At 43.7% G+C, this 55,296-nt stretch overlaps 1 protein-coding gene across 1 annotated transcript; it reads right to left on the bottom strand.

The window, feature by feature from the left end:
• Positions 1 to 5,435: 5,435 nt before the first annotated feature.
• On the bottom strand, positions 5,436 to 51,922 carry ITIH5 (inter-alpha-trypsin inhibitor heavy chain 5). Its single transcript, XM_083366092.1, has 14 exons — positions 51,664 to 51,922; positions 41,262 to 41,306; positions 38,826 to 38,989; positions 37,843 to 37,935; positions 36,134 to 36,387; positions 35,219 to 35,388; positions 27,581 to 27,697; positions 22,973 to 23,144; positions 21,043 to 21,352; positions 19,176 to 19,732; positions 11,266 to 11,319; positions 10,552 to 10,668; positions 9,300 to 9,677; positions 5,436 to 7,127 (listed from the first exon to the last, which is right to left on the bottom strand). Exons 1-14 carry the CDS (start codon positions 51,781 to 51,783, stop codon positions 6,829 to 6,831), a joined length of 2,850 nt encoding a protein of 949 aa, XP_083222218.1. The 5' UTR covers positions 51,784 to 51,922; the 3' UTR covers positions 5,436 to 6,828.
• Positions 51,923 to 55,296: the final 3,374 nt, after the last annotated feature.

The raw sequence follows: 55,296 nt of genomic DNA, 5'->3' as shown, positions 1-55,296 counted from the left end.
TTCCAAAATCTCAACCTCTTTTTTTCTAATGTGGTGGCCAAAACTGGATGCAGTTAAGGGAAATAGGTATGTCTAGCCCAGGGGTAGGCAACTTTGGCTCTTTTATGACTCGTGGACTTCAACTCCCAGAATTCCTGAGCCAGCCATGCTGAGGGGAAAGAGAGGTTTCCAAGCTGAGCCATGCTGGCTCAGGAATTCTGGGAGTTGAAGTCCACGAGTCATGAAGGGGCCATAATTTCCCCATGCTGGCAGAGGAATTCTAGGAGTTGAAGTCCACGAGTCATGAAGGGGCCATAATTTCCCCATGCTGGCAGAGGAATTCTGGGAGTTGAAGTCCACGAGTCATAAAAGAGCCAAGGTTGCCTACCCCTGGGCTAGCCTCTCGAAGAGAAGGATTCGGGGAGACATGGGAATTATCTTCTTTTTTTTATTGAAAAGTTTTTCAATACATTTTATCTTTAACAATCCCTTTAACAATTAGAATTATCTTCTAATACTTGAGGAGCTGTCACAGAGAAGAGGGGATTGACTTATTCCCCAAAGTAACAGAGAGCAGGATAAGAAGTAATGGGTGGAAGCTGGTTAAATAGAAATCCATCCTAGAAGCAAGGGGAAATTTTCTGACAGTGAGAACAATTCATCATTGGTGTAGCTTGCCTTCTGGAGTTGTGGCTGATCCGTCACTGGAGGTTTTCAAAAAATAGACTGGACAAGCATTTGACCAAACTGATATAAGGTCTCTTCCTTGAGCAGGACTAGAAGACCTCCAAGGTCCCTTCCAGCATTGTGATTCAATGATTCTTTTATTATTATTATTATTATTATTATTATTATTATTATTATTATTATTATTATTATTATTATTATTATTATTTAACAACCTTGTGAATAACTTAAGTGCAGTGATTCACTTAACGTCTGTGGCAAGAAAGGTCATAAAATGGGGCAAAACTCAACAACTGTCTTGCTTAGCAACAGAAATTTTGGCCTCAAGTGTCATAATTTGGGGACTAACCTATAATCAAATTAGCAGGAAAACTCTTTTATCATCAGGGTTTATCTTTCCTGAGCTTAAAGAGTCAGGAGACTTTAAGAGTTCTGCTTCCTCTTTGCTGTTTGCTCGAATTTGTCAATGGATAGTTCTGATTGGCAAAGGATAAGAAAATATGGCCCATGAAATTAATTTTTGAATGCTTTCCCTCCCTTTCCTTCACAGGTCCTCCTTTGCCCCACTTTGGATTTCGACAGTTCCAGAAGCGACGTAGATCTCTTAGCATCTCCTCCTCAAAGCCGGAGCCCTAGCTTGAAACACAGAGATTATTGAGTGGCCCTTTAATCATTCCAAGCTGAACCCCAATTTTTTTTTTTTAAAAAAAGGATCTTCATTTTAGAGACCACACTGGAAATGAGAAATTATAAATCACAACCCATTAAACCAGGGGTCTTGAAACTTGGCCCTTTTATGACTTGTGGACTGCAACTCCCAGAATTCCTCAGCCAGGCACATGTGCCTGGCTGAGGAATTCTGGGAGTTGAAGTCCACAGGTCATAAAAGGGCCAAGTTTAAAGACTTGGCACTAAAATATCCTAAGGTGTGTTGTACCTGTGGCCTCTTGCATTTGAAATTCCTTTTTTTGGGGGGGGGGGATATGTTGCTGGGTTATTTAAGAGACTTAAAATTGTGAGGTTTGGTTGCATATTGTCCTGCTGATTCCTGATGAACTGTTTATTCTGGCTGGCCAGTTGGTTATAGTTTTTGGCTTGATTTTGCATCTCAGCACTTTTTAAAAACAAACAAAACAAAAAATAAATAATGAGAATCAAGATGAATTTGCCTTGTGGAAACCTGAAGGACTCACAAAAGCACAAACCACTTGTAAATAGCATCTGGTTACAAAGACGGTATTTAAAAAGCCTTGCTGTTTGGCCTGATTGACTCACTTTTTTTTTTCACTACTCTTTTGTAAGAATAATAAATGTTTCATATTCAAACGGCTATGGGAGCTATTGCTGTGTGTGCTCTGAGCTCTGCTTTCAACAAAATGGAAGCTCGGGCTGCTTGCGTGCTTGGGTGGTATTCTTAAGCTACGAGAATACTGCCAGGGGAATTCTGGGAGCTGACGTCTACACATGCTGGCTGGGGAATTCTGGGAGTTCAAACCCAACCCTCTTAAAATTGCTCAGCTTGAGAAACACTGGGCTAAGTTTGAGCAGCTGAGCCGTCCGTTGTAAAATGGGATTTGGGGTCACTTTATAATTTCCAAGGGAAGTAACGTTGAAGGAAAAGTCTTCATCATGGTTCAGTCCAAGCCGGGAATAAACAAACATGGCAACTGCTTTAGAAAGAAGGTTGCAGTTTATCGAAGAGGAGAGCCAGACAGGAAGATGGCTCTGGAAGAAAAAAGAGTGAGCACATGTAGAGAGTGGGTTTTTATACCCTCTGGAGCCTTTTGTTTGGAGTTGTTCCTGCGGCATGAACTTTGACCTGAGTCTGAGTGTGCCTTTCTGGTATTCTGATGGTGGTGGGTTAATCCTATTATGTCCCAAGGGTCATATCCTGCTTCCCTCTGGCTGTGGCTGATGACTCTTAGATTTTTGGCGTTGATTCTAGGGATCTTTCTTCCTAATCCCAGTTTCCTGATTCCAGTCTTTCTGACAAAGATGATCACATCTCCAATTCTGCAGACTTGGTTTCCATTTGGGACAGAGAGACGTGGGGACGGGGTTGGTTCCTGCTTTTAAAATCCTTTAGGGAAATATATTCTGCCCTTTTAATATTTCCTTCTCTGGGGGGGGGGCTGACTCCCCACAGTAACAAAACCCAGGCTTGTGTGCTTTTTAATAAGTTCTCTTTCTCAGCCTCTGTAATGAATAGAAAGAAGAGGCAAAACATTTTACAAAGTTATCCTTCCCTGCAGTGTGCATTTTGGCTTTCAAAGGGCGGACCTTAAACATTACTGTGTGAGTTGGCCCACTTAACACCGGGAGCTCTTTTAATTGACACGTGCTGTAGGTTACCTTTCTTGAACCCTCAGCTGCTCTTTGTGGGGGTTCTCAGCTCATTCTTTGGCCATGGAAAACGGCTGTTGTTTAAATTAGCATCTCTTTCACCTCATTGCCAATTGTTTGCTTAGCAAGATTTTGTTTGATCTCTGAGCTAAATTGCTTTGTGTGTGTGTGTGTGTTTTAGTTTAAACAGGAAGCCTAGACATAAATTATTTTTTAAAAAATACATTAACTGTTTGTTTTTCTAAAGAGAGCAGCAAGGGAGTGGCAGACTTAAAATTCTTTCTGCACTTTTCAAATATTTGTCTCTATTCTTTGTGACATGATTTATTTGGCTGCTGTTCCATTCTGCTTTCTATTTTATTTGTTCGCAGTTGAAGCATTTCTGGAGTGGTCAAAAAAGTCAAGATGGTGGCCATGATGGAACTATTCTACTCAGTGCTTTTTTTGTAAAAGAAAAAGGTGCCGGAACTCACACATGTCATACAACCCGCCTTGCCTTCCCTACAAGGTTCCATCCAAAAAAGGTGCCGGAACTCCGTTCTGAGCATTCTATGACAAAAAAAGCCCTGATTCTACTCTACTCTACTCTACTCTACTCTACTCTGCTCTGCTCTGCTCTACTCTACTCTACTCTACTCTACTCTACTCTACTCTACTCTACTCTACTCTACTCTACTCCACTCCACTCCACTCCACTCCACTCCACTCCACTCTGTATTCTATTCTGTATTCTATTCCATTCCATTCCATTCCATACTTTCCATTCCATTCCATATTCTTCCATTCCATTCTATTCTATTCTATCCTGTATTCTATTCCATTCCATATTCCATTCCATTCTCGATTCTATTCTTTTCTGTTCCGTTCCATCCTATCCTATCCTATCCTATCCTATCCTATCCTATCCTGTATTCTATTCCATTCCATTCCATATTCCATTCCATTCTCGATTCTATTCTATTCTGTTCCGTTCCGTTCTATCCTATCCTATCCTATCCTATCCTATCCTATCCTATCCTATCCTATCCTATCCTATCCTATCCTGTATTCTATTCCATTCCATTCTATTTTCCATTCCATTCTGTATTCCATTCCATTCTGTATTCCATTCCATTCCTTTCTATTCATCTGGTAATATATAATAACATCTCATTCCCCCCCACCCCATTAGATTAAGACCCCAAAGCCCAGTAAAAGTGAATCATCTGAATTTCTTCCAGAATTTTTCTATTTTTTTCCTGACACTGATTCTAGAAAAAAAAGCAAACAATGCTGGCTGAGGGATTCTGGGAGTTGAAGTCCACCCATATTAAAGTTGCTAAAGTTGAGAAACATTGGTCTGGCAGACATTGAATTAGAGACTTTTGACACATTTCAAACAAATGTGCCCGTTGAATGGAAAAAGAATGGATCAGCTGGAGTGAAGCTGATTTGGTTCTGCTTATAGCCTAAGTGCACAAGCATCTAGAATGGTGATATATATTGTGCATTTATGAGAATCTTGGATCTGTTTGCAAAAATTCAGATTCTTTCCAATGTAATAACAAATAAAGGAAATTTAGCAGCCCACTTTGGAAGTGATTAACTGAGAAAAGTTGTGTTAGAGTTGTGAGATCATATGACCCTATTCTAAGTGGTACAATAGGGTTATTAGACGCTAAACACAGCATGTAGATCCAGGTTAAGTCGCTTTTAAGATATAAACAGAGATTAACAGGTCAACAAAATAACAGAGTTGGGAGGGACCTTGGAGGTCAACTAGTCCAACCCCCTGCTCAGGCAGGAAACCCTATATCATTTCAGATAAATGGCTGTGCAGTCTCTTCTTAAAAACTTCTAGTGTTGGAGCATTCACAGCTTCTGGAGGCAGGTTGTTCCACTGATTAATTGTTCTAACTGTCAGGAAGTTTCTCCTTAGTTCCAGGTTGCTTCTCTCTTTGGTTAGTTTCCATCTATTGCTTCTTGTCCTGCCTTCAGGGGCTTTGGAGAATAGCTTGACCCCCTCTTCTTTGGGGCAGCCCTTGAGATATTGGAACTCTGCTATCGTGTCACCCCTCATCCTTCTCTTCATTAATTTAGAAATACTCAATTCATGCAACCATTCTTCATACCCATTCAAGAGTCTCAACATCTTTTTATATTGTGGCGACCAAAACATTAATTAAAGATTCAGCTCACCCCATATGTGTTGGTGGCTTCAGTTATGCAGAAATGTTTTCATCACATGCAACTCTTTTGTGAATGCCTACTATCAATTGGAAATTATCTTTGATTATCTCTGCATTTTTTTTGCTATTTCTGCATCTTCTGTTGATAAATGCATTCCCTACTGGTGAGAAAACTCCATGAATTTAATCAATATAAAAAGAAATCCTTTTATTATAATTTTTATGATACCACCATATTTTAATTTTTTTACCCCTATATTAAGGCAGTTACTTTCTGCAAACTAAAATTTGTGAATACATGTGATCCCCATATCCATCCAGCTGCTGCCTTACAATACAACATAGGCGCTGTGTTGCTGAGTTTGCATTACAGGCTAAGTCACAAAATTTTAACTGACTTTAGCAGGTTGTGTGAATCGAAACATTAACCTGATAGTGTTAAGCTATCAGGTTATGCTTAGCAAATTTACAGTACAACAGTATTTACAGTACAACAAAGAAGTATTTACATTCTTGACCATCTCCACTGAAGTTAAAATGGCTTCATTGTTTAATTGCCCTTTGATTTCCAAGCAAAATTTCCCACGTGCTAGACCCACTCAGTCGCACATTATACAAACAGTGCAATACAAACATAAAAAATGGTTGTGTGCATCTTTTATGAAGCTGTTCCATCTATCTGCTTGTTCCAACTCAAGAGTGATTTTTCAAGAACAATTTCTTAACTAGATAATAATCATACATTAGACCAGTGATGGCAAACCTTTTAGAGATCGAGTGCCCAAACTGCAACCCAAAACCCACTTATGTATCATCGGGTGCCAGGTGGGCGTGGCCCATTGGGTAGGTGTGGCCAATTGGGTAGGCGTGGCTGCAGTGGTAACGGCAGACTGGGTGGGACTAAAAAGTTCAATCAATTCGAACTTTGCAAGAAGTTGAAATTGATTGATTGAACTTTTTTTGCACATTCTATTCGATTCTACTCCATATTTTCTTTTCTTTTCTATTCTATTCTATTCTATTCTATTCTATTCTATTCTATTCTATTCTATTCTATTCTATTCTATTCCATTTTCTATTCCATTTTCTATTCTATTCTATTCTATTCTATTCTATTCTATTCTATTCTATTCTATTCTATTCTATTCTATTCTATTCTATTCTATTCTATTCTATTCTATTCTATTCTATTCTATTCTATTCTATTCTATTCCATTCCATTCCATTCTCTATTCTATTCTATTCTATTCTATTCTATTCTATTCTATTCTATTCTATTCTATTCTATTCTATTCTATTCTATTCTATTCTATTCTATTCTATTCTATTCTATTCTATTCTAACCCGACAGCCTGACAAGCAAAGTCAATGGGAGAACTGGATTCACTTAATAACCGTGTTAGTAACTTAATAACTGCAGTGATTCCCTTAAAAACTGTGGCAAGAAAGGTTGTAAAATGCAGCAGAACTCACTGAACAACTGTCTCATTGCACAACAGAAATTTTGGGCTCAGTTGTGGTCATAAGTCGAGAACTACCTGTACTTTTAAAGTGTGTTCCTTCAGCATGGCAAAGCCTAGATAAGACATAAAAGTTCTCTTGAGAGCAAGCAAATTCTTCTCGGAGAACAGCAAGGGAGTGTCTCCTCTTTTCAAAGTCTGTTTTCCACCCAGGTGCTAGTCCCTGTGTCAAAGGGATGGGAGGCCAAGTAGTCTTTGTAGTCCCCATCAATTAGTTTCTCTGCATTGTTTTTGGCAAACCAGCAGTCCACTTCCTGTTTGCCATTGTAGATCTTCCTCTGCTTCCACACGACAGGCACCAAACGCCCTTTCAACTTTAGGGCGTGCGCCGAGTTCGAGTTCCCAGACTTTATTTCATGGCAGTTGTCCGGGCTACACTTTTCTGAGAATGGCTCACTCAACAGCTGAATGTCTTGGTGCAAGAACTGGCCTGCAATAGGGGGGAGAAAAATGGAATTTGTGAGCAAGTGAATTAATGAGACAGGCATGGGGTGAGCAATTTCCACCAACACGGGTGAGAGGCATTTTTTTTTAATTTTTTTTTGAGAAAAGTGACTTCAGATCGTTCTCAGCTTATGATCAAACTGGATCCAGAATTTCTGTGGCTAAGCAAGGGGATAGTTAAGTGAGTCTTGTACAGTTGTATGATCTTGTACGTTGTTAAGCGACTCACTGAGTTGTTAAGTGAACCACCTGGTTGTTAAGAGAAAGTGGCTTCCTCCAGTGACTTTCCTTGTCGGAAACTGGCTGGGAAGATTGCAAATGGCGACTATGTGACCCTGGGACGCTGCAATGGTTGCAGAAACATGCTGGTGGCCAAACACCCAAATTCTGATCATGTGACAGCATCTCAGGCTACTGTGCTCATCATTTGCGGCCCTCCCAGTTGGCTGCTGACAAGCCAAGTCAAGGGAGGAAACCAGATTTGCTTAAGAACACATTATTCACGTCACAACTGCACTGATTCACTTAACAACTGTGGCAAAAAAGCGTCATAAAGTTGGGCACCATTCCTTTAACCATCCGCTTCCTGAGCAACCGAAAAATTCTGGTCCCCATTGTGGATTTCTCTTCCAGAAGACAGCTAGAACTCCATTCAGAATAGACCATTGAATAGACCATTTAAATCGGCTCGACAGGAAGTCCTTGACTTACGACCACAATGGAGCCCAAAATTTCTCTTGGTAAGCAAGACAGTTGTTATGTGAGTTTTGCCCCATTTTACGACCTCTCTTGCCACAGCTGTGAGGCGAATCCCTACCGTTGTTAAGTTAGTAATACCAGTCCTCACATTTATGGCAGTTAGTCCTCGACTTATGACCACAATTGAGCCCATAATTTCTGTTGCTAAGCAAGACAGTTGTTAAGTGAATTTTGCCCCATTTTACGACCTTTCTTGCCCCAGTTGTTAAGTGAATCATTCCCCTTGTTAAGTTAATAACACAATTGTTAAGTGAATCTGGCTTCCCCACTGACTTTGCTTGTCAGAAGGTCGCAAAAAGAGATCGGATGACCCCCGGGATGCTGCAACCGCCGTTAATACAAGCCATAAGTGTCTGAATTTTGATCACCTGACCATGGGGATGCTGCAACAGACGTAAGTGTGAAAAAACGGTCGTAAGTCACTTTTTTCAGTGCCGTTGTAACTTTGAACATTCACTAAATGAACTGCTGTAACTCGAGGATGACCCATATGAGCCAATTACCAAGCAACTGAATTTTGATCACGTGACTAAGGAGATGCTGCAACAGTCCTAAGGAGAAAAATGGTCATAAGTCACTTTTTTCGGTGCCATTGTAACTTCAAACTTTCACTAAATGAACTGTTATAAATCAAGGACTAGCCGTATTAAGACCCTACAGATCCTTGTGTTCTATGGCAGCCCTTCCTAGCCGGTCACATTGCAGGTACTCAGGACTGTGACTTGTCTGAGATGGTATAGGTTATCCTGTTTGAGCAGGGGGCTGGTCTAGAAGACCTCCAAGGTCCCTTCCAGATTCTATTCTATTCTATTCTATTCTATTCTATTCTATTCTATTCTATTCTATTCTATTCTATTCTATTCTATTCTATTCTATTCTATTCTATTCTATTCTATTCCATTCCATTCCATTCCATTCCATTCCATTCTATTCTATTCTATTCTATTCTATTCTATTCTATTCTGTATTTTCTATTCTATTCTATTCTATTCTATTCTATTCTATTCTATTCTATTCTATTCTATTCTATTCTATTCTATTCTATTCTATTCTATTCTATTCTATTCTATTCTATTCTATTCTATTCTATTCCATTCCATTCCATTCCATTCCATTCTGTCTATTCTATTCTATTCTATTCTATTCTATTCTATTCTATTCTATTCTATTCTATTCTATTCTATTCTATTCTATTCTATTCTATTCTATTCCATTCCATTCCATTCCATTCCATTCCATTCCATTCCATTCCATTCCATTCCATTCCATTCCATTCTATTCTATTCTATTCTATTCTATTCTATTCTATTCTATTCTATTCTTTTTCGGAATCCAAATGGAAGACATACTGTATGTCTCTCTGCACACAACCTTAGAAACCAACACATCTCTCCCTTACCTATCAGCCCATGGGAACCTGTTGAAAGTCCTTGACCGTTAGAGATGTAGAAACCCAAGTGATTCTTCTGATACCGGGCAGGGTTCTTGTAGTGGTGGATCAGAATGACAAAACTGATGGACTCTCGTAGGACCACAGTGATGTTGGCATGGGCCACGATGGACACCTGGAAATTCTTGCCCACTATCATGGCGTTGCGGTCACAGGGAAAGACCAGTCTCCTCTCATCATCCAAGATGACCTTGGTGGGTGAAATTTCTAGGTAGGATCTTTCTGGTTTGTTGCTGAGAATCGTGATGCTCTTGAAGTATGTCCGCTGTTTCTTATGACCGTTCCGTGGGGCAGGTGCCCCGATTAGTTCACCATTGACAGTCACTCCTAGGAGACAAGAACATGGATAAAGAGGGAGTTTGATTTAGTGGTTAAGGCACCAGGCTAGAAAAAAAAAGACTGTGAGTTCAAGTCCTGCCTTAGGCATGAAAGCCAATTGAGTGACTTTGGGCCAATCACCAGGAGTTGGTGAGTTCTAGTCCCGCCTTAGCCCTGAAAGCCAGCTGGGTGATCATGGGCCAATCAGCAGAAGACCAAGAGTTGTAGTCCCGCCTTCGCCCTGAAAGCCAGCTGGGTGACCATGGGCCATTCACTAGGAGACTGTGAGTTCTAGAACCACATTAGTCATGCAAGCAAGCTGAATGACTCTGGGCCGGCATCTTTATACATAACCTGTTGCTATTCTTCCCCTGTTTGCATGCAGTAAATCTCAGTATGGTACAGAGTTGTATTTTTCTTAACGTGCAAAGAAAAGAGCCACAAATTGTATCATAGTGGGGTAGACTGGGACGATCTGTTTCCCAGGAGGTGGTAAGACGGTGGCTGAGTTCCCACGAACCACTGGATCACAAACAGTGCACTTCAGTTTAGTCTGGCTTGTTATGTGATTCCAACGGATCTTTAGCAATTTCCTATTTTTGATGCGGCAACTGTTACCTCCCAGAAACAGCGTATTGTTCTTGTCAGAGTTGGGCATTAATTGTGGGTATTAAAACCAACAACAGAGGAAACGCCATTAATATTTGCTTCCTTGTTTGAAATTGTCCCAAGTTGACTCTAAACCTTGTCCTGTCCCATGAACGGATTTGGAGGTGGAAATTCATCAGTGTTTCCTTTCCATCCACCCCTTCCGGCCAGGCCAAGCTTCCCCCAACTCTGTTGACGGAATAAGTTAATACCCCCAGCTTCGTGGTTCCCTTGCCTGAGTACTTGTGATCCGAAACTAATCTAAGGATATCTCCGGGTTGCCCATCAATGTTGAAGCAGATCGTCATCTTGCTCCGCGGCAAGTCAATGACAAAATGAGGGTCACCGTCCGCTGGAGAGACAATAAAACAAAACAAAACAAAAAAACAAGAAACAGGAAGAGAAACGTTAATATTCCTACAAGCCACTATTCAGCATTTCAGTTCCTTCATGTGGATGGTCCTGAACTTGTTTTAGGCCTGGAGAAGGGGAAAGAAAGAAAGAAAGAAAGAAAGAAAGAAAGAAAGAAAGAAAGAAAGAAAGAAAGAAAGAAAGAAAGAAAAAGAAGAAGAAAGAAAGAAAGAAAGAAAGAAAGGAAGGAAGGAAGGAAGGAAGGAAGGAAGGAAAGAAAGAAAGAAAGAGAAAGAAAGAAAGAAAGAAAGAAGGAAGGAAGGAAGGAAGGAAGGAAGGAAGGAAAGAAAGAAAGAAAGAAAGAAAGAAAGAAAGAAAGAAAGAAAGAAAGAAAGAAAGAAAGAGGAAGGAAGGAAGGAAGGAAGGAAGGAAGGAAGGAAGGAAGGAAGGAAGGAAAAAAGGGAAGAAGGAAAGGAAGAAGGGAGAGAGGGATGAAGAAAGGAGAAAAGAAAAAAGAAAAGAAAAGTCTTGCTTGGCAAACTTAGAAGACCGAACGCAGCCAAAGCCTTGTATTTTTGTTAAATGGTGGACCACCTACCTGAAGTTCTAGTTACATTAATTGTTGGCTCCTCTGATTTTTCAGGAATAGAGCCTGAAACGAAAGGGGGGAAATGAGATTACACAAAACAATACATAACACGCACAGCCCAGCCCAGGACAAAGTACTACTATGCCTCCCCCAGAGAAGAACCATGGCTGGTTTACATGTTAAACAACTTATTTGCCACTGTGTCTATACAGATAGTGCAATATACTGCAAACCATAATGACAGCTGTCATAGGCCGCATTTACGCGGCCGCACTGACAGCTGTCAAAAAAATGACACTTGCGCAAACGCTCCCGCTAGCACACGCGGCCGTTTGACAGCTGTCAAACGGCGCGCATGCGCATACAGCCGCGAGCTGTCAAAACCGCGGCTATCCCACAGTGACAGCCGCGAGCTGTCAAACACTGACGCATGCGCACTCACCACCCAACTGTCAAACTCACGGCAAGCCCGGCGGCCGCCGCAAGCTGTCAAAGTTGGCGCATGCGCAGTCGCGGCGACGAGCTGTCAAACGCCGGCCGCCCGCCAAAACCAGCTGACAGGATTCCCTGCCCAGTTACCCGCTAAGCGTTGTCGCTGGGGAAATTCTGCCCTGCAGCTGACTGATTGGCCCCCTGTTCTTGGAGGGAAAAATGCGCCCAGCTGATTTGCTGTCCCGTTTGACAGCTACCTATATAAGCATGTTGTTTACTGTTCCCGTTGTCCGGGCTGACAAAATAAACCTGTTTAACGAAGACGCGTCTCCCTTGTCCTTCCTGCCGATGAATCACCTGGCGACGAGGGTGGGATCCCGGTACTAGCTGAAGCCACGGGCCAGGAGTGTTGCTGTCCGGTCAATCCGCTGAAGTCACTTGCTAAGTCACTGACCGGACAAGCCAACCTACCAGGCGCCCAAAGTACCGCGGACCCCGAATGGCAGCCCTAGGACACATAAGGGAGTTCGACGTCCGGCACCCCGAAGGATGGGAGTCGCATTTGGGCCAGGTCGAGGGGTACCTCCTCGTAAATAAGATCACGGAGGACCGCCACAAGGCCGCCGCGCTCCTATGCCTGAGCGGGCCAGCGGTGTACGACATCGCCGTTGGCCTCTGCAGCCCGGACCCGGTCACCACCATTCCGTTTGCCGAGCTCACGGACCGCCTCAGCAAACACTTCGTGCCAAGGCGGTCCGAACTGTACTGGCGGCTCTCGTTTGCCCGTCGGAAGCAGCAGCCGGGCGAGACCACCACCGCGTTCATCGCGACCGTCAGGCACGCCGCCCGCAAATGCCATTTCCCCGACCTGGAAGACCGGATCCGCGATCAAGTCATCGCCGGTCTCCAGAACCCGCGCCTGCAGAGGAAACTTGTGGCAAAGCCCACAATGGACCTCGCAGAGCTCACGCTAGAAATAATGGCATACGAAGATAGCCATCGCGACGAAATCGAGTCGTTTGGCGAAAACCCGGGCAACTCTGTCCATCAGGCCAGGGAACTCGACCAGGGGCCGCCGGAGCCCGAATCCGGGGTCGACGCGATCCTCTCCCGTTTCAACCGGATGACCGCCGGCCGGGAAAGGAACCGCAACCAAGACCGACAACCGGGCCCCAACGCGAAGAAGCCGCAGGCCAACGCCAGAGCAAAGTGTGCCAGTTGCGGCGGAAGCCATGCCCGAGCCACCTGCAGGTTTAGGAACGCGAAGTGCCACGGCTGTGGCAAGACCGGCCACATCCGACCAGCATGTCGCAGCCTAAACCGGGAGACCCTCCACGACCTTGACGAGATCCCCGCAGGTAGGACAGTCCCTCCCCGCCCTCAACCAAGGGTTATAGGGTCCATACGCTCCTTAACTAAAACCCCCGCTAACAACATCCCCAGAGCCAAAGTTAGGACGTGGGTCAAAATACAGGGAATCCCCTGCGAAATGGAGGTCGACTCAGGATCCTCCGTTTCAATCCTGTCAGGAGACACCCTCCAAAAGATAGCCACCAAAACAAATCACCACATACCTATCCAACCCTCCAGGGTCTTGCTGGCAGATTTTCAAGGGGCGCAAATAGATTTAAAGGGACAAGCCGTCCTAAAGGTCGATTTTAAAAAATTCTCTGGCCACTTAACAGCCCAAATAACCAAGCAACCAAGAACTAGTTTGATAGGACTAGACTGGTTTGAGGCATTAGGCATTCGCCTCGAAGGAACAAACCGCATCCAAACCGACTCTTTAGACAATATCTGCAAAAAATTTGCAGATGTGTTTGACGGCTCACTGGGCAAATACAATGGCCCCCCCATCGACCTCAAGTTCAAACCAGAGGTCGGGCCAATTAGAATAAAAGCCAGGAAAGTTCCTTTCGCCCTAAAACCGAAAATAGACAGAGAAATAGACCGGTTGCTCAAGCTAGGAGTCCTAGAATCAACTGACAGCGGAACTTGGGAAACCCCCATAGTGACACCTGTCAAACCCAATGGTGACGTCAGAATCTGCGCTGACTATAAAGCGACCCTCAACCGCGCACTCAACCCGCATGCGTACCCAGTCCCGTCAGTAAGAGACGTTCTATCAGAAATAGGGTCCGGCTCCATTTTCGCCAAACTAGACTTGGCACATGCCTTCCTGCAACTCCCAGTAACCAGGGAAACCGCAGAAGCCCAAACCATAGTGACGCACAGAGGGGCGTTCAAAGTGAACCGCCTCCAATTCGGCATCTCAGTGGCACCTGGAATATTCCAGGAAGTCATGGAGCGCACCCTCAAAGGCATCCCCGGAGTCTGCCCGTATTTTGATGACGTCCTCATCGCGGGCGATTCCACCCAGTCCCTAGCAACCAGGCTGCACGAAGTCCTCTCGAGATTCCGCGCAGCTGGCTTAAAATTAAAACGTGAGAAGTGCTCAATCGGAGTACCCTCCGCAGAATTCCTGGGGTACAAAATAGACGGCAAAGGCATTCACCCCACCAACGCAAAAATACAGGCAATACAAGCCGCACCCCCCCCAAAAAATAAAACGGAGCTCCAGGCATTCCTAGGGCTCCTAAATTTCTACCATTCATTTCTACCCGCAAAAGCCACAATAGCAGAACCCCTTCATAGGCTCCTGGACAAAGGGGCCCCCTGGAAGTGGACTCCACTTCACAATGACAGCTTCAAACAGCTAAAACAATTACTTTCCAGCGATACAACCATATCGCACTACAACGAAACCAAACCCCTATGCATCGCCTGCGATGCTTCACCTTATGGCATCGGGGCAGTTCTCAGCCATTCCCTTAACGATGGCACGCAAGCCCCAATCGCTTACTATTCAAGGACACTTTCAAAAACCGAGCGCAATTACGCGCAAATAGATAAGGAAGCCCTGGCTATTGTGGCTGGAATTAAAAAATTCCACGACTACCTCTACGGCAGGCCATTTACAATCTATACAGATCACAAACCTCTCCTAGGCATATTCACATGGGACCGCCAGACCCCGCAAATTTTATCCCCGCGAATGCTTCGCTGGACAACATTCCTCTCTGCCTACTCCTATCAGTTAATCTACAAGCCTGGGAAGGAAATGTCCCATGCAGACGGCCTTAGCAGGCTCCCACTGCCCCAGATAGACCCCGACCCAGCTCCAGCCGGCCAGGTCCTGGCCATCCAAGAACTCACAGAATGCCCAGTAACTGCCAAAGACATTGCAATTGCCACAACCAGGGACCCCACCCTCAGCAGGGTACTCTCATGGGTCACATCAGGTTGGCAATCAACCTGCCCCTCTCCCTCCATCCAACCTTATTTTGCAAAAAGACAAGAGCTTTCAACACACTTAGGCTGCATCCTTTGGGGCTGCAGGGTAATAATCCCCTCATGCCACAGAGCAAAAGTTCTCCAAACACTACATGAGGGCCACCCTGGCATTTCAAAGATGAAGGCTCTGGCACGCAGCTACATCTGGTGGCCTTCCTTAGACAGGGACATCGAGCAGCACGTAGCCGGCTGCTATCTCTGCCAGCAAACCAGACCCTCCCCTCCACACGCCCCAGTCCACAAATGGGAAACCACTTCCAATCCTTGGTCCCGCATCCACCTCGATTACGCAGGACCATTCCAGGGACAAACATTTTTAATCATTGTAGATAGTTACTCTAAATGGCTGGAGGTTCTCCCGGTTTCAAGCACCACTTCAGAGGCCACTATTCAAGCCCTAAGGGGAGTTTTTGCCACCCACGGTCTACCAGATGTCATAATCACTGACAACGGACCTCAATTTACCTCCCGTGATTTCCAGATCTTCACGAGGAGGAACTGTATTAGACACGCAACATCGGCTCCGTTCCACCCGTCCAGTAATGGCCTCGCAGAGGTCATGGTAAAGACCACCAAAGACTCTCTGCGCAGGATAATCGTCGGAAACTGGCACCGTCGACTCGCCCGCTTTCTCCTCGCTCACCACTCCACTCCCGTGTCCACCACCGGTAAATCCCCAGCGGAACTGAGATGGGGTCGCCGACTGGTCACTCGTCTTGACAGACTGCACCCAGACAGGCCAGCGGCCGAAAAAACCAACAACTTGCCACACAAAACATTCTCCAAGGGACAAAATGTCTGGGCCCGAAATTATGGGGGAAGGGATAAATGGACCCAGGGGGTGGTTCTCGATCAAACTGGGCCCCTGTCATACACTATCAATGCTGGCACGGGACTCACACTACGGAGACACGCAGATCAACTCCGACCCAGGTCACCCCCCAACACCTACACGCCAGAAACAGCGACGGAAGAACCTGCACCCCCCAGCACCGTTCACCCAGAGATTGTCCCCGCTCCAGCCGATCTTCCTCCCGAGGAAGCCCCCGCAACAATAGAGAAACCTCCACCTCGCAGATCCACGCGACAGAAAAGGCCGCCAGCATACTTACTGGACTTCGAATGGGCCGGGAGCGCGCCAACAAGTTCTAACACTGTTAAAAGTTAAATTAGATTACCTTGTTCAGTTCAAGGGGGGGGAAAGGGGTGCAATATACTGCAAACCATAATGACAGCTGTCATAGGCCGCATTTACGCGGCCGCACTGACAGCTGTCAAAAAAATGACACTTGCGCAAACGCTCCCGCTAGCACACGCGGCCGTTTGACAGCTGTCAAACGGCGCGCATGCGCATACAGCCGCGAGCTGTCAAAACCGCGGCTATCCCACAGTGACAGCCGCGAGCTGTCAAACACTGACGCATGCGCACTCACCACCCAACTGTCAAACTCACGGCAAGCCCGGCGGCCGCCGCAAGCTGTCAAAGTTGGCGCATGCGCAGTCGCGGCGACGAGCTGTCAAACGCCGGCCGCCCGCCAAAACCAGCTGACAGGATTCCCTGCCCAGTTACCCGCTAAGCGTTGTCGCTGGGGAAATTCTGCCCTGCAGCTGACTGATTGGCCCCCTGTTCTTGGAGGGAAAAATGCGCCCAGCTGATTTGCTGTCCCGTTTGACAGCTACCTATATAAGCATGTTGTTTACTGTTCCCGTTGTCCGGGCTGACAAAATAAACCTGTTTAACGAAGATGCGTCTCCCTTGTCCTTCCTGCCGATGAATCAGATAGTCCTCGACGTAAGACCACAATTGGGACTGGGGAACTTCTGTCGCCGTGCAATGCGGTCATTAAATAAGTCAACACATAACTGCACCTGATCTGACAACTTTTTTTGCCGTAGTTGTTAAGTGAATCCAATTCCCCCCCCTCGACTTTGCTTGTCAGAAGTCAGCTGGGAAGGTTGCAGCTGGCAATTTCATGACTCTGGGATGCTGTGACCATCTTAAATGCTTCCAGTTGCCCAATTTTTGATCCTGTGACTTGGGGACACTGCAACAATTGTACGTATAAGGACTGGTCATGTCACTTTTTCAGCACTGTTGTAACTTTGAACAGCCATTCAAAAAATGGTTGTAAATCAACGACTGCCTGTATGTAAAGGTAAAGGTTCCCCCACACATGCGTGCTAGTTGTTTCCGACTCTAGGGGTCGGTGCTCATCTCCGTTTCAAAGCCGAAGAGCCAGCGCTTGTCTGAGGACGTCTCCGTGGTCATGTGGCTGGCATGACTAGACACCAAAGGCGCACAGAACGCTGTTACCTTCCCACCGGAGTGGTCCCTATTTTTCTACTTGCATTTTTACGTGCTTTCAAACTGCTAGGTTGGCAGAAGCTGGGACGAGTAACAGGTGCTCACTCTGCTATGCGGCACTCGGTATTCGACCCGCCAAACTGCCGACCTTCTGATCGACAAGCTCAGATCAGCCTATATGTACTTTACCTAATTATCCTGATATTGTCAATTTGGGTTTCAATATTTGAATACCAATTCTCTTCTTTTGGTTAATGACCACAACAAAGATATCCCAGCTTCTATTTTGGGATTGGAGTAGAAGTTTAAGAAGCAGAGGCTCATAGTGTTTCGCCTTTTAATTCCTCAAAAAGAGAAAATTACCCTGGTTTTGAGAGCTCAGGGATGATCAGCAGTTAGTTTGTAAGGTTTAAGACGGATATTTCATCTCTTAACCTATTCCCAGAACTCAAGAATCCAAATTCTTAGTCCCTAATCACTCAAGTGGTTGTGGACCACATCTGGTTCATGGGTCAAGTCACTGATCGCTGCTTTAGAGTTTGAGTAGTGCCATGTGGCCAGTATGCAGGTAGCGCTCAGTTTACAACCATAATTGAGCCCAAAATTTCTGTTGCTAAATGAGACGTTTGTTAAGTGAGTTTTGCCCCATTTTACGACCTTTCTTGCCACCGTTATTAAATGAATCTCTGCAGTGATTAAGTTAGTAATACGGTTGTTAAGTGAATCTGGCTCCCTCATTGACTTTGCTTGTCAGAAGGGGATCGCGTGACCTGGGGACACTGTGACCGTCTTAAATATGAGCCAGTGGCCGAGTGTCCAAATTTTGATCCCTGGACCACAGGGAGACTGCAACGGTTATAAGTGTGAGAAACGATCATAAGCACTTTTTTCAGTGTCATTGCGGTCTCTAAATAAACTGTTGTAAGTTGAGGATTACCGGTAAGCAACTCATTTGTGTCTGAAAATCAGCAGCAAAGATCCTGAAAGACACATTTTAGAACACTTGGCCTGCCACCTGCAATCTTGACTCATTTTGGAGGAAAATATTTGTCTTCCAGAGCTGTGCAAGGGAGTGGGGGGGGTGGGGGTGGGGGTGGGCTGGAGAGGATGTTACATGAAGAGGCATTGAGATAATCACAAATTTCTTCCCTTTCGTATCTGCATTGTGATGTTGCACACACATAAAGAGTAAAAGGTCTTGTTTTTTTTCCAAAAGGCAACTTTTTTTCCCAAAAGAGCCTTGGTGGAGCAGTGGGCTAATGCCTCCTTAAGTAACACCAGCTGCCTGCAATTAGTGCAGGTTCGAGTCCCACCAGGCTCAAGGTTGACTCAGCCTTCCATCCTTCCGAGGTAGGTAAAATGAGGACCCAGATTGTTGGGGGCAATAAGCTGACTTTGTAATAATGCCGCTTGGGGTGTGTGTGTGTGAAAGCCCTAATAAGCAGGCATATACATAGAATGAAGGCTACTGCTAAGCTTGTAAGCTGCCCTGAGTCTTCGGAGTAGGGCGGGATATAAATGGAATTAAAATAAATAAAAATAAATAATAAAACTGAACTGTCTTGTTTTTTTTTCCTTGAAAACATTTCACTTCTCATCCGGAACTGAAGAAGCTTCTTGGATGAGAAGCAAAACATTTTCAAGGGGGGGGGAAAAAAACTAAGAAAGTCCAGTGTCCTTTCAGAAAAAGCACCTTCGGGACAACCGTCATCTGGATAATTGAGGATCTCCACCGACAGTTGGAGATAGTGTTGTCATGGCGTGATGGTGCTTCTCTCGTTTCGATGAAAGCACTGGATCCTGCAGAGTCTTCTGCAATTGTCCTTACCTGGGGGCACCTGGTGGCCTTGAAGGCCCTGCACGATTTCTCCAACGCCTTCAGCTGAAGGACCAGCGTAGACCTCCATTGGGGGCTCCACTTGAAATGGAAGGGTCTTCATCTTCAGGGTGGTGAAGGGCATGACAAAATTGTAAGCAAGGGCCAAATTCTTGGCCCTTTCCCTCAGAAAGGCCTTCTCCTTGCGGTTGTCGCTCTTCAACCAGGAGGTCAACAATTCCTTGATGGTGAGGTAACTCCAGGCCCGCTCCACGTAGTTTTGATCAGTTGAGGAGTTCGGTGGTCCAACAAAACTCGCCTCAAGGAGATTCTGCCCAGAAAGATCGATGGCCACGTCAGTTTTCAGGAGGACATGCTTGTCACTGTTGCTGGCTGTCACTTCTACATGCAAACTGTGGGCGGTCTTGTTGAAGAGTTTTCCAGCAATGACAATTTCAGAGCCATTGAAATAGTTGGGGAAGAAATTCTGAGTCACTTGCTCCACGCTCTCCACAGGATAATCCACCCGGATGTCCGACAGAAGTGGGGTACCAATCTCATCGTAGAATCTGCATAGAAATAGAATAGAATAGAATTACAGCTGGAAGGGACCTTGGAGGTCTTCTAGTCCAGCCCCCTGTTGAAGCAGGAGAACTTATACCGTCTCAGACAGGTGATTGTCTAGTCTCTTCTTAAAAATCTCCAGTGATGGAGCGCCCACGATTTCTGGAGGCAAGCTGTTCCAGTAAGGTTAATTGTCCTTACTGTCAGAAGTTTCTCTTTAATTCCAGGTTGCTTCTCTCTTTGATTAGTTTCCAGCTATTGTTTCTTGTCCTGCCTTCAGGTGCTTTGGAGAGTAATTTGACCCCCTCTTCTTTGTGGCAGCCCCTCAAATACTGGACCACTGCTATCATGTCACCCCTGTTTCTTCTTTTCTTTAGACTAGCCAAACCCAAGTCCTGCAGCCGTTCTTCGTATGTTTTAGTCTCCAAGTTAAAAGTGAATCTCGTCCATTCAAAATAATAATAATAATAATGGATTTCAAACCAAGGTGTCTGAATTTCCACATTGGGCTCAGCCAAAGAGCTCTCTAAAACTTGGTTTAGAAAAATTTGGGAATCCAGCCAATCTAAACTAACTTCTGTAAGTTCCTTATCCGCCTTTTCCAAGATAACGTTTAACTTCCTCTGATAGACAGCTGGCCAATATAGCTGACTCAGAAGGACACTGCATTTAGCAGCTGGCACTCTGCCCAGCTCAACCAATAATAGTGATTAAAGTCACCGAGTTACAAACAGAGACAATGAGTTCTAGTCCTGCCTTAGACAGGAGAGAATAACAGAATTGGGAGAGACCTTGGAGGTCTTCTAGTCCACCCCCTTTGCTCAGGCAGAAGACCCTATATCATTCCAGACAAGTGGTTGTCCAATCTCTTCTTAAAAACCTTTAGTGCTAGAGCACCGAAAACTTCTGGAGACAAACCGTTCCACTGTCAGGAAAATTCTCCTTCGTTCAAGATTGATTCAACTTGCCTCCAGAAGTTGTGGGTGCTCCAATATTGGAGGTTTTTAAGGAGAGATTGGACAGCCATTGGGATCCTGCCTGAACAGGGGGTTAAAGAACTCTGAAGGTCTCTGAAGCCTAGGAAGAAGAAGGCAAGGTGAGCCATTTCTGAAAATCCACATAGTTCCCAGATTTAGGACTGATTTGAAGAATTGTTATTAACAACAACAATTTGTAAAAGAATTTAAAGCTGACCTTCGGGAAACTATTAAGGAGAGAAGGAAGGCAGAAAAAAGTCATTGGACTTGGGGAAGGCTGACGCAATCTAACAGAGGTCCAGAAAAAGAGAGAGTAGGGAATAATTTTTCTCACCAACCCTTTAAGGTGAGTTGCAGCATCCTCATTGCCCTGGATCAACCTCATCATCCCACAGTTCTCCAGGGCCAACCTCTCCAACAAGTGCTGGTCAACATCATTTCCAATGCCGATAGTGAAGACGCAGAACCTGTTGCGAATGGCTTCCTTCAGATTGTTGACAATCTTGCTCGTCTGGATCTCCCCCATCGTTGGACGCCCATCGGTCAGGAACACCAAGAGGGAGGCGCTTCGTGATTCAGCTTCATTTTGGGTGATGTAATCGTTGAGGATTTTTGCGCTGGTCTGTAGAGCATCGTTAATATTGGTCCCTGTGACAATTCCATGGAAATAAATGTGATGTTATGTAGGTTAGAGGTGTTCAACCTTGGCAACTTTAAGACCTGTGGACTTCAATTCCCAGAATTCACCAGCCAACCTTTTTGGGAGTTGGTCCACCCTTAGATAACATTGCAAAGTTGAAGTTAACCACCTGCATTTAGACATGACTGCTTGGAAGGTGTGTGTAGACTTCTTAGAAATATCCAATTTACTACAACAGGAGACAAAATTCCCTGCCTTGGGATTCCATACCATAGAAGGAATATACAAAAAGAGAGAAGGTCAAAAAACATGAGGCAGGCCCAGAAGATTTTCAGTGCCACTACAAGAGCATCAAATAACAATGGTTGAGGCTGTCAGAACTTCATACGTCCCGAAGAAGGAGGAGGAGGAGGAGGAGGAGACAAAATGATGCTGGATTAATTAAAGCAGGTGGTGATACGAGGTCTGCCAGAACCAGGTTGCCAACATCCAGATGGTCCTCCACTGGCAGCCAAGAGATGCAGCCCATCCTACAATTTGCTGCTGTCCTTCAAATGTTGGCAACCCACATCTGGTAGCTGCACATCTGCTTCTTATGTAGGGGACCTACGATCTTCCATCTTACCATGCTCTTGGCAAAGAGGACTCTGGACTGGATTTTCAGCTGGATTTAGTCCAGGATTGAAACTGCACTGGATAGTGCTGTCCATGGCCTTTAGCAGACTTAACTGATGAGCACATACCGTATCTCTTTGCAAACAATTAATGCCGTGAGACAAAACTACACCGTGCAGAAATTCTGCCTCACGCATTGGGGTTAAAAGCCTCTCCCTGTTAATTTACTAACGTGCCTTACGTACTATTATTATATCATTAGAGCTTTAAATGGGGGTTCAGGTAGTTGTCAACTTACGACCAATCCCTTAGTGACCATTCAAAGTTACGACGGACCTCCCCCAGACTACATGGCCCAGATTTGAAGTTCTAATGGCTGCCTCCTCCTCCTCCTCCTTCTCCTTGTGATTTATTTATTTTTATTTAAGAAGGCCACTCAACGCATTCTCCGTGATTCTGGGCTGCTGACAAAGATAAAAAGCCGATACAAGAACCATTTTTAAAAAGCAACTATTTGTCACCTTTTTGCAGCACCTTGTGGTCACGTGACCACTATTTATGATGTTTTTGGCCAGGCACTGGCCCTTAGTTATAATTTCCAGCAAAAAAAAACCCCTCTCATTGGTGACTGATCCTGACAAGGCAATCATTTTGTGGTGCTACCCACCCCATGAGCTTAATTTTCCTAATGGGCCACTCAGCTCAGAAAAGTTGGATTATGTCTTGCCAAACTGGGAGATGGTGAATTCCAGTCCTGCTTTAGGCATAAAAGTTGACTGGTTGATTTTTTTTTTTTAGCCAATCACCAGAGGACTTTGAGTTCTATTCCCGCCTTATGCGCGAAAGCCAGTTGGGTTACTTTGGGCCAGTCCTTCTCTCTCAGCGCGACCCACCTCACAGGGTTGTTGTTGTGGGGAAAACAGGAGGAAGAAGGGTTATTAAGGTATGTTCACCCCCTTGTGTTCCTTATAAAAATAAAGAAGGCAAGCTATCAATCAGTATAATAAGATTACCTTCATTAGGGGGCGTGCGATGGATGTGGAAGATGGCGTCTCGTATGTTGTTGGAAGTGACAGGCACCAACTGCTCTTCTTTCCAGACCTGGATTTTATTGGAGAAGCCAATAATGTTGAAGTGGTCTTCAGGCCGAAGGTCTTGGAGGATGGTGAACAAGGCCTCTTTGGTCTGGAATGAAACAAAATGGGGCCAGTAAGGGATTTTGTGTGGTTTATACAGTGGGCATTGTGACACCATGACGATCCAAGGATGTGCTTGCCACTGATCAAACACGTGGCATGGAGTTTGTGTGCTTTTTTATAGCTCACAACTATGGAATGTAGCCCAAAACGAGGGGCACCCATCATATGCAAAAAAAAAAAGATTGAGTGATTTATTCTTTTGCAAAAAGGTCTACACATCTGCACAGCACAGCTGTAGACCAAGGAATTTTCAGGGAAATGAGGAACCTTGGTTCTCCAGATGTTATTGAGTTCAGTGGCTTGGTTCACCATTAGAAGGAGTGAAACAAGGATCTCAAATGGCAGATACTAAGGACAGTAAGGTTAGCTCCGTGGTTGCTGCTTCTAAACCAGGGGTAGGCAACCTTGCCTCTTTTATTATGACTCGTGGACTTCAACTCCCAGAATTCCTGAGCCAACATGGCTCAGCTTGGAAACCTCTCCCTTTCCCCTCAGCATGGCTGGCTCAGGAATTTTGGGAGTTGAAGTCCACAAGTCATAAAAGAGCCAAGGTTGCCTACCCCTGTTCTAAACCAAAGTTCTTTCTCAACCTTGGCAGCCTGAAGATGTGTGGACTTCAATTCCCAGAATTCCACAGACAGCATAGAGTTCTGGGAGTTGAAGTCCGAGCATCTTCAAGCTACCAGGGTTGAGGGCCACTGTTGTAAACCATCAGATGACGCTCATCCTTGGAAGAAATAACCATTGTGCTACCCATCCTGTCTTTTGCCTTCAGTGGACTTAACACTTCCATTAACCTGAGATAATACGACTAATAATCTCAGATTATGAGAGTTCCTCTCCAATATCTGCAGGTCTATAAGCCCTCTGTTCTGCAAGGAATGGAAACATAAAGACTGTGATGGAGCCATCATCTATTCTTATAGTTTATGGATTTACCAGTGGTTTTCAGATTTAATCCCTGGAAAAGACAAAGTTTAAATAATCTAAAATTCATTCTGACGTTCAGGCTGAAATCCTATCCTCTTTATGGAACCTGGTCACCAAACCTATTTAACTTCCACCAGGATGGTGACACTTGTCTCAGGTGCTAAACGGGCCTCACACTAGCATCCTGCCTTCCCACCCTATCGAACTCCAACTTCCATCATTCCCTAGCACAGTGATGGTGAACCTTTTAGAGTGCCCAAACTGCAACCCAAAACCCGCTTATGTATCATCGGCTGCCAGGTGGGCGTGGCCCTTTGGGTGACTGTGGCCCTTTGGGTGGGCGTGGCCCATTGGCTGGGCAAGGCTGCAGAGATAATGGCAGACTGGGTGGAACTAAAAAGTTCAATCAATTCCAGTTTTGTGAGATCTTTTTTCTTCCCGCGAGAAGTTGAAATCGATTGATTGATTGAACCTTTTTTTTTTGCATACGGCGGTGGAGGCCTAAAGCGAAAAGGTTTTATAAAACCCAGCTGAAGGCCTAAGACTGGGGCGATGGCCCGCGTGCCCACAGAGAGGGCTCTGCGTGCCACCTTTGGCACCCGTGCCATAGACTCGCCACCATGGCCCTAGCATATGGGCCAGGGACAATGGAGTTGTACTACCAGCCATCATCTATGGCTTGTGTTTTATCATCTATGCTTCACAGAGTTGGATAAAAGAGCACAGCAAACAATCAAGCTACATCTTGGCGCTTCCTTTCTGTCTCAGATCAAAACTGGTGTTTTGGATCTCCGAGGCAAGGATAAATTTGGAGAAGATTGCAGAGTTGTTGTTCCCTTCTAATCACGCATGGACGTTAGGGACGTTGTGATTAAACACTGCAATGGGATTCAGAGTTAGTATTCCAGCTGGTGGCCTTGCCATTACATCCAAGAGCTATCAAGGACAAGGCTTTATTTATTGATTTCCTTAGTTCTCTACCATAGTACTGATGAGATAAAGGAGAACACCCACCCCCTCACCCCAGATGCAGGCCATTTCTTTGCATTAAAACCTTTACTTTCAGATATGTTAAGTGGCCTTGAATTACTTGTTGTTTCCAATCTCACCGTCCCTTTTGTAAAAGAGGGAACAGCTGTGATATTTTCCGTTATCTCTAAGCCAAAAACTTTGGGGTCTCTGGCCAAACTTGGTTTTTTGTGGTGCATGCCAGGATTTATGCTCCAAAAAAGTGAAAAGAACACAGGGGGAGGGGAGAAACACAAGCAAATGTTATCTTAAATTTAAAGGTAAGCAAATTGAATGTTTAAATCAATGGATTAAAATGCTGGTAGCGTTTGACTCGCAACCACAATTGAGTCCAAAATTGTGCTTGCAGATCACTATTGCTAAGTGAGATAGTTGTTAACTGAATTTTGCCCCATTTTGCAACCTTTCCTGCCACAGTTGTTAAGTGAATCACTGCAGGTGTTAGTTATTAGCATGGTTGTTAAGTGAATCTGTCTTCCCCTTGCTTGTCAGAAGGTCACAAAATGTGATCCCGTGACCTCAGGAGACTGCAACCGTCATAAGAATAGAACAGAACAGAACAGAACAGAACAGAATAATAGTCACTTTAAATGTACATTAATTGGCATATATTAAAATGAAATGTGTTTGCATACAGCAATCAAAGGGTCACCACCTCAGATATACACTACATATATACATACATACATACATACATACATAATACAGAATTATGCATATACCCAGATATATTATATGACACAGAGAAACAAAAGTCTAGTTCAGGTTATGTATACGTGCATGGCGAGAAAAACGAATCTGGCAAGTTTGCCAGACGGATGGCAGAGGGAACAAAGCTGTTACAGAATCAGGTCGTCCTCCTATAAATACTTCAAAACCTCCTCCCAGAAGGGAGCAACAGAAACAGATCATAAAGTGTGTGTGCGTGTATGTGGGGGGTCTCTTAACAATGCTTTGATCTTTAAGCACATACAGTATAAGCGCTTATAAGCAGCACCCTGAATATCAGGCAGTGAATTTCCTGCGGTCTTCTCAGCTGTCCTTACCATTCTCTGTATAGACTTTCTGTGTCAGCCACGGCTGCCACCAAACCAGACAGTGATGCAGTTTGTTAAAATGCTCTCAGTCGTGCCTCTGTAAAAAGTGGCCAGGACAGAAGGAGAAAGATGTGCCCTCCTCATCCGACGCAGGAAATGCAGAAGCTGTTTTGCATGCTTCACTAAGGATGACGTGTGGACAGATCAATTCAGATTGTTAGTTATCCGCATCCCCAGATACTTAATACCGTTGGCCACCTCTACATCTGCATCCTTGATACTAAGTGGAGTATGACTATGCCGGCTCTTTCTGAAATCTACAATGATCTCCTTTGCTTTATCAACATTCAGAACCAGGTTACTTTTCTTGCACCAGAGCATTCACCTCTTTCCTATAAGCACCTTCATTGCCAAAATTCTGATTCCATGACCTGCATGTAGATGCTGCCATAGTTGTAAGTATGAACAACGGTCATAAGTCACTTTTTCCAGTGCCGCTGTAACTTCAAACAGCCACTAAATGAACTGTTATAGCTCGAGGACTACCTGCATTTCCTAGATTCTGAAAAATGTCCTCCTTCTGTTGCAATCAAATGTTATAATTTGTTGAGAATTGAGGAACAAGGTTGCAAGGGGTACAACCAAGACATTTAGGGATCCTGTGGGCTGCCAATTATGTACCCCACTTTTAGAGCTTGAGGTGCCTTGCAAGGGACTCAACCTTGTCTCCTTCCCTTCTTGCATATCTCCTGAGCTTTGGGACCAAACCCTTCCCACCTGCCACAGGTCTTGACCTGTTCTTTCCAAGAGGTTAAGTTCATGACGCAGAGACAGACGGGGGACCGTGACATTTCCATCTCACAATCCCTCACTTGTTGCCCAGTGTGGGATGAAAAGGAGGCCCACGAAATGTAAGCCCAGGCCATTCCAGCAGAAGACAAGGCTCAACTGTTCAAGCGCTAACCCAGAGCAGGCCTCTTATGAACTTATAGACTGGCAAGAATGATCTCATTCTGGGATGGTTCCAAGTTCAGCCCTTTGCCATTTCCACTGGGCACTGAGTTATGTCCTTTGCTTGGGATGTTAGATAACTCTGACGTAACTTCTGCAGACAGAAAGCCCGTTGAAGGAAGTTCATAAGCTCTTGTGTGGATGTGTTTTGGTGCAGGCCTTCATCCCAAGTCAAGGATCAGCATTGTTGGGCACCAGCCAAGGTCCGTCTCGCCAGCTCCCAGATCTCCACAGAGACTGGGCTTTGCACAACACAACTGACCCAGTTTTGGGAGCTGACCTCCACACCTCTTCAAAGCATTGGTCTAAAGTGAGGCAAAACTGGGCAAAACAGATGCTCCGATCTAAAATCCCAGATATGGGATTTAAATCATGGATCAGGAATCCCACACCCCTGAGCACGGACGTTCCTCACCTGCTTCATTTTGGTGCCCACCATGGAGGCACTTCTGTCAAGGACGAAGACAATGTTCTTCGGCAACGCAGGGAGATCTTTGGGGGCAAAATAGTGCACGAAATAGCCATCCAAAACCTGGTGAGATAACGAAAGAAGGAGAGGTGTCTGTGGAGATTCTCAATCAAAACAATCACTTCAGAAACATATTGCACAGCACAGGAGAACAAACTCATAGGGGACAGGATTCAGCAGGCCATCTGCATCTGAAAAACAAAGTTCATTCTTTCCAAGACAGCAAAGTCCACATTCTGGACAGTGAGGACCACTGGTTTGAAAGAGTGGTCAAAGAGGCCACTAAGTCAAAACTGAATAGTCCTCTCTCAACAGAAGAAGTGTGTGTGGAGGGGGGGGGACACGACATCACCTATCTCCTGTTTACAACACAGTCCTTTCAACAGTTCCAAGAAGGCTCCACACCCATTTGCACCACTCAGGTGACCCTGAAGGCACAGTTAAACCTCCAAGGGGCCTCAATGACTCTCAGAAAGAGTGCTAATGACCAGATGACTGCAAGGAATATAAATCCTTCCATTCTCCACCCTTCAGTCAGAACCAAACAAGCATCTTGGATGAGAAGCAAAACGTTTTCAAAGCACAAAAAAAAAAAGCAAAAATGTCAAATTGCCTTTTGGAAAGAGCACCTTTGGGAAAAGGAGAGAAAAATTAGGAATTTAATCTCACATCTACCATATTGCCAAATCTTGAATATCAGCAAATCCTGAATTGGGAATTCTAAATGGGGAACCTTCTGGAATAATTGCTTGATCACATGCTGTTAAAGTTATTGTTGACTCTGAGCAGCCACATACAGGTAGTCCTTGAATTACCACTGGTCACATAGCAACCGTTCAAAGTTAGGACCGACTTTCAAAAGGGGACTTACGAGCCAGATGTGAAGTTTGATGGTCGGGCCCCCTCCATGCTCATGTGGCTGAACTTTGGGTGCACAGCAACATGGCCACATTTGTGGGTGTTCGCAGCATCCCATGGTCACACGACTGCATTTTATAACAGTTTACTTCTATTGAAAAGTTTTAAAATACAGTTTTCCTTTAAGAATCCCCCCTTCCCCCTCCCCCCTCCCCCCTCCCTACCTCCCCCCTCCCCCCTCCCCCCCGACTTCCCAGAGCTAAATACAAGGTATATATATATAAAGCAATCATAAACAATCATATACTAACAATTATAAACTCTAAAATCCATCACTCTCTAGCTTATATAAGATAAAACAAATAATAATAATATTGAATATGTATAAAAAGAAACTAAGATAATAAAAGAAAAAAAAACAAAAGAAGACTTATTCAAATGCTACATAAAACTCCTTAACCCTATACTTGTTCTGGATAAAATCAATCCATTTTCTCCATTCCATAATATAGCGTTCTTGCGAATGATCTTTCAAATAGGCCGAAATCTTCGCCATCTCTGCCAGGTCGGAAACCTTTAAAGTCCACTCTTCTATAGTCGGCAGTTCCTCTTTCTTCCAGTATTGGCCTATCAAAAGTCTTGCCGCCGTAATTAAATTCAACATCAGCTTGGTGTCCACAACTGTGGCATCTGTAATTATTCCCAACAAAAAAAATTGCGGACAAAACTTTAACCTCTGTTTAAAAATCTTCTGCATGTTCCACCAGACTTTTATCCAAAAAGCCTTAACCTTTTTACAAGTCCACCATATGTGAAAATATGTTGCATCTTCATCACCGCACCTCCAACATTTAGGCTGATAATTCGGATACATACTTGCAAGCTTTTTAGGATCTAAATGCCATCTATAAAACATTTTGTAAAAATTCTCTCTTAAATTTTGAGCTTGTGTAAATTTTACGTTCCTCACCCAAATCTTTTCCCACGTGTCCATTGTGATGACTTCCTGGATATTTTGGGCCCATTTTATCATACAATCCTTAACAAGCTCTGTTTCTGAGTCAATCTCTATCAATGCAAGATATATCCGTTTAATATGTGCTGGTCCCTGATTCCTAATTTGCTTTATCAAATTTTCATCAGTCATTGTAAATCCATTTTTCTGGTCTTCTTTCCACCTGGCCCGTAACTGAGTATATTGAAACCAATTTTGAACAACCTTCTCTTCTCGCAAGAGGCTATATGATTTCAAACACCAAACGTTTCTTTCCAAACTGAGAATCTCCTTGTACGTAGTCAAATCATGTTTGAAGCCAGCATGTATATTTTCTATTGCGTGTTTTGGAATTGCCCACAATGGTATCTTGCAACTTAACTTATGTCTATACTTCTTCCAAACTCTCAACAATGCCTGTCTTAAAATATGCACTTTAAACACATTATCTACCTTATCATACAACAAATATGCATGCCAGCCAAACAACAAATCGTGGCCCTCAAGATTTAATAACCTCCCTTGCGTCAAATTAATCCAGTCACTTATTCCTACTAATGCAGCAGCTTCATAATATAATTTAAAATTAGGCAATTTAAGGCCACCTCTCTCACGAGTATCCTGCATAATCTTAAGTTTAACTCGTGGTTTTTTCCCTGCCCACACAAATTTATTGATACCTTGCTGCCATTCCTCCAGATTAGAATCTTTCTTAAGAATCGGTATCATTTGAAATAAAAATAAAAATTTAGGCAGGACATTCATTTTTACTGCTGCAATCCGTCCCAACAAAGACAATTGCAATTTTTTCCAGCTCTCCAATTCTTTTTGAATTTTCCCCCATAATTTTTCATAATTATTTTTATATAGCTTTGTATTAGAGGGCGACAAAATCACCCCCAAATATTTAACCCTTTTAACAATCTCAAATCCAGTTAATCCTTCTAAAAGGGCCTTTTGCGGTGTTGTCATATTTTTGGCCAAAATTTTTGTTTTTTGTACATTAACCTTAAATCCAGAAACCTTCCCATATTGTGTTATTATCTCCATCAGGTCCACAACAGAGTTCTCTGGCTGGGTCACTGTAACAACCAGATCGTCTGCGAATGCTCTCAATCTGTAGTCCTGATCTCCAATTTGAATCCCCTTAATTTTTTCCGAATTCCGAATTTTAACCAATAATATCTCTAATGTTAACACAAATAAGAAGGGCGATAACGGACACCCTTGCCTTGTGCCCTTCTCAATATTACATACTTCTGTCAAGCTATTATTAACTATAATTCGGGCAGTTTGTTTTTGATATAATGCCCTAATCGGTTGTAAAATTTTTTCCCCAAAATCCATTTTATCTAAAACTTTCAACAAAAATTTCCAATTCAATTGATCAAAAGCTTTTTCAGCATCTAAAAAAATTAGCACCGCAGCAATCTGGTTGTTCCTTTCCAAAAACTCTAACACATCAACTATATGCCTCACATTATTTTTCATTTGCCTACCACTAATAAACCCTGTTTGATCCCCATGAATCACCTGTTGCAGAACCCTCATCAGTCTATTAGCCAAAACCTTAGCAAATATCTTGTAATCTGTGTTTAAAAGCGATATCGGTCTATAATTTTTAACTTGAGTAGCATCTTGGTCTTCCTTCGGAATCAAAGAGATAAAAGCTGTTCTCCAAGACGGTGGCACCTTTCCCCCCCTCTGGATTGTCTGGAACAGTTCCTTTAACGGTTTTATCATTTCTAATTGTAAATTTTTATAATAGGCCGCAGTCAAGCCATCCGTACCTGGTGCTTTATCCACCTTCAATTCCTTAATTGCTGTAAAAATTTCTTCTTCTGTGATCAGTTGATTAATCCCTTCTTTTTGTACTTGCGTAAAAACCGGGATGCTAGCATTTTCCAAATATATATCAATGTCTTTTTCATTAATTTTCTCCTTAGCATATAATTTAGAATAAAAATCCACAAAAGCGTCCTTGATAAGGTCCTGTTGAAACACAACCCTTCCTTTATGCTCAATCTTGTCTATATTAGAAGCCCTTTGTTTTTTCCTCAATCTATAAGCTAACCATCTGCCTGGTTTGTTAGCGTTACAAAAAGTGTTATGCCTGGCAAACCGCAGATTGGTTGCCACTTGGTCAGCCATTAATTTATCAAATTGTCCTCTTAACAATTTAATAGCCTCCTTAGTCTTCACATCCTCTGAATTCAAAATCAAAGCCTTTTCTTTTTCCTTTATTTCATTCTCCAGTTCTTTCCTCCTAGCTTCCACAGCACGTCTATGTTTGTTGTTCATATATATCAACACCCCTCTCATGTATGCCTTGCTAGCATCCCACACCATGTCCATAGAAATACCTTTGTTCATATTAGTTTCAAAAAAATCCTTCATCCGCTGTTTGCATTCTTCCACATTTCTCTGATTTCTAAACAAATTCTCATTTACGCGCCACGAGCGCCTGTCTCTTTTCTCCTTATCGATCTCTAACCACACTGGACTATGATCAGAAATAGTTCTTGCACAAATCTTCACCTTTTTAGTCCTCAAAAAAAAGTCATTAGTCACCAAAATAAAATCAATCCTCGAAAAAGATTTATGTCTATCAGAATAAAAAGTATAATCCTTTTCCTGCAAGTGTCTCTCGCGCCAGATATCTCGCAATTCCAAGTCATCCTTCATTTCAAAAAAAGATTTAGGCAGTCTAGCATGACTTGGAATGCGCTTAAAAGCTCCAGCCTTATCCATCTGTACATCCATAACACCATTCCAGTCCCCCATAAAAATAAAAGATTTATAATCCAACTGGGTAAGCTTTGTATAAAGTAAACTAAAAAAGTGAGCCTGTTGTTGTTGTTGATTAGGGGCATACAGTCCAACTAGAAGCGTCTTTTTGCCTTCTAGCAACAAGTCTATCAGTACGTATCTTCCATGCTTATCTGCTTCAATTAAATCCGCTGTTATGGCACTTTTAATATAAACAACCACTCCATTTTTCTTATTCATTGCAGAGGCAACAAAATGCGTACCCAGTCTTGAGTTCAATAAAAACTTTTGGTCCATAGCCCTAATATGCGTTTCTTGCAAACATATAACATCTATCTTAAATTGTTTCAAATATTGAAAAACCTTCTTTCTCTTCTGTGGTGAATTTAGTCCATTAACGTTCCAAGTCAAAAATTTAGTTGCCATGCATATCCTCCCAAAGCTCTTGAAGCACTGCTTTGATAGGACTATCTTCTTTAGGCCGTGCTCCTCCCACTGCTTGGCTATGAGTACGTTGTGAAGATTCTGAAGACTTTTGCTGGTCTTGTTCTTTTATTTTCTTTGCTCTTTTTAAAGCAGCACGCGTTACCCTTTGCTCTCTAGGATCATCCAAAGAGGTTGTAGCTTGATCTCCTCCAGCACCATTTTCCTCAGTTTCATCCTCTTGATGTTCTCCTTTTCCTTCTCCAGATCCCTTTGCAGCTTCCAGAAGTGTTAATGGGGTTGCTTTTAAAACAGTATTATAGAAATCACGCGCTTGCTTCACAGTAATCAACCGGTACCTTTTGCCTTCATACATCACCATCAGCCCGTCTGGAATCTCCCATCTGAACCTTATATCTCGTTGCTTGAGCTCTTGCACAAGAAATGTAAAATCCTTCCTTCTCCTCAAAATCTTTGGAGGGATCTCTTTTAAAACCAAGACTTCTTGATCAGCAATCACAACTTTAGCATCATAGGCAGTTTGTATAACTTCATCTCTGATTTCTCTTTTTGTGAAGTAAACCACCACATCTCTAGGCAACTTTCTCTGTCTGGCAATCCATGAGTTTACACGGAACACTTTATCCATAGCTGCTCTTATTTCAGATGCTGGCTGATTCAATACCACTTCAAAAGCCTCAGAAACCAGCTGCTTTAAATCTTCCTTAATGTTCTCTTTTAAACCTCTGATTCTAACAGCAAACTGCATCTGGTAATATTGGGCAAGGCTTAACTCCCTTTCCATTTTGTCTCTTAAATTTTCATTCTCCCGTACTTTAACTTCTAATATTTCATTCTTTTGAGTCAAATCATCCAATTTTTCATCTAAATCTTCCACACATTCCGCCACTTTATGCACTGAAGACAAAATGTCTACCTTCATCACGCTGAGCTTCTGTTCCATCCTCTCTTCCATCCTCTCCTCCAGTTTCTCCAATTTCTCCTCCATCTGTGCAAATTTATCAGCCATTGATTGATTAATTGACTCCAAAAGTACCTGGGCATGTTTATCCAAAGCATCTCGTAAGTCCTTCGGTGTCAGTACATCAGGAGGGTGCAACGCCTGTAATGATGATTGTTGCACCGGAGAAGATCCACCACTCCGAAGAGTTTTAGGGGGAGGTTTAGCCGCCATCTTTTACTTTTCAATTGTGACGCACTTTCACTTAAAGTTTAAAAAGTCCATCAAGCTCGAGAGTATAATAAAATAATCCTCTTCACCTTTTCCTCTTGTACCGCTCTGCCTGCTCCTTTAATCCATAGTCCTTTCTTCAGGCAGGGGTGGTCGCAGACGCCTGGCTCTGCTCCAAGAAGTCCGGAGCAGAGACGCCAGCCAGCTGGGAGCAACCCAGGCTTCGGGGGAGTTCAATCCTTCAGCCGCCCAAGCTCCAAGCTCAGGCGGCCCCGGAGAACTCTACCCCTACCTGGGGCCTCACCCCCTCCTCTTCTCCCGAGGAGGGGGCTTCAAATTCGCCCGAACAGCTGATCGGCGCTGTTTCGGGCGAAAAAACAACAGCTGAGCCGCGGGCAGCCCGGGAAGGCTGTCTCCGTCGCCGCGGAGCCACCGGAAGTCCTAACAGTTTACTTCTAGTTTGGTAAAATCATGCCCATAGCAAAACATTGGGTCTCTTAATGACCATGGCATTCATTTAAGGACTGCCATAAAAAGGTCATAAAGTTGGGCCAGTCGCACGTTTTACAACCTTTATGACATATCACCATAATCGGCAGCCTTATTGCAATCATATCTTGAGGACTATCTGTGGATATATTTTATCCTTGATCTGTCTCTAACCTCGTCTGCTCCTGAGTTTTGCCGTTGGATGCATTTTAAATAGCGGATGGTAATCGTTCCCTGGCTCTTGCGTGCTTCTCCAAATGGCGAGATTTTGCTATTCTCATAAGAGCTCACCAAAATTGGTCAAGAGTTTGCAATATGCAATGAAACGAAAGGCGAAGGGATCCTTTTATTGATGGGAAAAGGGCACCAGCCTGTTACAGGCAACTTATGACCACAATCCAGGGCCAGAATTTCTGTTGCTAAGCAAGACTGCAACCATCATAAATTTATTTATTTATTTATTTATTTATTTATTTATTTATTTATTTATTTATTTATTTATTTATTTATTTATTGAATTTTTATACCGCCCTTCTTCCGAAGGACTCAGGGCGGTGAACAGGGCATATAAATAGAAATACAAAAGTTAAAAAAAAAGATTAAATAAATATGAACAAAGTATATGAATTTTGATGCTGCAACACTTTATAAGTACTGCAACATTTATAAGTGTGAAAAATAGTCATGAGTCTCTTTTTCTGGTGCTGTTGTAATTTGGAACAGTCACTAAACCAATGCTATTAAGTTGAGGACTACACCCACCAAGAAGCGCTGGTAGGAATGCTGGGCTGAAGATCATCTCCAAGAACAAACAGCCAGAAATGAGATGATAGACATTCTACAACATTCTACAACATACCTGGACTTCTCCAACACTCAATTCTCTGTTAACATCATATTGGATGGTAAAGTCTCCTAGCATGCCATTCCTCGCGATCTTGGCTTGCTGGACCAAGTTGGGACTGAAGGTTACTTTAGCTAAGGTCTTTGTCTGGCCAACCATGGTTGAAGGGGGTGGAGTGAGGTGATCTGTTGAGAAAGTAGAGCATTATTTTATTATTTCATTTCATTTCATTTCATTATTTATTTTAATTTTATTTAATTTTAATTTATTTAATTTTATTATTTATTTTATTTTATTGTTATTTTGTCTTTATTTTGTTGTTTTATTATATTATTATATTTATTATCTTATTTTTTTGGATTGGAAAACTGGCTTGCTAGATCAAAGGGGAGGTTATGTTCACACAATCTGCTTGACCTGATTCCTGGAATAACATTTCTGGGTTTCATAAAATAGACGATGATGATAATTAGCTTGTGGGTCAGTAAATTTTAGGAAACCCAACAATATTAATTCATAATATTAATGTTAAACAGGCTGATTTTGTACAACTTGCACACACGCACACACACACACACCCTGAGCTGCTGAGTGAAAGGCAGGTTGTACTTTTACTCAATAAATAAGTTTTGTGGCTGTGATGGTACATGAGAAAGACGTTTAGAAATGGGGCAAATAAATGCTGCCTGGGGAATGATCAGATAAGAGACAGCACAGCCCTCAGCTGCATAACAGGTGGAGAAAGAGCGTCAGGAGGGATCCTCCCTAAACTATCAGCCTGTAAAACAGACAGCGGGCAGATTTCTACTTTCAAACTTGCAAGATTCTGTTAATGTAGCCTGACAATAAATTATACTAAACTCATCGGGTCATGTTTCCTATCTGGTCTACCTGGCAGGGCTGGCAGCCGCCCTCATTTTATCCACTCACCTTCAGTGCTCCCTGCTCCCTTGCCTTTGTTATTTTGGAGAGGGAGAACTTCCAAAGAATTAATTCCCGAATTCTCAAGGATGTTCACTTCCACACGTAACTTGCCCACCAGCTGCTGGGGTCGTATGCTGACCGTGTACTGATACTTCCCCAACCGTCTCTGTAGGAGCTCCTCGTAGTGCAAGATGAAGGTGGCTTCAACCTTCCGGGGAATTAATCCAGAGGCTTTGAAGGTCTCCATTCGGTTTTCTCTGCTGGAAGAATTCAAAGACTTTTTAGCGACACATCTTTCCACACTTCCTTGCTGTATACTAAGGGTAGCTGGGGCCAATGATGAGAATAGGAGGGAAGGAGCAAGAAGAAGAGGCTTCACAGGCTGAAGAGATGGGTGTGGTGGTCCAACAACAGCTGCTGTCAGCCTTATCAGGTAAGGTAAGGTAAGGTAAAGGTAAGGTAAAGGTAAGGTAAAGGTAAAGGTTCCCCCGCACATGCGTGCTAGTCGTTTCCGACTCTAGGGGCTGGTGCTCATCTCCGTTTCAAAGCCGAAGAGCCAGCGCTTGTCCGAGGACGTCTCCGTGGTCACGTGGCCGGCATGACTAGATGCCAAAGGCGCACGGAACGCTGTTGCCTTCCCATCGTAGTGGTCCCTATTTTTCTACTTGCATTTTTTACGTGCTTTCGAACTGCTAGGTTGGCAGAAGCTGGGACGAGTAACATGCGCTCACTCTGTTACACGGCACTCGGGATTCGACCCGCCAAACTGCCGACCTTCTGATCGACAAGCTCAGCATCCTAACCCACTGAGCCACCGCGTCCCTTTATCAGGTAGACTGGGCAGGAAATACAGCCAGATCAATTAATTATACTTTACAGGTAGTCCTCGACTTACGACCACAATTGAGCCCAAAATTTCCATTGCTAAGCAAGACGGTTGTTAAATGAGTTTTGCCCCGTTTTACAACCTTTCTCGCTACTGTTGTTAAGTGAATTACTGCAGTTTTCCAGTTAGTAACATGGTTAAGTTAATTTGGCTTCCCCATTGATGTTTCATTATCAAACTAGGAGTCACCTACCACAGATGATGTTACCTAGTTGGGTAATGAAATGTCTGCAACAAAACCCCCAAGATCAGAGAACATCAAGGACCGCACAGTCATCGTCGTCGTCCTCCTCCTCCTCCTCCTCCTCCTCCTCCTCCTCCTCCTCCTCCTCCCCACAAATCCCACTCCCTTTTAGCACTGATGATGTTACCTAGTTTGGTAATGAAACGTCTGCAAGAAAACCACCAAGCTTAGAGGGCACCAAGGACCTTCCAGCATGTTGTTTTTTCAACTTCCTAGCTCAAATTCTGGCATTCTCTGTTAATCTCCCTCCTGGCTGTCTGGCCCCTATACAATAAAGTGTTGTCAATGTACTTCTGGGGTCAATTCAAGCTACTGATTTTTATAAAAGAAAGGGCTGTACAATGCAAGATGTACTGAAACTCTGCTTTGTTGTGATAAGGTATAATAACAGAAACTTAAAAACCAGGCAGAGCTTCCTCAACCTCCTGTTATGCCAAACAGAATCAAGGCAGGTTTACTTTGATCTTCTTTCTCACCCTTTCTTCTTTCCCAGAACAAGTTGTCCTTTGCTTCATAATTCTTGCAATTCTTCATCACGGTTGCTGTGTCTCCATAATCCCCAAATCAACACGATGCAGTCCTTACCTGTCATCTGTGGGTCTTGAATATATTTCTTGATCTGCATGCACCCAGTCTTTGCCAATAACCTCCCCGTAATAAATCTTGCCACCAATAATCCTGGAATCAGTAAAAAAGAGAATATGCATGAAAAAAAAATAGAAAGGCAAGGTACTCATGGTTCAATCTATTGATCCCGGTTTCATCCCACTTTTAATTTACTTTATTCAGCCTTAAACAGCTTCCTTCCTATTTCTGAATTAGATTACATTTCATTAAAAAAATGGTCTGAGTAAAAATACCATACTGATTTTAGTACCTGTAAAACCTAACAATTTCCCTATGAACTTCACCTTAATTCATTATTTACATCCCTTTTTGTAATAAGAGATCTCTTATTGTTAACCCTGTAAGGTAATCCACACAAGAAGCACACCAGGAATACAGGTAGTCCTCAACTTACGACCACAGCTGAGCCCCACATTTCTGTTGCTTAGTCAGTTGTTAAGTAAGTTCTGCCCCATTCTAGGACCTTTCTTGCCACAGTTGTTAAATGAATCACTGCACTTGTCAAGTTAGTAACATTGTTGTTAAGTGAATCTGGCTTCCCCCATTGAATTTTCTTGTCAGAAGGTCACAAAAGGAGATCACATGTCAACAGGACACTGCAACCATCATAAATATGAGTCAGTTGCCAAGTGTCTAAATACAGGGATACTGCAACAGTCATAAGCATGAAAAATGGTCATAAGTAATTTTCTTCAGTACTGTTGTAACTTCAAATGGTCACTAAATGAACAGTTGTAAGTCGAGGACTACCTATACTAACTCTATTGTAAGATTACATTAATAGTCTTGCAAATCTAATAATTTTTGTCCCCCCTCTCCAAAAACTAGGGAACACTGAGATATTTTTTATATCCTTGTTCAGTCTGTGATTCTCCCTCCTGTCTCCCAAGGCCATTTGCACAGACCATTACACTTATTTTATGACACAACCGCTCACCTACATGGTAAAATTGGAGACAAAAGCTGTGATGGGTATTTGCATCTCAAAAATGCCTTCTTTAGCCTCTGAGCCGGTATTCACCAAAGTGCAGGAGACTGTGGTAAATGCGTATCGAGAAATTATTGTGGCTTTCACTGAGAATTCGGACATACGGGGTCTGGTCTCCTGTTGGGACATAGCAATATTTCCACAAAAGCAGGACATGTTAGGTCAGCCATCCCAGGTAGACACAAAACACAACCAGATAAGCTAATTCTATTTTATTGTAAAGCTATATGAACAGAATCTTGCAAGTCGGTTATAGGTGGTGCCCAGGTTAAGCAAATTCCATTCCTAACTCTGTTTTTAACTTGAATTTATATATAGGATGGAGCTTGTATTTACGAACAGTCTGCTTGTTACTAAAAATGGCAGATGGTGTTCTGTTTCCTTGAGCTGATGAATCACTGAAGAAGTTTGTTTCCATTTATTATTCTTGTCCTGGCCTCAGGTGCTTTGGAGAATAGTTGAACCCCACTTCTCTGCGACTGCCCCTCAAATATTGGGAAACTGCTATCATGTCAACCCAGTCAATCTATTCTCCAAAAAACCAGAAGGCAGCACAAGAAGCAACGGATGGAAACTAATCAAGGAGAGAAGCAACCTGGAACTAAGGAGGAATTTCCTGACAGTGAGAACAATTAACCAGTGGAACAACCTGCCTCCAGAAGCTGTGAATGCTCCAACACTGGAGGTTTTAAAGAAGAGACTGGACAGCCATTTGTCTGAAATGGTATTGGGTCTTTTGCCTGAGTAGGGGGTTGGACTAGAAGACCTGCACGGTCCCTTCCAACTCTATTATTATTCTGTTATTATGACTCGTGGACTTCAACTCCCAGAATTCCTGAGCCAGCCATGCTGAGGGGAAAGGGAGAGGTTTCAAACCTGAGCTGTGCTGACTTAGGAATTCTGGGAGTTGAAGTCCACGAGTCATAAAAGAGCCGAGGTTGCCTACCCCTGGACTAGACATATCCAATTCCTGCAAATGTTCATCATACATTTTAACATCTTTTTTATATTGTGGTGACTAAAACCAGATGCAATATTCCAAGTATGGTCTTACCAAGGCATTACAAAGTGGTACTAACATTTCAACGTGTTGCTGATCTCTGCCCAGACTTTCTAGTCTGGGTTCTGGTTTGATGCCAGGTTAGGGGGTCTTGATATTAGGGTATGTAAAGTGTGTTAAGCAAAGCTACTCGTTAAGCTCTCTATCTTTGCTCTTTTCTTTCGCATCGTTGGATAGAAAAGCATCCTTTGATCTTAACAATAAGAAATGGCTGGACCCACAGCACTTGCTTTATCAGGGAGACAATAACTAGTCTGGTAAAAGTTTAAAATATGTTTTAGTACACCATGGGAAGCTTGATGAGTGTTAACCTTGAGCGGAGTTTTATATGTATGGCTTAGCGTACTTCCAAAATAAGGGAATGTAAGAGCTGGAAGGGGGCTTGGAGAGCATCTAGTCCAGGGGTAGGCAACCTTGGCTCTTTTGTGACTCGTGGACTTCAACTCCCAGAATTCCTGAGTCAGCAGGGCTCAGTTTGGAAACCTCTCCCTTTCCCCTCAGCATGGCTGGCTCAGGAATTCTGGGAGTTGAAGTCCACAAGTCATAAAGCGGCCCAGGCCTAGGCCTAAACCAGGGGTAGGCAACCTTGGCTCTTTTGTGACTCGTGGACTTCAACTCCCAGAATTCCTGAGCCAGCATGGCTCAGCTTGGAAACTCTGCCTTTCCCCTCAGCATGGCTGGCTCAGGAATTCTGGGAGTTGAAGTCCACGAGTCATCAAAGAGCTAAGGTTGCCTACCCCTGCTCTAGTCCAACCCTTCTGCCATTGCAGGAATCCCCCATCTTACTGGCTGTCCTATTTAGCCAGCTGATTGCTCTATGCATGGTGTACACTCAGAAAAAAATGGGTCAATCCAATAAGTGGATTAAATGTATAATGGCAATGCAAACACTGTCTGCATATACAATACTGTAGTCTTTAAAATAATGTAGAAGGGGGGCTGTGTTAATCTTTTTTTTTTATGTCCAAGCATAATCTAGAGTTCTGGGATTTCTTAGTCAATCTCCCATCCCAATACTAATTACATCAGACTTTGCTTAGCTCTTGGTTGGTCAGAGAATCATCCAAACTGGTGTTACCACCTGCTCTCCTTTGGCCACTCTAGAGGGGTAACAGGCAGAAAAGATTTAGAAATGTGAATTTATTCTTCATCTGTTCTTGTTTCTGCACAAGACTTGAGAAAATGGCTCAGATAGTTTGCATTTTGCAGCTGTAGGAAAGATTTCCTGATACAAAAAATTCCTGACACAAAATTGCAAAATTAGGAGAGTGTGATTGCTGACACTTTCTTGCAAGATGAGAACAATTCACAGTTAGAATATTTACACACCAATCTCTGCAGAAATCGTGTTTGTCTTGGAACTCTCCGTGCCACCTGCAAAGGAACAGAGACCATCACTCAGTGTGTTTTCCACAAAAAATGGAAACCAAGATGTTCATCAGTGATAGTTTTGGCTCGTCAGAAGCCATTGCTGCATACTTAGGCTGTCTGCTAAGCCTCTATTAATAATGAGAGAGAATTGGGGGCAGTTAGGATCAACTCGGGTTGAATCCCAAGTGCCGCGTAGCAGAGTGAGCGCCTGTTACTTGTCCCAGCTTCTGCCAACCTAGCAGTTCGAAAGCATGTAAAAATGCAAGTAGAAAAATAGGGACCGCTACGGTGGGAAGGTAACAGCGTTCCGTGCGCCTTTGGCGTCTAGTCATGCCGGCCACATGACCACGGAGACGTCCTAGGACAAGCGCTGGCTCTTCGGCTTTGAAACGGAGATGAGCACCGGCCCCTAGAGTCAGAAACGACTAGCACGCGTGTGCGGGGGAACCTTTACCTTTACCTTTAGGATCTGAATATAAACTCATATAATTTCTCATTATTTAACCAGTGCACTAACTGAACACTTATTGCTCAAAATGTAGAGTTTTTCCATGTTTTGCAGTTTGTTAGGTTAGTAAAAAATGTACATTACATGAAAACTGCCATGTGAAAGCCATAAATTAAAGAATTGGTCCTAAAGTTACTTTTTCATCATAGTTGTAACCAAGAAGAAATGATAAATGAGGCAGTTGCTAAATGAAGACTATTGTTGTTGTTGTTGTTGTTGGTATTATTATTAAAACTCTGAGGAAAATGCGTCAATTAGTGAAAGCAATGTACAAATGACTTATTTGGGGAACCGCACAAATAGTATTTTATACAGATACACATAACCCACCCCACAAAGTCACACACAAACGTATAAAAATTATGTCCATTACAGTAAAAATGCCTATATTTAGAAAAATACACACGAAAATAAATGTATGTTTTAATGCAAACTTTTACAAAAATTCTCGGATCCAGTTAAAAGGATTAGAGAGATTTTCAAACAGGAGAAATAAAACAAATAAAACAACTTCCTCATTCCTATTCTGTATATTCTTCAGCATTGTTCTCCTATTATCCAGCGAAGTAGAACTAAAAAGAAAATTTCCACCAATTCTAGTTGTCATATTTTCCCTCCCATGGGTTCTTGAATTGTCAACTTCCCGTCTTTTGAGGCATGTAACAACCTCTTTTTCATGCTATTTAATTCTCAATAAAGATATATTATTGTGGAGGGCATTGGTAACAAGGGGTGCCCAACCTTGGCAACTTTAAGACTTGTGGACTTCAACTCCCAGAATTCCCCAGCCAGCATGGCTGGCTGGGGAATTCTGGGAGTTGAAGTCCACAAGTCTTAAAGTTACCAAGGTTGGGCACCTCTGGTGTAGACACAGCCATTTCCTTCTCTGTAATATTAAACCCATGCTGCATTCTTTGAATATTTAACTTCTGCATCACTTTTACTATCCAGGGTTTGTTTGGCTAAGGAGGTGTTAGCTGCTCTGCAAAGTGTAGGTTATTGTTAGGATATTTAATTTAGTAGCTGACATAGTAAAATTGTACAATGGGCCATAACAAACAGTTGGAACTGATTGACTGGAGAGTGCATGAGGCAATCTATGCTGTGATTGGTTGCTGTGGGTGTAAAGCGGGCATTTCCCTTTTTTCCCGCCGTTTTCTTCTGTCAGTATGCTGTTTGAATTTACCTCATGATGATTTTACCTCATAATGTTCCTGTGTTCCTGACTATCTTTAGCATATAAATGTTAAGTATATTTATTTATATAAAACTACATGTTTGTGTCCATGTCTTTGAAGTTATGTGGACAGCTGCAGCTGCAATTTCCTGACAGTTATAAATATTTAGATTACAAAAAATCCTACATGGCTGCGTGCTGCCAATATTCTCGGCCATGGAGTTTATATCTCCACAGACTCATGCTGGACACCTGGACTCTCCCTTTGGAGGAGGCCATGACAGACCTACTTCAAAGAGGCGGATGGAATTTGCTTTGAATTCTCCTCTGCTGGGCTGAATGGCAAACGTGCTGAAGATGCAGAAAAGAATGCAAGACTTTTGACTCCAAGCCAAGCTGTTTTTTTGGAGAGGAGAGAAGAAAAAAATAAATGTGGAAAATGTCTGAACTTGCAAGTCAGAAAGTTCTTGCTACACTCATCCATGCTTTAATCTTAACATGGTTTGCTTGCAGCAAAACAGTGGGTTAGAGGTTAGGTGAGGTGAGATTCTACCTGTAAAAACACTCAGGTATCCATTTATAGGGAGCAGTATCCCTCACCATTTTTCTAAACATAGGTAGTCCTTGACTTACAACAGCTGGTTTAGTGACCATTTGAAGTTACAACAGCAATGAAAAAAGTGACTTGGGACCATTTTCCACACTTACAACCATTACAGCATCCCCATGGACCCGTGATCAAAATTTGGAGGCATGGCAACTGGCACCTACTCATGATGGTTGCAGCATCCTAGGGTCATCCCCTTTTGCTACCTGCCAAGCAAAGTCAACGGGGAAGCCAGATTCACTTAATAACCATGTTACTAATTTAACAACTCCAGGGATTCACTTAACAACTGTGGCAAGAAAAGTCGTAAAATGGGGCAAAACTTACTTAACAAATTTCTGTCTTCTGGATTCAATTGTGGTCGTACGTTGAGGACTAGCTGAACAACAAGATCCAGAGATACTCTGAATAAGACTTCTGCCCTTTGCAACTGTGGTAACATGCAGACAACACATATGTACACCTGCCCTTGTGTCCCAATCAGTATACACTTGAAGACCTCATGGCAGAGCAACAGAGAGCAATTAATGTTGCTAATTTCTGGGCAAGATCTGTTTAATTTTACATACACTAATCTTAGATTTTATATTTTAAATGTTATGTCATATTGTATGTCTTATTTTAATTTTGATGCTTCTGACACGGATAAACAAAGCAAGTTCAGCTTAACAAGATTGGGCAATGCCCCTCAGCTCCTATAATTATATATTATATGCTGGTCCCTGTGAGCATGAACAGTTAAAAAACAATCGTTCCCAGAACGTCAGATCAAGAGGCAAAGCACAAGTGACAGAAATCTGGAGGTAAAGCAAAACATGTGTATTTCCTGCAACTTTATATATGAAAGTGCTTTGAAAAGCACTACAAACATATCCCCAGATAGCTCCAAACATCACCCGATAATCACGGATAAATGCAGTACAAACTGCAAGGCAATGCAACATTAACTTTTCCGATGTACAAAGATTAAAACATGATTTTCACCATTACTCGGGCAGTTAATGTTTTAGCCAAGCGAATCGGTGTTTAGGGAGCTGGAATGTCGATTGTCGTTCCTTAGAGAAATGGCTGTAGATGCCCTTGGCTGTGTTTAAACGGCTTTTAAAATTTAGTTTCTCCTGTTAGACTCTGGAAGAATTCTCTCGAGGCTCTGCAGAAGCCTAGGAACACGGTTTGGAAAAACTCTAGATTGGTGGTGGAAAGCCTTGACATTGCATTCTGCAAAATGAAGAACGGCCTGACCCCTCGTAGCTTGCCGTCCCTTCCTCAAACCGCTTGGATGCAAGAAGGGAGTTTAAGACACACGTTTTTCTCTGCATCACCACTGCATGGGATTCTGCTTGCTCGGAGAGGCGATGTTATGTTTGCTTACATGAAGCTTCAAATGCCAAGGCGCTGGAGCAAAACCAACCCTTCCCTATGCCAAAAATATATGAGACCTTTTCCAACTCTCTTCCTTCACAGTTCTTGGACCAAAAAGGAGTGTAGAGCAAAAGGCAGCGACTCAGATCTTAAAAGGGCAGGATGCAAACTGGGCTATCATCAGGAACATTGATGGAATTTACAGTAGAGATGCCAACTGCAGAATAATTATTTTTGGTGTCGGGAGGGGAGGATTTTCCCCAACTAACTAGAGAATGGAATACAACAAACATGGAACAAATTAGAGGGAATTGGAGAGTACTTTTTCAAATTACAGGTCATCCTCAACTTACGACTGATCGCTTAGAGCACGGCTTTTCAACCAGTGGTACGGGTACCACCTGTGGTACATTGGCACCTGGCAGGTGGTACGCGACCATCCTAGAAAAGTGGGAGCGGGGGAGGGGAATGAGCTGAACCGGTGGCAGCACCACACAAGCCTAAGCGAGAGATGGCTGGAGGTGCAGGGCTGTCAGGGCTCAGCGGAAGCTCCAGGATCAGCGCCAGGATCCAGCTGGAGCTCAGCGCTGATCCTGGTGCTTCTGAGCCCAAAAGAAGCGCTGATCAGCTGGAATGTTGCAGCATCTCCAGGGTGTTGTGATTTACATTCAGATGCTTGGCAACTGATTCATATTTATGATGGTCACAGTGTCCCAGGGTCATATGAAGTGACCAAAACCTGCTGCAACTACCCAGCAGAGGGGGGGAATAAAAACCAAACACCCCCCACCCCACCCCTGCTGTCAATCCTCAACAGAAATGCTCACAACAATGAAAACCTCAGACAGGAGGAAGAGCGCCGCTGGGCGGGCAGGCAGGCATCTTGCTCGGCTGTGACTTGGGGGGCACTTTTTTCAGTGCCATTGTAACTTTGGACAGTCAATAAGCGAGCTGTTGTAAGTCGAGGACTACCTGTACTTCATCACTTTTTTCCTTTTTTTTGGTCATCAAGTTTTTAACACCATGCTAGGCGACTGGTGGTACTCGGATGTTGCCATATCCTAAAAGTGGTACAATGGGTGAAAAGGTTACGACAAGCATCCCTGGGGTACAGGTAGTCCTTGATTTACAACTAGAGAGGAAAGGCCTGGAAAAAAACCCAGAAAAATTGAGGGGAGAAAAAAGGTGGTGTTTTTTTTCATTTTTCCAAAGCTGTTTGGGGAAAAAACAGAAAAAAACTTGTTTTTCCCCCAATTTTTCTGAGGGTTTTTCCAGGCCTTTTCCAGGCCCATCTCTGTTTACAACAATTTATTTAGTGACCATTAGAAGTGACAAAAGCACCAGGAAAAAAAAGATTTATGACCATTTTTCACACTTACCACTATTGGAGCATCCCCAATGGTTACATGTTGAAAATTCAGATATTTGGCAACTGACTCATATTCATGAAAGTTGTAGTGTTTCGGGATTATGTGACCTTCTGACAAGCAAAGTCAATTCACTTAAGAACTATGTTACTAACTTAACAACTAAAGTCATCCACTTAACAACAGCAGCAACAAAGGTCACTGAATGGGGCAAAACTCACTTAACAACTGTCTTGCTAAGAATGGAAATTTGGGGATCAATTGTGGTCGTATGTCGAGGACTCCCTGTACTTATGACCTGGCTCTAAATTTCCAACAGCCACCCGCAGGTCTTGTGACTGCATGTCAGGCGCTCAGTAACCAGTCTGCATGTACACTCATTTGCAGTATCCCGCACTCACATAATCAGGTTTTATGATGGTTTTATTGGAAAGTGGCATTTACTTTCGGTTTTCAGCAAAACCTGACCTAGTGAACAATGGTGCTTAATGACCATAGTGTTTACTTAATGACTGTGGTGGCTGCCTTAAAACTATGGCATTCACTTAGAAAATTAAGAGCCATGGTGGCTAGAATGCAGTATTGCAGCCTGACTCTGCTCACTACCAGCAGTTCGATCCTGACCGGCTCAAGGTTGACTCAGCCTTCCATCTTTCCAAGGTCGGTAAAATGAGGACCCAGGTTGTAGGGGGCAAATAGGCAGACTCTGTAAAACTGCTCAGAGCGGGCTGTAAAGCACTATGAAGCGGTATATAAGTCTAGGTGCTATTGCTATTAGTGACTGCCGCAAAAGAGAAGGTAAAATGAATTAAAGCAGAGATTAAGCTGCTCATGAAACCAGGATAATTGGAAGGGAAGGGAGACAGAGGGAAAAGGAAAGAATGAGCTTAACTATTGTTATTTATTTATCAAACTTACATGTCACCCATCTCCCCTAAGGTGACTCCAGGCAGCTTACGGACGTATATGTTCTGCACCAGCCTGCTACCGGCCCTGAAGAAAAGGCAGGGACAACCCCTTTACAAACGGCAAGAGGCTGGAATTACGCCTGCCAAATTTATAGCTACAAAAACAAACAAGACACGAACCAAGAAACAGGAGCTTTAAGAAACACGAACTATCCAAGCGGTTGCCTTCAGCAAACCAGCCCTCCCCACACATTCCCCTTATATAGAGTTCAGGGCGTGGCTTCTCTCTGCCTCCTTCCGAGAAGCCCCATTGCCTTCCTCTGTTTACTCCTAATTGACTGCCTCCTGCGTCGGGCGTCCTTGAACAGGGCCAGCTGTGGGTCATCTTCATCCACGCTGTCAGGCTCACACAGCTGGGTCTCTGTGGTGACCAGGTGGGAGGGGCCTGGCTGAGGGCTCTCATCAGCAAGATCTTCAACCCCCTCAGCAAGGTCTTCAACACCCCCCTCCTCCTCCTCTGAGTCGTCCGACCCAACTGCCAAACCCACAGGCTGACCCTGAATCACAACAGTATAAAACATTAAAACTTTAAATAAAGATCTTAAATTTAAAAGTTCAGTCAAAGTGGCCAACTTTCCAACTGCTGACTGTGAACAATTTTTGCCACCCAATTAAACATCCCATTAAGTGTTTCCTTCCTTTCTTCTCTGAAAGAGAGATTTGGCACTGGCCAACTGGAAAATTGTTGATTTTGCAATGGGTTAATGAACTCAGTTTCCAAAACCTGCCTTTCTCCTATATAATCCTTGACAACAGCTGCCACCAAACCCCTCTACGTCATCCTGTTCAAGCTGGAAAAATTCTGACTTCTCGCACGTGAGAAAATTGTGAGCCTGGTAAAGCACGTTAATGCATGCAGAAAGTATTTTATAATATTTCCAGATTAAACGTCTCTTCCACTGCCAGGAGTTTGATCATGATGGGGCTCAAGGTTGACTCAGCCTTCCATCCTCCCGACATCGTTACAATGAGGACCCAGATCTTTGGGGGCCAATAGGTTGACTCGGTAAACTGCTTAGAGAGGGCAGTAAAGCACTGTGAAGCAGTATATACGTCTAAGTGCTGTTGCTAAGTGGGAAGGAAGGAAGGAAGGAAGGAAGGAAGGAAGGAAGGAAGGAAGGAAGGAAGGAAACATGGTGGAACAGTGGTTGGAACATTTCAGCTTGTCTGTATATATAAAGAGGAGCTATTGAATATACTTTTGATTAGAGTTGAGGTGGCGCAGTGGTTGGAATGGAGTAGTGCAGGCTAACTCTGCCCACTGCTAGGAGTTCAATCACGACAGGCTCAAGGTTAACTTAGCCTTCCATCCTCCCGACATCGGTAAAATGAGGACCCAGATTGTTGGTGGGCAATAGGCTGACTCGGTAAACCGCTTAGAGCAGGCGGTAAAGCACTGTGAAGCGGTATATAGTAAGTCTAAGTGCTATTGCTATTGCTATTGATTTTACTTCTCAGAATCCAGCTTGGAGGGTCACAAATGCTGATCACATGACCCTGGGATGCTTCAACACTCATAAATACATAAATACATGCCAAGTGCCTGAACTTCGATCACGTGGCTGTGGGGAAGCTGTCATGAATGCAAAGACTGGTCATAGGTCACTGTGATAGCCTCCCATGATTGCTAAATGAATGATTATAAGTCGAGAACTAACCGTAATTCTTATTCTGGTTTTGCACAATACTGTACATTAATTCCTAAGCCAGTCAAATGAGCTGGCTTTACCCCCAAATGGTAAGGTACCAAATGAAAACTAACAAAACGAACGCCGGCTTTTGCAGATGGTTCAGTTGCTAGATGGAGCCGACCTGGAGAAAGATGCTGTGTGAATCCTTCTTGCACATACGCAATCCACAGGTGGATGACAAAGAGAACGACCAATAAGATTAAATGGTAATGCCGTTCATTTCTGACCTGAACCATTCAGTCCGTCGGTCCTCGTAAGACCATAACTGAGCAAAATTTCCATTTTTAAGCCAGATACTGGTTAAGTCAGCTTTGCCCCATTTTATGAACTTTTTTTGGCCACAGTTGTTAAGTGAATCACTGCAGTTGTTAGTAAAATGGTTGTTAAGTGAATCTGGCTTCCTCATTGACTTGGCTTGCCATGAAAGGGGGTCACATGACCCCGGGACACTGCAACTGCCATAAATCCAGTTTCCAGAGTCAGAATTTCGATCATATGACCATGGGGTGCTGCAACGGTTCTAAGTGTGAAAAATTGTCACAAGTCGTGTTTTTCCCCCCCAGTGCTGTTGTAACTTTAAATGGTTGCTAAACAGACGGTTGCAAGTCAAGGACTACTTTCATTTGTAGTTTCATTTGCCTAATTCATCTATTAACTTTAGATAGTTTTAAAATTAGTACCGGGTAAATCCAGTCCAATCCTGGAGAGAATTCACACTGCATTTGGCAGACCCAGGAAGTAGGTTAATTCATTCTCTAATTTCCATGTAATTAATTCACGATTCTATAACCAGGTTATCTGAATCAAGAATCTGGTAGCAGCTTTTCCAATGAACAAACATTATAATAAAAAGCTATTAGCTTTTCGGTATGATGAAAGCACCTTTCAAAAGTATATGCCTTTTAATAGCATTTTTTCGTTGGACAAGCTGCTACAGACCCCTGATTGTATGCCACTATAAAATAACCATCAAAGCAACTCTCTTCCTACCATAATGACAGGTTGCATGAATATTATACAGAAAGTCCTTTGCAGGTTTTTTTTATATTCATAATAGATTACCATGCAGCTTGGCTGTTGAATTACCCGAAACTGAACTCTTAAAAAAGGCTGTCTGACAAAAAAAAAAACACCACAACCCTATAGAGAACATAACCTGTTGAAAAAAATTGATTGCAATTTACACTTTGGTTACATTAGAAAATTACATTATGAGTTGCTTTACCGACTGCATATTTGATTTAAAAGTTATAAAAAAGCAAAGAAGGAACATCAGTGGCAGTGGCTTTTGATCTTCACAAGAGCCCAGAGATATGAAAGCTCCCTTCACCTTGAAAAATTACTTTTCCCTTTTCCGTGTGCACTACCTATTTTGGAGTTCAAAATGTGCCTAGGTTGGACCTCCGAGGTTTATTTGAGGTTTGTTTGGTTTTTTTCCCCCAAAGAAAAATATACTTTGCTTTCACACAAGATAAAGCATAGCAAATATACGAAGGCAGAGAAGCAAAAAGTTACAGAAAGGCACGCAAATTCCAGAAATAGTACGCTGAAATTGCACAAAGAGGGTGAGCAAGCGGAAAACTTTTAAGACACATAGCTCAGTAACTCTGTTACTTTGAAAGCAGAGGTTTTAAGTTTTGCCTTGGCTGAATCAGATCAAAGGTCTACTTATTCTTGCACAGTTATTACAGCAGGCAGACAAATGCTTCCAGGCATCAAGAAATCGAGCAAACTGCAAACTCCCTTGGTGGTTCGCCTTCGGCACTTTATGTCCCCTGAGGTATAGTGCAACTGACTCTGGAGGCTCCGTTCAGCTCTTCCCATGAACACCTCAAGGATTTGCCGTAGATAAGCGTTGTCAGAGGGAGGGGATCATCTAGACTTCTGAGCTTGGCTCAAGAGTCTAGAAAAGTTTGAATCCACCTTAATACACCCAGCTTAATATTAATGCTGTCAGGGCATTATTATGTTTAAAGCAGGCTTTGTTTTTGCACAAAACTCATAACTGTCACACTTGCAAAATGTGCATCCTATTTTGAGTTACCCTACTCATAAAAACAAAGGAGAGAGGGGGAGGGTGAAGGTTTTTAAGAAGAGATTTGACAACAATTAATCTGAAATGGTATAGGGCAGGGGTGTCAAACCGATGTGTCACACACAAGCCACGGACATCCCGGCTCCACAAAGGCAAAAAATGTCACTATATGTCATATGACACGATCGAGTTTGACACTCATGGTAGGGTCTCCTGCTTGAGCAGGGGGTTAGACTGGAAGACCTCCAAGGTCCCTTCCAATTCTGCTGTTCTGCTATTCTGCTATTCTACTATTCTGTTCAGATAGATAGATAGACAGAGAGACAGACAGACAGACAGACAGACAGACAGACAGATAGATAGATAGATAGATAGATAGATAGATAGATAGATAGATAGATAGATAGATAGATATAGAAACAGACAGACAGATAGATAGACAGCTATTTTTAGACAATATAATTAAAGCAAGCTTCGCTGTGGTCAAATGTGTCACGTGGCCCACCCCAAAATGAGCATATTCGCGGATTTAAAATATCCCTTCCTTTGCAGTTCAAAGAAATCACCCCACAGCGGTAATCACCCAGACTGGGCTTCTCCTCCCCCTTTCCGCCCCCCCCCCTTCACAAGCACAAACAAACTTACATTGTCAATGAGGTTATAATCCGTAATCCCAGCCTCTTCCAAATCCCGGGCTAAGAGTTCAGGATCTTGCCGTGCAGAGACCACCAGCAGGCTGCACCCCAACCAGAGGAGCCAGGCCATGTTGCAGTGGGACTGCCGAAGAGGCAGAAGTCAGAAAGGGAGGAGCAGGTCTCCTTGATCCGACTTCTGTCTCCAGCTAGCTGGAAGAGGAACGGATCTGACCTGAGTGTCTTGGCTGGCTGCCTTCTCCTCCCTCCTCCCTCGGTTCAGCCCTTTTGCAGAGCTCAAAGCCAAGACTCAACCATTCCTTGCTGGAGTTCAGTACAGCAGGAGGCTGGTGAAGTTCAGGAGAACTTCCATCTCCATGGTAGGTAGCCTCAGGTCCGGGGACAGACTGGGCATGGAGCATCCTGCTGTGACAAAAGTCACCTTTGCCAAAAACATTGGAGAGCCTGGCTTTTTGAATGATCGATGCCAGATATATTTTTTTCCTTCCCACAACAAAGATGGGTTTTCCCAAACACGTTCATCCCTAATTCTGGTCATTGGTTGAGGTAACAGAATAACAGGGGTGGAAGGGACCTTGGAGGTCTTCTATTCCAACTGTCTGCTCAAGCAGGAGACCCTGTACCATTTCAGACAAATGGTGGTCCGGTCTCTTCTTCAAAACCTCCAGTGGTGGAGCACCCACAACTTCTGGTGGCAAGCCGTTCCACTGGTTAATTGTTCTAACTGTCAGGAAATTCTTCCTTAGTTCTAGGTTGCTTCTCTCCTTGGTGAGTTTCCATGATCCGTTGCTTCTTGTCCTGCCTTCAGGCCCTTTGGTAAATAGCTTGATTGCCTCTTCTTTGGGGCAGCCCCTGAGATACTGGAACACTGCTCTCATGTCACCCCTCGTCCTTCTCTTCATTAAACTACACTTACCCAGTTCCAGCAACTGTTCTTCGTATGTTTTAACCTCCTGTCCCCTGATCACCTTTGTTCTCCTTTGTTCTCCTAATACCCAACGAAGAATCAAGTTCTGAGTTTTGTGGGATGGGCTGGATCTCAAGACGTATGAAGGCCACCATCTGAAAAAGCAAGCGTGCAAAAGAAACACAAAGGGGTGTCTAAGAAATGAAGGGACTAACTTACAGATAGTCCTCGACGTACAACCACAATTGAGCCCAACGTTTTCGTTGTTAAGCAAGACATCTGTTAAGTGAGTTTTGCCCCACTTGGGGACTTTTCTTGGCGCAGCAGTTAAGGGCATCATCATAGTTGTTAGTGCCCTCCACCCTCCAAGGTGCTCCAGTGGAAAATAATGCAGCAGGTTCTCAAATATGGCTACAAACCAGGCCCCCAGGAGGCATCCTTGATGCTCTTTCTTGCAGATGTTTCATTACACCCTCAGCACTGATGATATTACCTACCTGGGTAGTGGAACGTCTGCAAGAAAATCACCCAGCTCAAAGAACACCCCACTCCCTTCTAGCACTGATGATGTTACCTAGTATGGCAATGGAACATCTGCAAGAAAACCAGCAAGCATTGTTGTCCTACTCACTCGCGCACACACGCAGACAAACACACACACACATAATGTTGGTTTAGTGGGTTTATTAATATTCCCCAGCAATTCCCTTCACCAAAAAACACAGAACTGTCCCAGTTAAGTCCAGCCATATGCTAATCCACAGAGCAATGGCCAAGGAGTCCACAAGGCACTTGAGAGTTTCCCAAACGAGACAAATCCATCCGGCAAAATTAAATCCACAACACAAGAGGATTCACGAGGCAAGAAAAAGTCCAGAATGCGACCTTTGTCTACTTCCCGCCCCCTACCCCCCCACACCTCTCAGTCCCCTGCGTCTGGTCTCTCTTGCTCTGACCTCTTTCCAAGGTCTGTTTGGCTTGGCTTTGGGTGTCCCACGATTGCAGCCACCGGGGGAATGAGCCTGGCAGTGGTCAATGGGGCAGACATGTACCCTGAGTGGCTGGTTGCCTGTTCAAACTGAAGGCGGTGGTGTCTGAATACTGAGTCGGACCTGTTATGTATCCAGGTGAAGAGAACACATACGTACTTACATAGCAGTCACCACCAGGGGGCGTTGAACTGTAACTGTTTTGGCAGGAACTCAGTTTCGGCGGGAAACAGAGGTTCAAACCGATTGGCCGGCTGCTCACCTGGCCAAGTATAAAAGGAGGGCAGGTAACCCCTATTCCCCCAGTACAGTCACTTCCACCGAATAAAGATCTGCCATGCTGTACTCATCAACTCGGTGTCCTTCCTGCTCTCCAGAACCCATGACACAACAGGACTCTTGGCCACATTCTGGAAAAGCACTGCAGTCACGTGGGAAGCCCTGTGTACGGTCACTCATGCGCTTGTGACCTCTCGTCTGGACTACTGCAATGCTCTCTACATGGGGCTTCCCTTGAAGACCACTCGGAGGCTCCAGCTGGTACAGAATGCAGCCGCGAGAGTTGTCTTGGGAGTCTCCCGGTACTCCCATGTTACACCTTTACTCCGCGAGCTGCATTGGTTACCAGTTGTCTTCCGGGTGAGATTCAAGGTTCTGGTAATGGTTTTTAAGGCCCTACATGGCATGGGTCCGGAGTACCTCGGGGACCACCTGCTGCTGGCGTCGACTCCCCCCCACCCTGTACGTTCCCACAGAGAGGGCCTCCTCAGGGTGCCTCCGGTCAGAGAATGTCAGCTGGTGGCCCCCAGGGGGAGGGCCTTCTCTGTGGGTGCTCCAGCTTTATGGAATCAGCTACCGGTCGAGCTCCGGATGGCACCTGACCTTCGCTCCTTCCGACGTGGTCTGAAGACCCATCTATTTGAACAAGCCGGCCTGGCCTGATGGGGGATATGTTGAGGTTTTAATGGGGATTTTTATATTGTTATTGATTGTTTTAGCTGGGCTATTATTTAATTCCTTTTTAATTTTTGTATCCTGTATTTTTTATATGTGCCCTGTTCACCGCCCTGAGTCCTTCAGGAGAAGGGCGGTATACAAATATAATAAATAAATAAACAAACAAACAAACAAACAAACAAATAAATAAAGTTCTGCATGGTTTCAGGTCCACCTAGGCTGGGAGACCAACATCTCCCTCAGCCACTTGGTTCCTTCTGAGTCAGATCTTGGAGTTGGTTGCCAGCTGGCTCAAAGTGGTGGGACTCCGATCCAGACAGCTGCTGCTCGATTCTTGGAGACATCCAAATCGAGGCAAAATGTGAGGTTGGGGGTGGGGGGGAAAAAACTTCTTTGCATTATTTTCTCTCCTTCTGGGAGAATAAGACTTGGAATGCACCTTGGAGGTCTTCTAGTCCAACCTGCTGCTCAAGCAGGAGACCCTACCATTCTAGACAAATGGCTGTTCATTCTCTTTTTTTTTTAAAAAAATCCTCCAATGATGGAGCACCCACAACGTCTGGAGAACAGCCATTCCACTGTTTGATTGTTCTCACTGTCAGGAAAGATTGCCGGCGGATAACACCCAGGGAGAGGGCCTTCTCTGTGGGTGCGCCTGCCCTCTGGAACCAGCTGCCCGTGGAGCTCAGGACTGCCCCTGACCTACGCTCATTCCTCCGGGACCTGAAGACTTGGACCCAGGCTGAGAATTTTAACTGGGGTTTTATTTTCA

Source organism: Vipera ursinii, assembly GCF_947247035.1.
Source record: "Vipera ursinii genome assembly, chromosome: 6".
NCBI lineage: Eukaryota > Metazoa > Chordata > Lepidosauria > Squamata > Viperidae > Vipera > Vipera ursinii.
This window is presented reverse-complemented; position numbering and strand designations above follow the sequence as displayed.

Coding starts and splice junctions, on each gene's coding strand:
- ITIH5 (XM_083366092.1), bottom strand. CDS start 51,783: ATGGCCTGGCTCCTCTGGTTGGGGTGCAGCCTGCTGGTGGTCTCTGCA. Junction 27,698..35,218: donor TGAGTGTTGGAGAAGTCCAG/GTATGTTGTAGA, acceptor TTATCTCACCAG/GTTTTGGATGGCTATTTCGT. Junction 11,320..19,175: donor AGGCCACCAGGTGCCCCCAG/GTAAGGACAATT, acceptor CTTTCGTTTCAG/GCTCTATTCCTGAAAAATCA.